The 60948-nt window shown below is 39.5% G+C and overlaps 2 protein-coding genes across 3 annotated transcripts in view; one reads left to right on the top strand and one right to left on the bottom strand.

Moving 5' to 3' along the window:
* The first annotated feature begins 457 nt into the window (after positions 1-457).
* LOC122556198 (low-density lipoprotein receptor class A domain-containing protein 1-like) lies at positions 458-42738 on the top strand. The gene is made up of 6 exons (XM_088000095.1): positions 458-604; positions 19834-19915; positions 28314-28436; positions 37055-37192; positions 38966-39088; positions 42440-42738. Exons 1-6 carry the CDS (start codon positions 569-571, stop codon positions 42577-42579), a joined length of 642 nt encoding a protein of 213 aa, XP_087856221.1. The 5' UTR covers positions 458-568; the 3' UTR covers positions 42580-42738.
* Positions 42739-49716: 6978 nt separating this feature from the next.
* btf3 (basic transcription factor 3) overlaps positions 49717-60948 on the bottom strand; it is a 13038-nt gene continuing 1806 nt past the window's right edge. The window contains exons 1-5 of one of the 2 annotated variants that reach the window (XM_043685498.2): positions 58400-58529; positions 54622-54735; positions 53404-53605; positions 51988-52044; positions 49717-51591 (exon numbers count right to left, since the gene is read on the bottom strand). In XM_043685498.2, coding sequence (XP_043541433.1) covers positions 51545-51591; positions 51988-52044; positions 53404-53605; positions 54622-54735; positions 58400-58417 — 438 coding nt within the window. In that variant the 5' untranslated portion in view covers positions 58418-58529 and the 3' untranslated portion in view covers positions 49717-51544. Of the gene's footprint in view, positions 51592-51987; positions 52045-53403; positions 53606-54621; positions 54736-58399; positions 58530-60948 lie in introns of those variants that run through there. The other variant, XM_043685497.2, reaches the window with a different exon arrangement.

Below are 60948 nucleotides of genomic sequence, written 5' to 3'. Positions count from 1 at the left end.
ATCTGATTTACATGGCTGAGCAAGTTTTTTTTATGATTCATGAATTTCAAGAAATTATACAGTCCTTAAGAGATCGGATTCTGCAATTGCGTCCCTTTTCTCCTGCCGTTACATTTGGAAGCGATTTGCATGATTTGGCTATTATTAACTCAATTTTTCTGGTTTCTCAACATTGCACACAGGATTGGACCAGAATTTACACTCAGATTTCAGCAGTGTATGCAGAGTAAGGATTTGTAACTTTGCTGGTTTAAAATTCTACTAATTTCTCGTGGATTTCAATTTTCTAATTCCAAGCTTCTATTTCAAAAGGCTCAGATTCTTTACAGGCGCCTCGTTCTCGAGTGTTTGCTGTACCTTTCACGACCTTGTACAGGTAAGTAATCTTGCGGAAAAGTTTATGCGTTGCTGGGTGACGAATGAAAGTAGGTTCCTTGGCAAAGACCTGGGTGGAGTATACAAATCGACACAGCTCAACGGCTTTACCTTGGTTCCACGACAAGAACACACTTTTTGCTTTCTTCTTGGTGTTATACTTGTGATAACACACATCATCTGCTGGTGTGCAATGAGTTCAAATAGAATTACTCCGTTGCGATTCAAGGTAACGTGTTTACTTCAAAAGTATTCGTGCTTGCAACTTTAAAAGTTCCGTTTATTAACCATAAGATCAAGTGTTGCTGTTTCTTCACAACTGACGTTATGAACCAACGGGATTATCAACGAAATCCTTTGCATCTCAGTCTGGCAATGCTATTTAACTAGGTTTCATAAGTCAACTTAAGAGTGAATGTTCTTGAAATGTAAGTGGTAAAGGTGTTTTTTTTATCAAAACATTTTTAATGTTCAATTAAAAAGTCGTTTCTATATCATGGATCCACGCTCAATCACAAAAAGAACAACATTGGCAATCATAGGGGATCACAAAGGCGTGTTAAAACCCACATCTTGGAAACAATTGAACTGAAATTAGCAAGATGACACTTCTATGGAAGCTTCAAAATAGTAGCATTGATCAGAATTGTTTTTAGTGCCAATTTGATAATTCTGTCTTTGGTTAATTCTGTTACCCCTCTAACCTGAACCAATAATGCCAGCCTTCCTCCTTTAGTCCTGCTATTTCTGAACACCCTTATCTGGGAATGTTTAGTGACCAGCTCTGCCCTTTCTTAATAAAAGCAGAGAATGCTGGAGAAATTCAACAGCTTTGGCAGTGGGGAGAGAAACAGAGTTAATATTTTTAACTCAATCTAACTTCTTTGGAAGAGATAGCCAATAGTCAATCATATTGTTCTTTGTCTAGAGTCAAGTCTAGACCAAACCATGTAAAGATTGCAGATGACCATCCTTTATAGTGCATTAGTAACCAGATAGGAGCATTTGAACCTATAGAACATAGAACATTACAGCGCAGTACAGGCCCTTCAGTCCTTGATGTTGTGCCAACCTGTGGAACCAATCTGAAGCCCATCTAACCTATACAATTCCATTCTCATCCAAATGTCTATCCAATGAACACTATATTCCCAAACTGTTAGCCCCAGCCTTTCGATTACCATCATGCCACTTTCTCCCTGTTTTTTTCCCCTCTGTTTAATGTTCTCCCCTAGTCCCTTAGATCCCAATTCTTTGTTTTCTCTACAACTATTTAAATTCACTAAATTTTCTGCCTTTTTATTTCCTCCCTATTGTCATAGTGATTGGTCAGTCATCCTGCTTCTTGTCCTCTTCAGAAATGTCTCAGATTTCCTGCAGAAAGTGATTCAATATGACACCAGAAAATATGAAATGTGCTCACTAGAGCTGGATAAAACTGTGTGAACAGCTTTTCTTGGGTTTGTGGTGAGCACTGTTTTTCACTATTCCTTTCTCATTGTCTGTAAAATATGGGCCAAAAATATTCAATGTCAATTGTGCACCATAATCTACCTTTACAAATATTATTGTTAGACTGCATGATGGCTCTGGAGCTGCAGATGGACTCACTTTGGAGCATACGCGATGCTGAGGGGGTCATGGATAGCATTCTTAGTGATTTGGTCACACTGCAGATTAGGATTGCTGAGGGAGAAAGGGAATGGGTGGCCAAAAGGCAGAGAAAGAGCAGGAAGGCAATGCAGGTGTCCCCTGTGGTATACTGTTTTGGACACTGTTGGGGGAGATGGCTCACCAGAGGAAGGCAGCAGTAGCCAGGTTCATGGCACCTTGGCTGGTTCTGCTGTACAGAAGGGCAGGAAAAAGAGTGGAAGGGCTATAGTCATAGGGGATTCAATTACAAGGGGAGTAGATAGGTGGTTTTGTGGTCGAAAACAAGACTCCCGAATGGTATGTTGCCTCCCAAGTGCACGAGTCAGAGATGTCTCGGATTGGCTGCAGAACATTCTCACGGGGTTCAAAGTTAAAAATCACACAACAACATGTTATAGTCCAACAGGTTTATTTGGAAGCAGCACTCCAAAAGTTAGTGCTTCCAAATAAACCTGTTGTACTATAACCTGGTGTTGTGTGATTTTTAACTTTGTACACCCCAGTCCAACACTGGCATCTCCAAATCATTCTCAAAGGCGAGGGTGAACAGCCAGTTGCCGTGGTGTATATTGGCACAAGTGATATAGGTAAAAAAAAGGGATAAGGTTCTACAAGCAGAATTTAGGGAGTTAGGAACCAAGTTAAAAAGTAGGACCTCAGAGGTAGTAATCTCAGGATTGCTACCAATGCCACACATGAGGCAGGTTGGGAATGATAGAATAAGCAGGATGAATGCATGGCTTGAGAGATGATGCAGGAAGGAGGGGGTTCAGATTTTTGCGGCACTGGGACTGCTTCTGGAGGAGGTGGGACCATTACAAATTGGACGGTCTCCACCTGGGCCAGACTGGAACCAATGTCTTTGGGGGCGCTTTTGCTTTCGCTATTGGGGAGGGTTTAAACTAATGTGGCAGGGGATTGGGAACCAAATGAGAAGGTTAGTGGTCAGGAAGGAGGTAGTAACTAAAGCCTGTAGGAACTAGATAAAGAAGTCAGCATGAGTAAGGAGAAGAGGAGGCAGGGTGCAGATGATGAATGCAAAGGGACTAGTGGTCTGAGGTGCAAGAAGTATAGTAGGTTAGGCAGATGAACTTAGGGCTTGGATTAGTACCTGGGAGCATAATGTTATTGCTATTACTGAGACTTGGTTGAGGGAAGGGCATGATTGGCAGCTAAACATCTCAGGATATTGATGCTTCAGGTGGGATAGAGAGGGAGGTAAAAGGGGTGTAGGAGTTGCATAACTGGTCAGAGAGGGTATCACAGCTGTGCTGAAGGAGGGCACTATGGAAGACTTGAGCAGCAAGGCAGAGATCAGAAATAGGAAGGGTGCGATAACAATGTTGGGGCTATGGCATCCCAGCAATGAACATAAGATAGAGGTGCCAATATGTAAACAGAGCATGGAAAGATGTAGGAGCAACAGGGTGGTGGTGATAGGAGATTTTAATTTTCCCAACATTGACTGGGATTCACTCAGTGTTAGAGGTCTAGAAGGAGCACAATTTGTAAGGAGGATCCAGGAGGGTTTTCCAGACCAGTATACAAACAGTCCAACTCGGGAAGGGGCCATACTGGGCCTGTTGTTGGACAATGAGCCCAGCTAGGTGGTCGATGTTTTAGTAGGGGATTACTTTGGGAATAGTGATCACAATTCCATAAGTTTTAGAATACTCATGGACAAAGACAAGAGTGGTCTTAAAGGAAGAGTGCTAAACTGGGGGAAGGCCAACTATACCAAAATTAAGCAGGAGCTGGGAAATGTAGATTGGGAGCAGCTGTTTGAAGGTAAATCCACATTCGATTATGTGAGAGGCTTTTAAAGAGAGGTTGATTTGAGTTCAGGAGAAGTATGTTCCTGTGAAAATGAGGGATTGAAATGGCAAGGTTAGGGAACATAGATGACAGGTGAAATTGTGAGAATAGCTAGGAAGAAAAAGGATGAGTACATAAAGACTAGGCTACTGAAGACCGACAAAGCTTTGGAAGAACATCAGGAATGTAGGACCAATCTGAAATGAGGAATTAAGAGGGCTAAAAGGGATCATGAGATTTTTTTTTAGCAAACAAAATTAAGGAAAATCCCAAAGCCTTTTTCCCATATATAAGGAGCAAGAGGGTAACTAGAGAAAGAGTTGGCACACTCAACGACAAAGGAGGGAAGTTTATGCGTGGAGTCAGAGAAAACGGGTGAGATTCTTAATGTGTATTTTGCATCAGTATTCAGCGAGGAGAGAGACATAACGGATGTTGAGGTTAGGGATAGATCTTTGAGTACTCTCGGTCAAGTCGACCTCAAGGAGGAAGTTTTGGTATTCTAAAAGGCATTAAGGTAGACAAGGTCCAGATGGGATCTACCCCGGGTTACTGAGGGAACCGAGAGAGGAAATAGCAGGGACTTTAACAGATATCTGTGCAGCATCCTTGAATATGGGTGAGATCCTGGAGGACTGGAGAATTACTAATGCTGTCCTCTTGTTTAAGAAGGGTAGCAGGGATAGTCCAGGTAATTATAGATAGTGAGACTGACATCAGTAATAGGGAAGCTGCTGGAGAAGGTACTGAGGGATAGGATCTATTCCCATTCGGAAGAAAATGGGCTTAGCAGTAATGGGCAGCATAGATTTATGCGGGGAAGGTTTTATGTTTTACAAACTTAATAGAATTCTGTGAGGAGATGGCAAAGTTGATTGATGGGGGAAAGGCTGTACATGTCATATACATGGACTTTAGTAAGGCATTTGATAAGGTTCACCATGGTAGGCTGATGGAGAAGGTGAAGTTGCATGGGGTCCAGGGTGTTCTAGCTAGCTGGATAGTGAACTGGCTGGGCAACAGGAGACAGAGAGTAGTAGTCAAGGGAGTTTCTCAAAATGGAGACCTATGACCAGTTGTGTTCCACAGTGATCCGTGCTGGTACCACTATTGTTTGTGATATATGTAGATCATTTGGAGGAACATATCAGTTGCCTGATTAGCAAATTTGCAGATGATGCCACAATTGGTGGAGTGGCAGATAGTGAAGGAGACTGTCAGAAAATACAGCAGAACATAGATAGGTTGGAGAGATGGGCAGAAAAATGGTAGATGGAGTTCAATCCAGGCAAATGCGAGATGATGCATTTTGGAAGATCCAATTCAAGAGCAAACTATACAGTAAATGGAAAGGTCCTGGAGAAAATTGATGTAGAGAGAGATCTGGGCGTTCAGATCCATTGTTCTCTGTAGGTGGCAACACTGATCAGTAAAGTGGTCAAGAAGGCATACAGCATGCTTTCTTTCATTGGACAGGGTACTGAGCACAAGAATTGGCAGATCATGTTACAGTTGTATAGAACTTTGGTTTGGCTGCATTTGGAATACAGTTCTGGTTGCCACATTACCAAAAGGTGTGGATGCTTTGGAATGGGTGCAGAGGAAGTTCACCAGGATGTTGCCTGGTACGGAGGATGCTAGCTATGAAGAGAGGTTGAATAGATTAGGATTATTTTCATTAGAAAGATGGAAGTTGAGGGGGGACCTGATTGAGGTCCCCATGAGTGGTATAATCAGGGTGGACAGCAAGAAGCTTTTTCCCAGACTATGAAACTCAATTATTAGTGATCACAAGTTCAAAGTGAGAGGGGAAAGGTTTAGGGGGTCTTTACGCAGAGGGTGGTGGGGGCCCAGAATGTGTTGCCAGTGGAGGTGGTAGAGGCGGGAACGATAGTATCATTTAAGATGTATCTAGACAGATACATGAATGGGCAGGGAGCAAAGGGATACAGATCCTTAGAAAATAGGCGGCAGGTTTAGATAGAGGATCTGGATTGGCGCAGGCTTGGCGGGCCGAAGGGCCTGTTCCTGTGCTGTAATTTTCTTTGTTTTTTGTTCTATTGACTGTTTTAGAAATGCAAAAACTTGTATTCATTCAATGCATTTTCTAAATTCAAAGTTTCAAAGCAAGCTGTAGACAATGAAATAACTTTGCAATGTCACTGTTGTAAAATAGGTAAACAAGATCCATGAGATAAATTACCAGATCATTTCTTTCTGGTGGTGTTGGTTGAAGGTAAAGTATTGGCCAGGAACTAGGACTATTCCATTCATCAAAACTGCCATGGGCTTTATTTATATCTACCCTGGAAAGCTGTTGGAGTTTTAGTTTTTTTTTGTCTTAAGGCAGGATCACCAACAATGCAAACCATTGAAGTGACAAGATTCTTCAATTCAACAATATAATCAATTCTCAATAAATGTTTCATCTTGGGCAAATACAAGTAAAAGTGCTAGTGTTGATGAATGAAAATCTCAAAATAAATGAATAAAAATGGTATTTCCCTTATTGATTTAAAAGAATGGTTCAGCTTTACTGACAGAAAAACTGTTGGAACTTGCCACTATTAATTCTTTGAAGGTGACTGCAAGTTCAGTGGTCAGTGCATGTGCAGTTGATGAAAATCAGGAATCTGCTGTCAGTGATTCTGTTTTCTACCCTGGGTGCCCTGTTAAAGTGCCCCCAGTCTGCAGTCAAGTAGAAATCACTGAATTGACAAGAACTGGCCTGTCTATGCTAATAGTCCCGCTGTAAAATAGTCCTTGTTGTATCAAGCATAACAGGATTTTTTTAATGCATACTGTTATGAAAATTGTACAACTTTTAAGTTTAATTCATATTTTACATTTTTTTGTGTTAAGAAGGGGTTGGGGACATAGAAACATAATAACAAGGAACAAGAGTAGGGTATTCAGCCCTTCAAGCCTGCTCCACCATTCATTGAGATCATGGCTGATCTGATTTTTAATCTCAGCTGTACATTCTTGCATACCTCTGATAATCTTTAATCTCTTCACTTAACCAAGACTCATTCGATGTGCTTTAAAAATATTTAAAGATCCTGCATCCACTGCCTTTTGAGGAAGGGCATTCCAAAGACTCTCAATTCTCTGAGGGAAAATATTTTGCTTCAGCTGTCTCAAATGGGTGACCCCTTATTTTTAAACTATGATTCCTAGTTCTAGATTCTTCCACAAGAGGAAGCATCCTTTCCATATCGACCCAGTCAAGTCCCCTCAGGATATTATGTTTCAGTTAAGTCACCTCTAACTCTTCTAACTCCAGAGGATACAGGCCTAGCTTGACCAGCCTTTCCTCATAAGGCAATCTATTCATTCCATGTATTAATTTAGTGAACTTTCTTGGAACTGTTTCCAAGGAATTCCTTCTGTAAGTACAGTACTCTAATGAGGTCTCACCAATACACTGTACAGTTGAGGCATAACCTTCCTACTCTTGCATTCAGTTCCCCTTGCAATAAAACCTAACCCAGCTTTCCTGATTATTTGCTGTACTTGCATAATAGCCTGCTGTGAATCTTGCACTAGGACACCCAGACTTCCCTGCATCTCAGAGCTTTGTAACCTCTTGCCATTTAGATCATTGCTTCTTTTTTTCTCTGTCAAAATGGACAATTTCACATTTTCACCATTTCACATTATACACCATTTGCAATACCTTTGCCAACTCACTTAGCCTATCTATATCCTTTTGTTAGCTCCTTATGTGTCCCTCACAACTCACTTTCCTATCTGTGTTATCAGCAAATTTACATTCCTTCAGGCCATTCATCCAACTCATTTATATAAATTGTAAAGAGTCGAGGGCCCAGGACAAAACACCTTGGCACACCACTTGTGACATTCTGCCAACCTGAAAACGACCCAATTATTCCTACTGTCTACTTCCTGTTAGGCAGCTAAACCTCTTTCCTTGCCAATATGTGACCCCCAATACCATGAGCTTTTAATTTCTGCAATACCCATTGATATGCCACCTATTGGTAATCACTGGTTCCCATTTGTCCACAACATAAGTTACTTGTTCAAAGAGTTCAACAAATTAGTTAAACATGATTTCCTTTTGACAAAACCACGTTGGTTCTGCCTGATTATCTTAAAATTGTACAATTGCCCTGATATAATATGTTTAACAATAGCTTCTACAATTTTACCTTTGTCAAATGTTACGCTAACTGGCCTGTAGATATCTACTTTCTGTTTGTTACTTTTTGAATAAGATTGAATAAGAATTCCTTTCTGAACCTAATGAATTTACAAACATAAAAAACCAATGCATCAATTATTTCACTGGTACTTTCACTGTGCCCTTCACCCCAAGGATCACTCTGCTCCTGCTGCTGCTTCAACTTGTCTTAGTTTATTTTTCTACTGTTATTTTTGTGGGTTTGATGTTGGGGAGTCTGGAGACCTGGCTGTTCACATACATTTTTAGTAAAGTTTTTAATGACACAACCCAGGTTTCATTCTAAAGTCTACCATATCCAGTATTAACATCAACTGGAACTATAAATGCTAAATTCACGATTACTCCTGAGCAGCTTGACTGTAAAAATAACAATTTTCATATTTGTAGAATATCAAATTTCTCCATTCTGATTGATGTCATGACTTAACTGAGAGAGGTATTCCAATAATAGTGCCCCACTGTTCAGCCATCCAAAATGTATAAATCCCAATTAGACAACTAAAATGACCAATTTGCCTAATTCACTGCTATTTAAGACAAAAACAATTTACACCATCTTTAATCAGTGGCAGAAAAATAACAATTCATTATAACACAACTTTAGCACAACAACAGAGAAAAGAAAAAAAAAATTCTATTACTATACCCATCATTTATATAAATGATTTGGATGCGAGCATAAGAGGTATAGTTAGTAAGTTTGCAGATGACAGCAAAATTGGAGGTGTAGTTGACAGCGAAGCATGTTACCTCAGACTACAACGGGATCTGGACCAGATGGGCGAATGTGCTGAGAAGTGGCAGATGGAGTTTAATTCAGATAAATTCGAGCTGCTGCATTTTGGGAAAGCAAATCTTAGCAGGACTTATACACTTAATGGTAAGTCCTCTGGAGTGTTGCTGAACAAAGAGACCTTGGAGTGCAGGTTCATAGCTCCTTGAAAGTGGAGTCGCAGGTAGATAGGATAGTGAAGAAGGCGTTTGCGGGTATGTTTTCCTTTATTGGTCAGAATATTGAGTATGGGAATTGGGAGGTCATGTTGCGGCTGTACAGGACATTGGTTAGGCCACTTTTGAAATATTGCTTGCAATTCTGCTCCCTTTTCTATCGGAAAATTGTTGTGAAACTTGAAAGGGTTCAGAAAAGATTTTACAATGATGTTGGCAGGGTTGGAGGATTTGAGCTATAGAGAGAGGTTGAATAGACTGGGGCTGTTTTCCCTGGAGTGTCAGAGTGTGAGGGGTGACCTTCTAGAGGTTTATAAAATCATGAAGGGCATGGATAAGATAAATGGACAGAGTCTCTTCCCTGGTTTGGGGAGTCCAAAACTAGAGGGCATAGATTTGGGATGAGATAGGAAAGATATAAAAGAGACCTAATGGGAATGTTTTCACGCAGCAAGTGGTATGTGTATGTAATGAGGAAGTGGTGGAGGCTAGTACAATTGCAACATTTAAAAGGCATCTGGATTGGTATATGAAGAGGAAGGATTTGGAGGGATAGGGGCCGGGTGCTGGCAGGTGGGACTAGATTGGGTTGGGATATCTGGTCGGCATGGACGGGTTGGACCAAAGGGTCTGTTTCTGTGCTGTATATCTCTATGACTCTATACTGCTTAAACTATAGCCCTTCAAACATCCCAATACACGCAATCAATCATGACTAAGACAGAAAAGAAGCAAATTGTTTGACACAGATACTATGAGAGGAAAAAATATAGACACGATAAACAAAGTTCTGAAGTCAAAGTCTGGATTTTAAGGATTGATTAAATTGTCTCATATAGTTTCTTTAATCTTTAGCAATGGAGACATACTCTGTCTGTCGGGTGATGATTAATGTTCAGTTCAATAGTTGATTGGATGATCCTAAATCTTTTGTATTATAATTCTTACTTTTAAGCTTTCTCTGTTTTTTGATCTATATTCCAATTAGAGAGAGGTATGGGAGAGAAGAGAGATGGATGCTTTCAGTTTGCAGGCTCTCGATGATTCTCTCTGCTGCCCTCACATTTACATCATTTAACGCTCTGCAGCTCACCGATCAGAGGCTTGTCATCAAGTCGAGTTTCCTCTCAAATGACTCTTGGTGCCCATTCAGTCTGGAATCCCTCCCTCACTGCTTCAAAAAGTAATGTTATATTGTACAAGTCAAAACTATACAGCACTTCATTTTCAAGTTGAAAAATTCCCCCACTACTTCAGTTAGAAAGCAGTTCTACACTTATTTCAGTTTATAGAAAAAATGTCTCTTACATAAATATTAACATTTTTTAAAAATTGTTTTAAAATTTGTTTATGTTATTTCATCTTATATTATAATCCTTTAATTCACATTCTGTAAAATTTTAATTCAAAATTTAAAACTCAGTCCATTTTATTTTTTTGCTTTGCTCTTTATGAGAATGTTTGAATGTGATCATGCTTGATGGATATCTGAACATCATCTGAACTTGCTCTACTGTCAAACTTACAGGGAATTCCAAGGGATCTCTAAATCTGTATGAAAAGCTTTCTCTGAGGTCATGATTTGGAGATGCCGGTGTTGGACTGGGGTGTACAAAGTTAAAAATCACACAACACCAGGTTATAGTCCAACAGGTTTAATTGGAAGCACACTAGCTTTCGGAGCGACGCTCCTTCATCAGGTGATTGTGGAGGGCTCGATCATAACACAGAATTTATAGCAAAAATTTACAGTGTGATGTAACTGAAATTATACATTGAAGAATTGATTGTCTGTTAAGCCTTCATCTGTTAGAATACAGTGATAGTTTCACTTCTTTCATGTGTAAATCACAAAACTCTTTTTTTAAAAGTTGCATTCTCGGGTTAGCTGTTCACAATGGTGATAGCTAGACAATATGTTGAAGGTGTTAGCCCCCTGTGTTCTCTGTCTATGACCTGATGTTTAGATTGATTCCAATGTAAAAAGTGAGATAACAGAGTTTTACATAAATGCATGCAGCTTTTGAGCTCAGAGTTCGACATGAATGTATGTGGTTTTTGAGCAAAGTGCAATGTAACTCTGAAAGTACCAAAAAAATTCACCACACACAATATATATGTGTGCATGTGGGTCTTTGTCTGTCTGTGTGTGTGTCTGTCTGGGGTGGGGGTTGTGCGTGTGAGAAAGTGTGTGTGTGTGTGTAGTGAGTGCAGAGTGTCTTAGGTCTGTGAGGGGGTGCATGTGTGGGAATCTGTGTGTCTATAAGGGTGTGTGTGGGTGTCTGTGTGCGCGTCTGTGTGTATCTGTGTCCGTGTGTATGTGAGAGTGTGTGTGTGTGTGCAGGAGACACACACTCTCACATACACACGGGCACAGATACACACAGACGCGCACACAAACACCCACACACACCCTTATAGACACACAGACTTCCACACATGCACCCCCTCCAGACTTAAGACACTCTGCACTCACTACACACACACACACTTTCTCACACTCACAACCCCCACCCCAGACAGACAGACACACAGACAGACAAAGACCCACATGCACACATATATTTTATGTGGTGAATTTGTACTTGCAGAGTTACATTGCACTTTGCTCAAAAACCACATACATTCATGTAGAACTCTGAGCTCAAAAACTGCATGAATTTATGTAAAACTCTGCTATCTCACTGTTTAGATTGGAATCAATCTAAACATCAGGTCATAGACAGAGAACACAGGGGACTAACACCTTCAACATATTGTCTAGCTATCACCATTGTTAACAGCTAACCTGAGAATGCAACTTTTAAAAAAAAGGGTTTTGTGATTTACACATGAAAGAAGTGAAACTATCACTGTATTCTAGCAGATGAAAGGCTTAACAGACAATCAATTCTTCAATGTATAATTTCAGTTACATCACACTGCAAATTTTTGCTATAAATTCTGTGTTACGATCGAGCCCTCCACAATCACCTGATGAAGGAGCGTCGCTCCGAAAGCTAATATGCTTCCAATTAAACCTGTTGGACTATAACCTGGTGTTGTGTGATTTTTAACTTTCTCTGAGGTGGTTGCAATCACTGCTTCACGGTCCTTGAAATCCTAGCTAATATATCCTGAAGTGCCTACCAGTCAAAAAAGGCTTCTAGGAAACTAGTGGACACCACGTGGTTTCATCCTATGTAACCAGGAGTACAGTACTCCTTTATTGTTGCACTGAAATATCAACACATTTCATGGGCTCCAGTCTCTGAGGTGGGACTTGAAATCTCCTGACTCAGACAAAAGGGATACCTCTGAACAAAGAATGCCCTTTAACTTTCAAAAAGGTTTCAATGATCATTTTAAACGCTCTCTGATTTTTTCAATTCTCCCTTCCATTTTAAGTTTCTTTAACAGGTTTGTTTTCAGCAGAATTAGCTAAGAGTCAATCTATAACTTTGTTGTATTCACCCTCAGCAAACACTCAGACTTGGGCCCAGGTTTTGTGGTTGACAATATCCTTCTTGTGACTAAGTATCTTGGATCAATTTTATTTTAATCAACCTCTTCAGAAATGTTATGACAGATATCTGGGGCAGGTGGGACATGAACCTGGACTTTCTGGCCTGAAGTAGGGATGCTACCATTGCTCCACAAGAACTCCACCGCCTTGGTTTTACTTTTCAGTTTATAAGCACAGCCCATCGGGGCAGTGCACAATAACAAAAGCGAGGGAAAGGTAGGGACAGAGAGACAAAATCAAAATGGAGTTGCTTGGGATCATAATGCACTCCAACCCTCATGGTGCCCATCTCTGAGAAACCAGCTTTTTATTTTAAATATACCCAATCACCCAATATCAAATAACAAACAAGAATTCAGCTTGTTTTTTAACACACCACCGATTTACTAATTTTCTGATTCATTCACCCACTAGAACTGTTAGAAACCAGCTCTATTTTTATTTTGTATCAGCCCACCACAAAATCCCTCTTTGACTAATTAAAGGAGGAATCAGATGCGCACAGGGGCAAAATTATTTGTAACCAGCCTGACCTGAAATATTATTATACACTTCCTGCGTATATTGGGACTTGAAGTTGGACCTTCTAGCTTAAGGGCAAGGAGTCTACCAGCACACTGCAAGAGCACTAGTGTCTTGTGGTTCTTAAATATATGCAGACATGCTCTTACACAGCTGAATGTTTTTTGTTTTTGCCCTTCACCAAATCATCCATGGTATTTTTCATCTCTTAACCACCACCAGTAAATCACTCCTATTCGCCAATGGAGTAATGTGCATGCAAAGTGTGTCAAGGGCAATGTAGACCATCAATCGTGAAGGAGAGATCGGATATCCAGATTGATAAATATGTTTTAATATTTTCTGTAATCAACCAGTTCAGAGGCATTACCACACTCCTCTGGAACAGGTGGGAGTTGAACCAGAGCTCCTGATCCAGTGGTAGGGATACTAGGCCACAATAGCCCTAAAAATGAAGTGAACTCATTGCCAAATGTTAGAATTGAATCTGGGACCTGCAGATATTCAGTCTCAAGCACCATCATGGGTTGATCACTCTCAGCACAAAATAACCATCAGCTGCTCTAAACTGGCAGACATCCAGTTGTCAGAGGCCCAGCATCTTAATCAAGGCAGCCCAGAGGTGCATTTAGTAAATACATTGATATGGCATTTCTTACACCCTCAAGCACCTCTAAAGCATTTTAAATCTAATTAAATACAACTTTTTCCAGCCATTTTGTCCAACGATATATGTTGCAAATATTTGATCCAATTTTTGAAACATGCACGATAACATTTTCACCAGAGATCAACCATTGGAAAATAGCTTATGATTCTAGTGCATCAAGAAATCTTTTCCTCACCCAAAGAGATATTTAACTGCTCCATACACCACTATTTACTAACACAGATAAAATAATTACATGCTGATTTAATTATATAAAAATAAGCTACATCATTTAACTTTGTGCATGTTACTAGACACGTGTCTGGAATAACGTACTACATGTTTAGCTACAATAAAATTTCTTTTCATTTGGTCATGGGATGTGAGTGTCGCTGGCAGGACCAGCATTAAGCCCATCTCTAAATGCCCTCGAGAACATGGTGGTGAGGTATCTTCTTAAATTGCTACATAATATACATACTGTGCTGTTTGGAAGGGAGTTCACGCATTTTGATCCACTAACATTGAAGCAATGTTGACATAGTTCAAAGTCGGGATGATAGTTAACTTAGAGGAGAACTTGAATATACTAGTGTTCCAATGCATCTGATAATCTTGCCCTTCTCGGTGGTCATGATTACAAATTTGGGTGATATTGTCATAGGGACCTGGCTGAATTGTTGCAATGCATCTTGTAAATGGTACATACCATTGTTATTATGTATCAGTGATGAAGAGAGTAGGTTGCCAATCAAATGGGTTTGCTTTTCCTTGGATGATGTTGAGCTTCTTGAGCATTGTTCGAATTGTACCTATCTTGGAAAGTGGAGAATATTCCACCATACTCTTGACATACTGGGGAGGCAGAGGTAGGTTATTCTAAGCTGAAAGTTCTGCCTTTGATCTGGTCTTGTTTCCACAGTATTTACACAGCTAGTTCAGTCTATGGTCAATGATAATCCCCAGGAAGTTGATAGTAGGGGGATTCGGAGATTCCAATATCTTTGACAATCAAGGGAGATATTTAGAATTTTTTTTATTGAAGTTGGTCATTGTCTGGCACTGATATGACATGCATGTTATTTGCCACATATCATCCCAAATCTAGATGTTATCCACATCTTACTGCACGTGGACACAGGCTGCTTTAGTACCTGAAGAGTCCCATGAATGGTGCTGAACATTGTGCAATCACCAATGAAAATCCCCACTTCTGACCTTATGATGAAGGGAAGTTCATTGATAAAGTAGCTGAAGATGGTTGGGCCAATGACTTAACCCTGAGGAAATCCTGTGGTGATGTCCTGGGATTGAAATAATTTACAACCATCTTGTTCTGAGCTGGTATTACTCAAACCACTGGTGAATTTTCCTCCCATTTCCCATTAACTCTAGTTTAGCTACGGTTCCGTGATGCCATACTTGGTCAAATGTTGCCTTGATGTCAAGGTCAGGCACTCTCACCTCACCTCAAAAACTCAGCTCTTTTCTCCATGTTTTGGCCAAAGCGAAAATGAGGTCAGCAGCTGAGTGACATGGGCAGAATTCAACTGAATACCAGTGAGCAGGTTATTAAAGAGCATTGCTACTTAATAGCACTGTCAGTGATCACTTGCATCAATGTACCAATGTTTGAGAGTAGGGTGATGGGGACAGTAATTGGCCTGTCAGATTTGTTCTTTTTATGGGCAATTTTCAAAATTGTTGGTTAAACACCAGTGTTTTAGCTATTCTAGAACAAGTTGGCTTGGAGTGCTGCAAGTTCTGGAGTATAAGTGTTCAGGATTATTGCTGGAATGTTCTAAGGCCACTTAGTCTCTAGCTGGTTCTTGATGTCATTTAGAATGAATTCAGTTGACCAAGACAGACATCTGTGGTCCTGGTGACATCTGCAGGAGGCTAAGATCCAATCGGCACTTCTGGCTGAGGATTGTTGCAAATGCTTCAGCCTTATCTTTTGCATTAATGTTTCTAGGAAATCTCCAATTGTTTCCTGAAGGAATGATGGTATGGGACTTGAACATATAATCAGGATACTGATATAATCATGAGCCAGCAAGAATATGATGTAGGATAAGATACCGTCAGGACTCTTAACTAATATTTACTGGTTACCGTGGAGATTGGGGATGGCTAAGAGTAAACCACATTGCTGTGGGTATGGAGTCACATGTTCCTTCCCTAAAGGTCATAAGAGAACCAGGTGAATTTTTATGACAATGGTTGCATGGTCGCCATAAAGCTAGTATTTTATTCCAGATATTTGTTGAATTCATATTGCAACATTCGCCATGATAGGATATAACCCTTAATGCAGAGCATTAGTCTGGGGTTCTGGATCGCTGATGTAGTGACATTACCATCACACCAGTTTGGGTCACAGACATTGCCTTGATTAGATTACTTTACAGTGTGGAAACAGGCCCTTCAGCCCAACAAGTCCACACCGACCTGCCGAAGCGCAACGCACCCATACATTTACCCCTTACCTAACACTACGGGCAATTTAGCATGGCCAATTCACCTGGCCTGCACATCTTTGGACTGTGGGAGGAAACCGGAGCACCCGGAGGAAACCCACACAGACACGGGGAGAATGTGCAAACTCCACACAGTCAGTTGCCTGAGGCAGGAACTGAACCCGGGTCTCTGGCGCTGTGAGGCAGCAGTGCTAACCACTGTGCCACCGTGCCGCCTATTTGAGGAGCTCCCTTAGTGACATCTTGGGGCTGAGGTGTTTGACCTCCGGTAGTTATATTCATCTAACTTTATTACAGAGTTTTATCCTCAACATAATTTTACTGAAGCTGCTTGCTGCCACTTTTGGTCAAATGCAGCCTTGATTCCAAGGGAAGCTGCTCTCACCTCATCTGTGAAATTCAGCTCATGTCCAATGTAGTATATATAAAAATATCCATATAATATTCTGTTATAATATGTACTACTTTTTAACTGAACATTTCAATATTCATCAAAATATTGTTCCAAAGTAAGTAGGAGTTGGCAGAGGGAGACAATGAATGGAGAATTTTCTGTCAAATGATACTGAATCTGCTGGATTTGAGTCTAATTAAGAAATTGAAGCAATGCACTCAAATGTTGGGGCAGAACTTTGAATTTGCTAACTTGCTGCTAGCAAACCAGGCAGCCCAAATCTCAGCAACCTGTGAAAGCATAACAAATGCCAATTGCTCACTCAGTTAATGTTAATGAGTCTCAATCACCAAATCTGGAAGTTGTTGACCATTTCGTTTTGTCATGGAGGGTGATAGAATAGGACACCACATATTAATGAGGCAATATTCCATGTTAACGGGTCTTCCCACAGCAGTAATCCCCGTTAAAAGGCATCTCACTGCTATCTTGCAAGCATTTTGTCTTAATGCCCAGAACTTAGTTGGAAAATGCAACTAGCTGTTCTTGACATCAAGATAGGCCTTGCTGAACTTCTTACAATTTTACCAGATTCCTCACCATAGTCTACCTTGCTTAGGCTCCTATAATATTCTTGAAGGAAGTATGGACTGCAGATGCTGGAGAGTCAGAGTCGAAAAGTGTGGCGCTGGAAAAGCACAGCAAGTCAGGCAGCATTCGAGGAGCAGGAGAGTTGACATTTTCGGCATAAGTCCTTCAACAAGGACTCAATGTGCATTCCTGATAAAATACTTATGCCCAAAATGTCGACTCTCCTGCTCCTCGAGTGCTGCCTGACCTGCTGTGATTTTCCAGTGAACACTTTTCGATCCTACAATGTTCTGTTCACTGTGTCTCTTAAAAGAATACTGACAGACGACCATGAGACACAGCAGATGCCAATTACTCACTCAGTTAATATAAACGAACGCCAGAGCCCAATTTCAGGCTAGCCTCAGGCCTTGCAGTTGGTGAAAATAGTGCCTATTTCAGACCCAGTAACAAGCCTGAAGCAATTTCAACACCCAAATATTTACAAATACATTTTGTACCAAACTCTCCAGCAGAGGGCAGCAAGTATTGCTTTTTACTTCTAATACTGACTAAAATTATTGAGTTGGATTTTAATGTTCTGTTAATGCTACTGGCAACTGATTAATTATTCCAACAATACAAGCACTAACTGAAATAGCTCCAAGAGGCCGGTATCCTGTCACCGAGTCGCCCTTTATTTGCGCGTGCATTATACGTGACACTGATCCAGCTCCCTCAGAGCCAGCTCTCAGAGGTGAACTGAATCTCTGACACTCCTGTTTACATCTGTCAGCCAGGGCTCCATGAATGGACCAGATTACCAGCCCCAAACAGGGAACTCATATTCTACGAGGTCAACTTGGCTAACTTTGTTACAATTCCTACATTAACAGTAACAAATGGCTCACTTGCTGACATCATTTCATAACCTCTATCACTTCTCGCTGGGGTAGCATGCTGAAAATCGAGCTCCACTATGTCTGGAAACATCATGAAAGTTAAAAATTTCATCAAAGGATGCAAAATTCTCCAATTTAACTGTCTGATTGATTCAAGTTAGCACAAAACATGAACTCTGTTTCTGTACTGAATAAGAATGACTATTCATTACAAATAAGTAAATTCAAACCACAGGTAAAGAACAATGAACTGTTGACACAGTTAAAACTCTAACCCCTTGCAAAACAAAAACATACAGGCAACAAAAGGTAGCATGGCAGTTAAAAAACCTGGAATGCCATTCAATGGCCCCAAGTCCACAGTGTCCACTGAGATGGCCCTTTTGCTTGCCAGAAATTGCTGTTTTTCAGTCTCTCTTCTTTCTGTCTATTTCACCTCTTTGAAGTAGGCATTAACTGCAAAGTCTCCTGGTTAAAGGCCATAGTTTCCAGCGAGTGGTGAGGGAAAATAAACAGGGTTTAGGTATTTTATTGGTGAGAAGGATGCGCCATCTGCTCCTTGCAGCAGTCCAAAGGTGTCTGCAGGTCTGCCATCATGCACATCCAACAAGTTGTGCATGATGGAATCAATCCAATCATTGTTGTGAGGTTGACCCCTGTCACCCACAACTAGCACAGCTCCACAAAACAATCAGCAACCTGTTAGAGGCCAAACCTCACTTTGTACACATTCCATGATACTGAGCCAACTCCAAACAGTCTCCCCCACTGCTTCAATGAAGGAGCAGTATTAACATGACTTACAATGAGTTTCAATAACTGGCTTTATTAAAAGTAAGGAATTCCTTCCATAATCCTTAATGTTGAAAAGTTCTTTCTCCTTTTCAGTTTGCGTAAATAAAAAGATATGGTCATTAAACCTCAATGTCTTCACATTTTTTATCCAACAGTTTAACTGTCAAGAATATGAGAGCCAACAATGTGTTTCATCTTCATTAGTCCTTCTTGAAATCAAGTAGTTGGACCTTTCTCGCCTGACCTCAACTTTGGCTCAAAGGTGCCTCCTTCAGTTATACGACTTCCTGAATAAAGTTCGGTTGTTTACCCTAAAACTTCACAACAAATATGTTTCTTCACACACATGGAGAGCATGGACAGAATTTTCTAATAATCTAATCTGCATCTATGTAATTTTGAGATCAAAGTAATACGAAAGACAGTTGTGAGATCCTATTTGGCAAATATAGAATTTATATTGAAAGGCATTGCAGGTTCAGAGTGATTGGATAGAATATGGTCTCTGACTACTAAATCCTTAAGTGCTTGGGTATAAAATTTAACTCTGCAGTACTGCGGGAGCACTGCGGGGTGCCATCTTTTGGGCGAGACTTTAAATTGATGCCTACTATTTTAAAGAAGAGAAGGTGAGTTATCCCAAGTATTCTAGTCAATATTTATCCTTTGAATAAAATTACAAAATCAGATATCTAGTCATTATCACATTTTTATTTCTGGAAGTTTGCTGTGCACATAAAAGCTACTGTATTTACTATAATACAGTAGTGACATTGCTTCAAAAGGATTTCATCAACTGTATAGTTATTTAAGACATCTGGTAGTCATGAGAAGCGTTGTCGAAGCACAATTCATTTTTTTCATTTATGTACAATAAATTCTGTGAGAGATACTGGTACAAACTTGAGTGCAGAGACATTTTGTCCATAACTGATTTATGCAAATTTACATACAAATATCAAATTATGGAAAGCGTATTCTGCAATCTAAATAATTTTGTGTTTTACTCTTGTAGGATGGAGATATGACTTCAGTCTCATCTGATGTATATTCTCAGTTTGGATCACAAATGTCTTTGGAGAATGTTAAATATGGAGGTAGGTCATCATTTATTTTAATGAGTTTCAAATAAGGATTATCCAATTAATTGTATTTTAATATAAAATGTGTTATACATTTTTATAATGTGTGAATCTGAAAATGCACACACTGAACAATCACAAGTGCGTTAAGAATTATGCTAATAAATAATTTAGGATTGTTAGTTGAGTTTGCAACATGGCTCACTTATGCTTGCTAGTAGCTACATATATTCATAATCAGGGTCATTTTCAATAGAAGAAAAAAGAACATGCATCTTTTTCAACTAAACAAATGTTTGGGGGACAACCATTCTTTGTATTTCCCATAACAATGTCTCAACCAATCTGAGTCAATGTGCTGTTCTTAAAACAAAACTTTGGGAGAATAATAGTTCCTTAGTGCATTCTCCATGGCAATGCCTTAACCAATCAGTAAAAGGGAATCATAGTCAATCATGACCTCCACCAACATAAGATACCTGAAAAACAAGAGATCATGATGGAAGTTTTACCCTAACAGCTCTGGGATTTAAGTTAATATTGATTGGGAAGGGGAAATCTGAGATTGTTTTCCTGGAATCCTGAGACCAATTGTAACTTCCTTGAGGCAAATGCAAACACAAAGCAAATTAAAGCTTCCTAAAACTCATTCCAGCATGCTTGCCCTAGTTACTGCATCAATTTGATATTTATAATTTCTGGTGTTAGACTGATATTTGTGGCTTTGCTGACTGCGGCAGCTGGTTCAATACCAAGTAGAGGTGAGTTACAAACATTTTTATGCAGTAAACTCCTGTACATTGGGAAATACATTCAAATTGCTTGAAATCACTTTGACATTAGATCTACAGTGAGTCTAAAAGAGGGATCCTGGACAGTCTCAATTTCATTTTCAATGCCAAATATATGAAAGCAGTCTCATTTACAAGCACCATCAATTCTTACAAACTGCAAACTGTATTGATGGAAGAATCATGTGAGTAAGTTTCACCTAAGTATAACAGCTAAGGACATTTTATCAAACTTATTTGATGGATTTAATTTTCCATGATTAATGCAGTATATGTGCCAAGTTTCATCATAAGTAATGTCCCTAAAATGGTGGTAGCACATCACACATTCATTTCTCACATTTAGTCTAGCAATGTAGCAAAAAAAAGCAATAAAGCCTGATTCCCCCCCAGAGTCTCAACTCACTTTTGAATCTGTCAAAATGAGAGCCACCAGCACAATATTCCTGAGTTTTCAGGAATATAGTTTAAAGTAAGGTATTTCTCAACCTGAAAATGTCTACAGATGGGAATTTCTTTTTCCATTCTGCTTCCGAACACCTTTACTTACATCTGCTAGACTGTGACCCAACATTGTCTACGTGCATTCAATATCAAACAAGTGCAGGTATGGCATTCTCTGTGGATGTCCAGGCATTAATGACATCAGTGAATATGGGAATGTATAGGAAAATGGCATTGCGTTAGATGGTAAGCCATTATCTGGAATAGCAAAGCAGGCTCAATGGATTGAATGGCCTACTCCTGCTTCTGTGTTTCTATATCCTATTATGCCATTGTAGGAGGACAGAAGCCTGTGCACAGTGGTGTGAAGCAGCGGGTAGCCCACTGGATATTATAACCATGCTCCACACACCATGGCCCCTTCCCACCTCCATTGTGGAATATACAACCAACAAGACTGAGGAGTTTTCTGACTTGTTATGCATGTTACCAATAAGGCATTAAGCCAACACTGAGACTTACTGCAGGAAGACTTTCAGCTGCCCACAAGTGGCTGTGAAGGTGTCCATCAGCTTCAACATTTATGCCATCATATGTCTTTAATTCATACAGCTCTTTTTGTAATACCTCACAGCACTTAACAACCAATGGATATTTTTGAAGTGTAGGAACTGATATAATGTAGGGAACATGGGCATTCATATGCACACAATAAATGCTCACAAGCAACAATGATAAGTGACCAGAGAAACTTTGTTTTTGTGATGTTGATCAAAGGATACATATCAGGCAGGACACCAGGGATAACATCTTTGCTCTTCTTTGAAATAGTGCCAATGGATCTTTACATTCAGCCTAGAAAGCAGATAGGGCTATTATTTAACACATCACCCAAAAGGCAGGACCCTCACTTGCACAGCACTCCCTCGGTACTGCAATGGAACACAGGATGGCTAACAGCCCCAGATATTATGGAACCATCTCCAATGAGTTGGTTTTCACATGTCTGAGGTTGCCTGCTGCCAGGCAATTTCATAAATCAACAATTTTCGTAAATGTCCGCCTCCCTGCTCACAGGCTGCTAGTAACTCTGAACCTCCAATCATCCCCACCTTCAGGGTGAACCCCAATTCCCATTGTACAATGTCTCTTAGAAAATTATTTCCCAAGAGTTGGTCACTATGTCTGAGTATTAGACTTATTTCTGAATTCAAGCCCTGAAGTAGGATATGAATCCAGAGCCTTGTGACCAGAAACAAGAGTGCTGTCAAATGAATCACAACAGATTATTTGGGACAGCTATGGAAATTCTGTTCAGTCAATCAGACTAAAAGTGGAAATGCATTCATTTGTTCACTGGCACACTCTCTGGGAAGTTAGGGAATGCATACCTTGCGACATCATGGTAATGTCAATGAAATGACGTCATGCATGTTTAGAAAGTTTTAATGGCTTTCCCAAGGAGCACGGTGTAGTCAATGGCAATCAGCTTGTTTCATAGATTCCAGAAAACCTCTGTTCAATTATTTTAACAGGAAAGGCTTTCACTACCTCAGTGTGACGAACTTACAGAGGATCCTCTGATTCAATGCTCAAAAGTTTGGAAATTGACACAATCCCTTCATAGGGAAAAAGAGGAGTCCTGTATGACCTACTCAGAGAAGGAAGTCACAGAAGGGATAACACCTGGGTGACAGATATCCACAAATAACATGTAAGGATGGCCTGAGTGGTGGCAGAGGACACTAAAACAAGGCATCAAGAGTATTTTTGGCGTTTGGACAATTCAGAAAGAGTACTGTACTGTTCTCCAAGTCATATTCCATCATGGTGGCTCAGTAGTTAGCACTGCTGCCTCACAGTGCAAGGGACCTGGGTTCGATTCCAGCCTACCACAATCCAAAGATCTGCAGGCCAGGTGAATTGGCCATGCTAGATTGCCCATGGTGTTAGGTACATTAGTCAGGGATAAGTATAGGATCAGGGAATGAGTCTAGGTGGATTGCTGTTCAGAGGGTCGGTGTTGATTGTTGGGCCAAAGTGCCTGTTTCCATACTGTATGGTATCTAATCTAATATCACAAATATTTAAAGCATGCTACACCCTTCACAGTTCTACCATTCAATAAGTCATTAGTGTAGTCATTGAATTACTAATCCAGAATCCTGTATTAATGTTCAAAGAACAAGTTTTAAGTCCCATGATAGCAAATGTGAAATTTGAATTCAGAGAAAATCTGGAGTTAAGAGCTAGTCTAATGGTGACTGTTGTAAAAATCCATCTGGTTCACAATTTCCTTTAGGCAAGGAAATCTACCATCCTTCCCTGGTCCACATGTGACTCCAGACCCAGGGCAATATGATTGACTCTTATTGTCCTCTACACAATTACGGTTGGACAATAAATGTTGGCCTTGCCAGTAACACCCCCGTTCCATTAAGAATTTTAAAAAATACTTTAATATTACTGGTGAGAAGACCATGGCTCTGCTAGCTCAGGACAACACGAAGCAGAACATCATGACAGCTTGAACTCAGAAATCTCCTCAGAGACTCCTACAAAGAGTAGCACCTAATATTTAATCACTTGCTCAAGTTCAGAGCTCCTCACTTACACATATATCGGTTTATCCTGGCAATTGCAATGCCTTATGTAATCTTTTCCAGTCCATTGGTAAGATAGAAAATATGTCCCAGAAATAATGACACAGCACTATACCATCAGGAGGGAATGGCCCTGGGGATCCTCAACATTGATTTTGGACTTCAGTATGTCTTAGACAAATTCAGAGCAGCAGCCTTGAGTCTGCATTGCTATTCAACAAGATAATGGCTGTGTTACTTACTCTATATTCCCACCTAAGCACAATAACCTTGCACCCCTTATCAATAATCCAACTACTTTTCCCTTTAAAAAGGCTCTGCGTCCACTAACATTTGTATCTGAGATGAGGAAGTTTTTAGGGGATATATCTGCTGAACTCACAAAGATGAATGGAGAGTTGAGAGAGAAAGAATAGAAGCAAATAAACAACAAGTTCTGTCTTATTAAACCAATAAGAAAGATTGCTGGTTTACAGGATGATCTGGATAAAACAAATCAGGCTCATCAGGGGCAGCCACAGAAACGTCAGCTTGACCTCAAAGCAATACTGGAGAAAATGGCACACATGCAAAAACAGATGGGAACGCTCAGCACATGCATCCAGGACCTGCAAATCACTTGTGAGACAGCCATGTCAGAAAGAAATGCTTGGAATTGTGTTATAGTAAAAGAATCCAAGCAGGGCATAGTGGAAATCAAACAGCCACTGAAGCAGCAAGTGGAAAGGTCAAAGCTTCAAAGAAAACAAAAAAGGGAAAAGGATATAAAGTTGTTAGTGCAGGTTATTAAGGAGAAAATATACTGGACCAACAGGAGGCTAAAACTTTGATAGAATAAGAAGATTCAGAGTGCCAAATCAGAAGTTTCAAAATACACCAGATGATGCTAAGGAACAAAACTTGGCCATAGTGCATCAGGCTAACTAAATTCTGGAATAGCAATTGCAGTACATGAAATAAAAACTTCATAACACAAACATGAACAACAGACCGATGACTGTAGCAATCAGTCAGTGACACTTTCAGACAAAATCAGAATCATGAGGTCCCAATGCATCAACAAATTAACTATGTTATAGAGGTTCAGCTCAATTGCTATAAATAGTTATGATTTAGAGATGCCGGTGTTGGACTGGGTGTACAAAGTTAAAAATCACACAACACCAGGTTATAGTCCAACAGGTTTAATTGGAAGCACACTAGCTTTCGGAGCGACGCTCCTTCATCAGGTGATTGTGACAATCACCTGATGAAGGAGCGTCGCTCCAAAAGCTAGTGTGCTTCCAATTAAACCTGTTGGACTATAACCTGGTGTTGTGTGATTTTTAACTTTATAAATAGTTAAGCTTTCTTTTGGGAAGAAGATGGAGGTTGAATGTGTACCTTGCCTTTTTAGGATGTTCATGCTTAAGGACTCCATGTGTGGTGTATACCAATGTTGTCAATCAATTAGATGTGGAAGTGCAAGCAGAACATTCCACAGAAATCAGATGCACTCTCTGCTACATAACTTGCACTTTACTGTGTTAAATAAACTAAGCCACTGAGTTAATCAATCATAGAATCATAGAGATGTACAGCATGGAAACAGACCCTTCGGTCCAAACCGTCCATGCCGACCAGATATCCTGACCCAATCTCATCCCACCTGCCAGCACCCGGTTCATATCCCTCCAAACCCTTCCTATTCATATACCCATCAAAATTCCTCTTAAATGTTGCAATTGTACCACCTCCACCACATCCTCTGGCAGCTCATTCCATACACGTACCACCCTCTGTGTGAAAAAGTTGCCCCTTAGGTCTCTTTTATATCTTTCCCCTCTCACCCTAAACCTATGCTCTCTAGTTCTGGACTCCCCGACCCCAGAGAAAAGAATTTGCCTATTTATTCTATCCATGCCCCTCATAATTTTGTAAACCTCTATAAGGTCACCCCTCAGTCTCCGCGCTTCAGGGAAAACAGCTCCAGCCTGTTCAGCCTCTCCCTGTAACACAGATCCTCCAACCCTGGCAACATCCTTGTAAATCTTTTCTGAACGATTTCAAGTTTCATAACATCTTTCCGATAGGAAGAAGACCAGAACTGCACACAATATTCCAACAGTGGCCTAACCAATGTCCTATACAGCCGCAACATGACCTCCCAACTCCTGTACTCAATACTCTGACCAATAAAGGAAAGCATTCCAAACGCCTTCTTCACTATCCTATCTACCTGCGACTCCACTTTCAAGGAGCTATGAACCTGCACTCCAAGGTCACTTTGTTCAGCAACACACCCTAGGACCTTACCATTAAGTGTATAAGTCATGCTAAGATTTGCTTTCCCAAAATGCAGCACCTCGCATTTATCTGAATTAAACTCCATCTGCCACCTCTCAGCCCATTGGCCCATCTGGTCCAGATCTTGTTGTAATCTGAGGTAACCCTCTTCGCTTTCCACTACACCTCCAATTTTGGTGTCATCTGCAAACTTATTCACTGTACCTCTTATGCTCGCATCCAAATCATTTATGTAAGTGACAAAAAGTAGAGGGCCCAGCACCGATCCTTGTGGCACTCCACCGGTCACAGGCCTCCAGTCTGAAAAACAACCCTCCACCACCACCCTCTGTCATGCAATTGTTTATTAATTAAATGACAGACCCAAACAATCTCCAAGCTGTGCTCCAGAACTAGAACCATCTCAAACAAAATGTTATCAGCTTCAACATTGGAATCTACCTAACATTGTGGAAAATTGCTGAGGTCTATCATGTTCCCAACAAGCAGGACAAATTCAATTCGGCTAATTACTGCCTTATCAGTTTGCTGTCAATCATCAGTAAGATGATAGAAAGTTTTGTTTGGGGCATTGTCTCACAATGGACAAAAAGGCCTGGGTTCAAGTCCCATTACCTCCAGAGGTAGATATTAACATCCAGGAATATGTTGATTAGGAAAATATGTAGAAGGTTTTGTTGTCAGTGCTGTCATGCAGGACTTACTCACCAAACACCATCTTTCAGATATGATGTTAAACTAAAACTACACCTTGTGGGTAAATGTAAACAATATTGTGAGAATGCTTTGAAAAGGCAGGGGGGTTATCCCTGATCAACACCCTATAGCTTGCATCATCACAATAACAGACCATCGTGACTTTGCTGTTTGTGAGAACAGGATGTGCGCAAATTGAGTGTCACATCTCCTACATTAAAAAACTGGTTAAATTTCAAAACTAACATATTTGCTGTAAAGTTCCTTGGGACTAGTGGCTATAACTGGCACTATATAAATGCAAATATTTTTTCAACAATACTCAGGCTATGTTCCACCAGAACCACTCAGGTCCTGACCACATTGCATTCTTGGTCAAAATATGGACAAAAGAGTTGAATTTCAAAGGTGAAATGAGACAGACTGCCCTTGATCTCAAAGTAACATTTGCCTGTTGTGGCAGTGACAGTATAAAATGGTTCCTGGGATTTGGACGCTAGGAATGACCTCCTCTGTACTTCAAACCAGATTGGCAGGCTGAGGAAGAAGGAGAGGCCGAGCCTGAAATTATTGGGACATTAATGATGGAGCACAATGCAACGTCACAGTCAGCTTGAGTGTGAGATATGTGAAACTGAGTTATTTGATAAACTTTCTAAGATATGAAACCTGTCTTGTGCCGTTATGCCTCAAATGTTCACCATCCTCCAAATCCCACATTTTACCCCCTCCACCTACACAGACATCTAGGACCATCAGAAAAAATCTCATACAACAAACATTTCCCTTTTTGGAGAGACTGGAACTATGGCACACAACTTTAAAATAATGAGTTTCCATTTAAGACAAATAGTTTTTTGTCTCTTAGTGGTATGTGGTATTCTCTCCCTCAGAGAGCTGTAGAGTAAGGGTCATTAAATATTTTTGAGGTCGAGTTTGACAAATTCTTAATTGACAAGGGATTTAAAGAGTACAAGGAGTAGAGAGAAAAGGATACTCGAGGCTACAATCAAATCATCCAAGATTTTTCAAATGGTAGATCAAACACAAGCGGTTGAATGGCCTCCTGCTCCTATTTTGAATAGTTGTGTATATATATTTATATTATCAGTAGTTTCATTTTGCATTGTATGAAGCATAATTTATTCAATGGAAAAGTAGCCTTCTACAAAAAATCATGGATGGCAGTGAGGATTATGACACAGAAAAGGATGGCAGAGGACCGGTATCTAATATCACCAATCCTCCAGCAAAACCTACTACTATCAGGAAAAAACGTTGAAGAGAATTTGAGTGTAATACTGAAGTATTTGAGTGAAATGTTAAAATTAATTTCAGTTCTTTTTGACTTATTTTAAAAAGAGATCCAAATGGTGCGAATTCCTCTTTCTATGTTAATTCAATTTAAATTAGTGGAAATGCTTTGCTCTTCTAACATTTTAATGCACCAATTATAGAGTGATTGTTAGCTAACATAAATTTTTTTTGCAATTACTTTGAAATGGTGTGGGGTGATGTTGACCCCTACATATTTACGATGTACAAATTCCAGCATTTGAAAGCTGACCTATCTTATAACCCTTTCTTCTTAAGACTCCAGGAACCATTTTCCCAGGAGATGCCTCTTAATCACATGTGTAATCTTGCTCATTCTTGGGGCAATGGCAGCTGCTTTAGCCTGTGTGATTATATTTGGAATACCACCCAACCAGCTAAGTATGTAACCGTAATATAAATGTGTTCAGCTTGTTTAAAGTAAATATTGTTACATTAAGAATGATCACCTGGTAGTAATTACAACAGAGAAGTTTCAGATGATATTAATCATGGGAGTGAAACTTGAGCGTTTTATTCCCCTCCTCCACAGAGATTAGATACAGCTTTGAAAGCAATTTCTTTCCTGTCCTATACGTTATGTACTTTGCAGTTTCATGCTACTCTATCAATGTATCCAACACTAGAAAATCCCAATGGTGCCAAAATTTAAGTATGAAAATGTTAACATAATTAAAATTGATGGTGACGCTATAACAAGTTTGTCAAGAAACAGCCTGAAGATCAATGTTGTGAATTTATTTGCCTTCCCAGCATTTATTGTACATAATTATTGGAAATGTCATTCTGCCTCCTCCAATGATTCAGCTGGTTAAGCCATTCATACCTGAGCCAAATAAACCAGGAAACTTCTGAGCTCAGTATCTAGCCTGTGGGGAGGCACTGGACTTAGCTGGGGTGACAGTAATGGGCTATAATGTGTCACATATGACAATGTTTTGCACATGTTCTTCCACTTAAGAGGCAGACTTTTACTGATCAATTGTGTCCATTATTCTCATGAGTATGAACATCTGAAAGTATTTTATTATTGTGTCTTGCAGCTTCAGTGCATTGTGATGACTGGATTTGATAAATTACTTCTCTGCATGCTTGTTATAAAATTTGTGCTACTTATTGCCATTTGTATAAGTCATAATGAATTATAATTTTCATGAGAACCTAGCTTGCTGTTGCATTATGCTTTGCAAATCAAACTTTCATTGCTTATTTCACATAATAAACAAAAACGAAAGGCTTGTGATATTAAATGTAGTTTAGTTCAAAAAGTAAACTACTATTGTGCATTAACTAATTCAATGACCTTCCTTTGTAGGGATGGGGTGTTGGTGTTAGCTAAGCAGATCGCTCTTAATCAAATTGATTTAACAACGAAAGAATTAGCAGGAATAGGTTGTTTGGCTCTCAGGCTTGCTCTATTATGTCTTATATTCAACCTCAATTCTACTTTCCTGCCTGCTTCCCATATCCCTGAGAGTTCCCATTTTTGAATATATTCAATAATATAGTGTCCATGTTCGTCCTCATCTTGGTCCTAAATTATTGGCCCTCTGTCTTGAGGCTGTGTCAAATTCTTCAACTATGAGAAACAAGCTCTCAAGCAAAACATGTGGTAGGAACTTCGGAAATGAGTCCTTCTTGTATACTAAACTGTAATCAGCATGCTTGATTGACACCCCATTGACATCCATTTTTGTTATCACTCTTGCTAATTCCTTTACTGTCACCAGGTTAGAATTCTGTAACTCTGTCTTAACAACCCTGTGGATGCACCTACTCAACATAGATTGCAGCTGTTCAAGAAAATGGCTCTTAAGAACAGTTAGTGAAACCTTCATGCTGTGAATGAATCGAAAAAAATGACTAAACTAGTGAGTTTTGCAATATTCCTGAGTGTTGTTGAAGATTTACAATACATGAAGCATGTGAATAGAAGCTGAAATTATTCCCAATAGAAAGTTGGATAGTCAGTACTTAACCTGAACTATACTGCCATTTTTTGCATTATAGCTATAGTGTGAGATATATATATATTAGGGGTGGCACGGTGATTCAGTGGTTAGCACTGCTACCTCACAGTGCCAGGGATCCAGGTTCAATGCCAACCTTGGGTGACTGTGTGGAGTTTGTACATTCTCCATGTGTCTGTGTGGGTTTCCTCTGGGTGATCTGGTGCAAAGATGTGCAGGTTAAGTGGATTGGCCATGCTAAATTGCCCATAGTGTCCAGGAATGTGTAAGTTAGGTGGATTAGCAATGGGAAATGTGGGGTTACAGGGATAGTGTAGGGTAAGTATAGGGTAGGAGAATGAGTCTGGGTGGGCTCCACTTTGGAGGGTCAGTGTGGACTTGTTGGGCTGAAGGGCCTGTTTCCATACTGTAGGGATTCTATTCTAATAAACACTAGTATTACCTGTGCATTGATTTAACCCTCATCTCCTTATACCTGAATTCCCAGGCTTTAGGTAAGTGCCATGTGTCAGTAAACCATCATCTTGATTTTCTTATTTGATGTATATGATAGTCTTCAGAATGAAGACTTGACTAGAACTTCTATGTGGAGTATTTCAATGTTGGTGGGCGGGGGGGGGGGGGGGGGGGGGGGGGGGGGTGGGCGGGCGCAGCTACTGCAGTGTTAAATCAACCTGTTCAGCTGCAATGTGACACAAATTTCATCACCATCAATTCCCGAGTTGATATTTGAACTTGGAGTTTGTGACACAGCATAGGGATGTTGATTCCTTCTAGTTTTCTTCGTACTTTGGTTTGAATGCTTTTAGGGATTGTGGTGAGTTTCCATGAGAATGATATTGCTTTATCAAATAAATCTTGAACTCTGCATTCAATATTCCACACTCGTTAAATAAAAAGTGTAAAAATTCATTCAATAAATGTAAGCCTTTTAAATTACTTGTATATACTCTCAGTCATAAATCATATTATCTCAAGGCAAGGATTGCACAAAAAGAAAAATTTTGATAAAGATTAAAAGCAAAGGAACAAGTCAATTTTTACTCTTATAAAATTGTCCCTTTCAATTAAAATTTAGTCCTGTCTCACTTGGAGGTGCAACGTTATCTACAAAGTTAGAGGAACAAGATTCTGGCAATAAAGGACATAAATAAAGAAGGAAATAGAGATTTACATTTTTTTTACAATGTAAGGATGTTCCTAAATTACATTGCAGCCAATGAAGCACTTTTGAACCACTGTCAATGTTGTAGTCTGGAAATTGCAGGAAAATGTAGTTGCAATGAATGGGTGTTATTTGAATTCCCCATAACCCTCCATTGCTCAAACACACAGGTATGTAGCTGGTGCAAAAAGGGTATGTATGGTAACACACAGATGAACATCAATCTGTGGACAGAAACTTCTCATGTGATGAAGGATTTTTGAAGAGTTAAATTGAGGTGCTCTGAATTTGTCCCTAGAAGCAAGTAGTTTATAAGGTGGCCTGTAGTTGTGTGTGCATAACCCAAACTAAAGCTGGGTATTGTATCTTTTCCTGTCACAAGTAAAGTTGGCAGGCAGAAATTCGTAGGATGGAATCCTTTGATGGTCTGAGTAACATGGGTTACTTTGAGATGTGTGGCAGAATTGGATGAGAAGTCCGCCAAGGCCCATCTTGACATCAAGATCATCTTGCTCTATCTTTAATGCTTTACGTAGAGTTATACAGCAGAGAAATATACCCTTTTTCCTACCATTTCTATGTTGGCCAACAAACACCAAACTACACTAATCCCATTTACCCGCACTTGGTCCATAGCCTACTATGCCCTGACATTTTAAGTGCTCAACCAGATGCTTCTTAAACATTGTAAGAGTACCTACTTCCACCAACCTTTCAGGCAGCACATTCCATATTTCTACCACCCTCTGGGTGAAATTTCTCTTCTCAGATTTTCTCGTGACCACTGACTACTTACTTTAAACATGTGCCCTCTGGTCTTAGATACATCTGCTGTGGAGAAAAGAGTCCCATGACCTATTCTGTCCATGCCTCTCATAATTTTGTATATCTCAATCAGAACCCTCTCAGCCTACTCTGCTCCAAGGAAAACAAACCCAGCCCATCCAGTTTCTCTTCTTAACAGACTTTTTATCCCAGGCAACGTTTTATCCTGGTGAATCTCCTCTATACCCTCTCCAGTGCAGTCACATCCTTCTGATAGTGTGGCATCTGGAATATTCCATTTTTGCCCTAACCAATGTTTTATAAAGTTATAGGGTCATAGAGTTATACAGCATGGAAACATACCCTTTGATCCAACTCATCTGCACCAGCCAGACATCCCAATCTGACTTGGTCCCATTTGCCAGCATTTAGCCCATATCCTTCTAAACCTATCCTATTCATATACCATGAAGATGCTTTTTAAATGGAATTCTACCTGCTGCCACCATTTCCACTGGCAGCTTGTTCCATGCACGTACCACCCTTTGCAGTAATGCACTAGCAGACTCCTGAAGAACTGAACTGGATCATCAGCAGCTGGTGAGGCAAGCAACAAGAGGAAAAAAGAATTTATTAGAGCATATTCCCCAACCACTTGTCACAGATGCTATCTATCCATGACAATATTGATTAGAATGATCCCCACACAGTCCTTTTGGAGATAAAGTCACATTGAGGATACCCTCCACCATGTCATGTGGCACTGCCATTGTGCTAAACGGAATAAATTTTGAACAATTCAGCAAATTAAAACAGCAAATCTTTGAGGCGCTGCGGGCCAGTGGCACCGCACACTATTGCATTCAACTGCAATCTGTAACCTCACGGCCAGGTATACGCCCCACACTACCATTACCATCAAGCTGGGGGATCAATCCTGGTTTAATGAAAAGTATATAAGGGCATGTGAGGAGCAGCACTGGTAGACCAGAAAATGAGGTCTCAGTCCTGTATTCTAGCTTCATCAAGTTATTTGCCTGTAACAGCAAAAGCAGTACCCGAAACATAGAGCCAAGCAAACCCCTACTCAACAGATTGGATTCAAACTCTAGTCCTGCCACATCCAGCCATGAATGGTGCAGGGCAACTAAACCATTGATAAATATCCCAATCCTCAATTATGGGGAGGCCTTGCAAATGAACAAGACTTCCTTGCTGCCACATTCTATGTCCCAGTTAATGAAGACAAGCATCCCATATAGCTTCTTCACTGCCCCGTCTACCTGTGCTGACACCTTCAGGGATCTTTTGACTTGTACACCAACATCGCTTTGTCTCTCACTACTCCCTAGGGTCCTACAAAACATTCCATATAACCTTCCCTTATTAAGCATCACAAAATGCATCACTTTTCAGGATTATCTTCCATCTGCCATTTCTCTGCCCAGTTTAGTGGGTGATCAATATCAGATGGTAGACTGAGATTATCCTCTTCAATCTCAACAACACTACCAATTTTCATGTCAGCTACAAAATTATTAATTATACATTCGGCTTCTACATTCACAAACAATTCATTAATGTACATAACAAATAGTAACTGTCTCACTACCAATCCCTGAAGTACACTGCTGGTCACAGGCTGCTAATCACAAAAATAACCCTCCAGCATCACCCTTTCCCTCCCATTTGCAAGCTAATTTTGGATCCAGTTTGCCAACTTGCTTTGGATCCCATGGCCTCTTACCTGTTAGACCAGACTTTCATGTCAAACCTTGTATATGCCTTACTGAAGTCCATGTAAACTGCATCAGCTACATTACCCTCATCAAAATGTTTAGTCAACTTTCAAAAAACCCAATTAAATTAGCCAGACAGAATTTCCCTCGAATAAGTCAGTACTGACTATGCCTGATCAATCCCTGCTTTGCCAAGTATTGATTAATCCAGTCCTTTGGAATTTTTTCCTGTAATTTCCCTACCATTGACATCAGCTTAACTGGTCTATAGGAACCAGGCCTATCCCTGTTGCCCTTCTTGAACAAAGGAACCTCACTGGAGGATAGCTAATCATGTTGTATTTGATTTGTGGTTTTGCAAGAGGCGGGTGTGGATTACAGAAAAGCATAGCTGCGAGTTATATAATGTAGGAGGGGGTATACAGGAATACCTTGGCTTCAAAGTGGAAGGATATTAAAATAACCGTGTATGGTCACATCAATTGCCAGGGACTGGAGGGGAAAGGCAGGATGGTCTAGACTCATTTGATGGGATGGGTGGGGACTTTGGGAAATGTGAAAACTGTAAAGTTTATGAGATGAACTACTGGGAAGGGGATATGGATATCAAGGGGCTCATAGACCCGTTATTGATAAGACTTAAATCCACTGGCAGAAGAGCACTTACTGTCATCTTCCATCGTGATGCAAGTCAAAAGCATGCAAAGGGGGAGAAAATTACTCTGACCACACTCAGTGTGGGTAGGGTAAGGGAATTGTGAAGGAGGGGACTTCAGTTAACTCTAATGATAGGGCTGTTAGAGGGAGAGAACTTTGGTCACAGGTCCATTCAATGTATAGGCATACAGACCGCCCACTTCCTGGCCATCCAACAACATTGACCTCTCTTTATGCTGTACCTCCCTTTGACATTTATATTTTGCACATGGAGAGAGTCAAACGCTAGAGGTGATGAAACAGAGGAGGCAAAGTTGTCACCATCACCCAGGTGTACATTGCTCCCCTTGCTTTCAAATGTGCAATAGGCTCTCTGTCGAGACATCCATCGATTTAGCCTCATCAGCATTTGTGGCCCTCCTTAATTGTCCTTGAAACCGAGTGGCCAGTTATTTCAGAGGGCGGTTGAGAGTCAATCACATTGCTATAGTTTAGGATCACATGTAGGTAGTCAGGGTAAGGATGTCAGATTTCTATCCTTCAAGGGCACTGGTAAATGAGACAGATTTTTACATCCATCAATAACAGTTGTTACAGGTCACAGTCACCATGACCGATATTTTCTTTATCAGTAATTCCAGATTTACAAATTGAATTTCCATCAGCAACCTCAATGTGATTTGAACCTGGATTATTGGTCCAGTGGCATTACCACTGTGTCAACAACTGCCAAAATTCAAGAAGTTATCCTATCTGCAGGTTAAGCTGGGTAAATAAAAGGGAATCTGCAGTTGTAATATATTTGATTTCCCAAGGAAAGTCAATAAGGTCACATAAGAGTACACAGTAAGAGCCCACATCATTGGAGGTAATATATAAGGATGGAAAGAGGATTGGCTAAGTATTAGAAAACAAAGTTTGGATAAAGGAGGCATTTTCAGGCCAGAAACCTGTAACTAATCGAGTGTCACAGATCAGTGCTGGGGCCATCATTATTTACAACAGATACTAATGACTTAGATGATAGAAGTGATAGTACTCTTGCCTGATTTGCAGATTGCAAAAAAATACATGTGAAGTCAAATAGTGAGGGTGACATAAGGAATCTACAGAGGGATATGGACAAGTTCAGTAAATGGACAAAAGCTTTGCAGATAGAATATGATCTAGGAAAACGTGAGATTACACTCTTGGCAGGAAAGACAGAGGAGCTAAACATGATTTAAATAGAAAAAGACTGCAGAAAGCTACTGAACAGAGAGATTTGAAGGTCATTGTACATGAATCACTTGAAGTTAGTATACTAAGTCCAGCAGGTAATGGGAAAAGCAATTGGAATTTTGATCTTTATTTCAAGAGAATGGAGTATAAAAGTATTTGTAAAACAATAGAAGGCATAAGTCATTCCATAGTTAGAATACTAAGAACAGTTTTGATCTTCTTAACTAGTTGAGAGATTGAGTAGGTTGGTTCTGTACTTCTTAAACTTTAGAAGAATGAGAGGCGACCTTACTGAAGCATAGAAGATTCATGGGGGCTTGACAGTGTAGAGGCAGAGCAGTTGTTTCCCCTTATGGGGGAGTCTAGGACCAGAGGACATACCCTCAGAGAAAGCCATCACCCATTTAAGACTGAGATGAGGAGGATTTTTTAATCTCTGAGAGTAATGTATTTTAGGATTAGGGTTATTTTTATCTTCCAGTGAAATTCTTTACGATAGAAGGCTGGGTGCTAAGTATATTCAAGGATAGCCGGATTTCCAATCAGTAAGGGAATGAAGGGTTATGGAAATAAAACAGGAAAGTGCATTTGAGGATTATCAAATATGCCATGATCTCATTAAATGGTGGAGTGAACTTGATGGACCAAATGACCACTTCTGCTCTTACCTCTTGTGATCTACATATTATCCTATGAGAAAAGGCTGAACAGATTGAGCTTGTGTCCATTGGAGTTTAGATGAATGTGAGGTGATCTTATTGAAACATGTAAGATCCTGAGAATGATTGACTGTGCAGTAGTGGACACAGACAAGGTGTCTCCCATTTCAAAGGGAGATGAGGATTCTATTTTCTCTCTCTTGGAGGATCTTGAGCGCAGAATGTGATGTAGACAGCATCACTGAATATTTTTAAGGCACGTAGATAAATTCTTGACTGCTGAAGGAATCAGGATTACTGAAGGTCACTGAGAATGTGGAGTTGTTCATGCCATAGTCAGATCAGTCATGATTTCACTGAATGTCTCGAGAAGCCAAATGGCCTACTCCTGCTCCTGGTTTTCAAAAAAAAAAGCTGGTTTCAGTTGGGAGCAGGTGAAGGATTAAATTCTAACCACCAAGATGCATGCAGTCTCCTTAATGATTGCTAGGAGTCATTTGAAGTTATTGTTGAATAATTCTTTGATCAGCCATTCCCAGAGCACACACCTACACGTTTACCAAGATTGCATCTTGAGCTCAAAACGGGTGAATCAGCATTGCGGCTTAAAACCCTGTCCAGACTACTTCAGCCTGTTTGGCAACTAGAGTATCCGAAGAAAACTGATCCCTTTATGGTGTTAAGTTAGCAACAGAATCAGAACATGAGTTATTCAATACCATAGGACTTAAATTTAAAAAACTGCTTCAGCAGGTGGTGTAAGTATTCCTATTGACAATATTAATCAAGATACATTTTTATTCTTCCCATTTGTTTTCTTTAGCAACTCGATTGTGTAAAACCACCTCAAACACAACTGGCTTTCTGTGCGATGACCACAAAACCTGCATCATGTCCACACAGATGTGCAATGGCAAAGTAGACTGCAGCAATGGAGAGGATGAATCAAACTTGTACTGTGGTATATATTCCACACTTTTTTTTTTACATTGGAACAAGCACTTGGTACCTCTGGAGAGTTTATCTCAAATGCTTACTCATTCCCAATTTTGTACTAGCTTATTTTGAGAAGCCGATATATGTACAGTATTGGTATGGAGGAAGATATAATTACATAATTTACTTCCATTATGCTTAAGCTTGAATAGCAATGTTTGGTTTATCATTTACTGAGTTCTTGTTTCCTTTCTGTTGCTGCCTGCATCTGTAAATTAACAACCTTAATGGTCAACATACCATCTGATTATTTACACTATTAATGCTTCTGGGGAAATGAACAGTAACATTCTTCAATACAATGGCATATTAGAGTTCTCTAGATTTCTGCTTCTTCACTGTGAGCTTGCATATCTGATTTCCCTTCTCCCTGTGCATCTGATCTTCTATTGTCATTTGTGTGTGAACTTCTGTCTCTTTCTTTGTACCTGCAATGTCACTGCTTTACTTTATATTTCAATGTTCATCAGTTTTACATGTCTGATATTCCTATACACTTTCTTCCTATTTCTGTTTGAAATTTTCAGTCCACTTGAGTTGGTTTGAATTCATTTCAGCTTCCATGTTCGTCTGAACTCTTTCATGGCCTCAACTTTCATTCCTATGTCAGATGCACAGAGGCAGATAATTCCCGGCTCCATGAAACTGACAAGGATGCAGGGGGGACTGGAAGTTAAGACTGATGACCCAGAAAGAGCAGAGGAGACTGCTAGTTTCCAATTCACACTGGGAAGAAAGCCCACCCTGGGGTTTCAGTCTAGAAACAAAAGAATCAAATATAAATTATTCTTCCAGTTCTCACCTTACCACCACACACTCCATGCTCCATCAAAGCCAAATCTGTGCCACTACTGCCCTCTACCTATCCCCTACTGCATGTGATAACCCCTGTGCATTCAATCCCCCTATTCATCCTCAATGGTCCGTTATGCCCTCTATACCACACTGTTTCCTGCTACACATCCACATGGTTCATTGTAACCAATTTAGTGCCAACATGCCAACCCACAGTTCCACTCTTTACTCCTTCATCTCCTATGCCAACTCACTTAGTATCTATTCGTAGCCATCCACACAAGATTTTAAAAAAGTTAAATTACTTTCAAGTTCTATGTTTTTATTTGGAGAAAACTTTCCTCATTCATAAAAACACATTTTGAAGCTCTGATGCATTTTCATAGAGCTGTATAAATTTGACACTTTGACAGCTTTATAAAACCAGGGGTTTGTGCAACTTTTAGACAGTTCTCTCTATTGTTAACAAACCCAGAAGATACCTGACCACCTTCTCGACGGTACAGGAGTGCCACTACCTCCACAGGGGTACCTTACCTCTCCAAAGCCTATACCTTGGCTTTCCAAATAAATGCACAAAACACATCTGATGTGCACACTCCAGTTTCTGTGCAGCAGGGATGCCAAAATCAAACTGTATGGAGACAGCAGCTGATTTAAATGGCCAATTGGCACCATCTCAAAAAGTGTTGTTCCCACATCCTAAGAACATATAATTCAGAAATATTATTTGGGATCGAGTTTTGTGGGAACTCCAGAGAAACATTTTGTTTTATTATTTCTGCTAATCTTCTGCTGACAGTATACCAGCAGATCTGGAAAAACTGCATGGCAATTCTACCCCATTGCCTGCAATTTTATGAAAGATATATAAAGGTAGCATTGATGATTACTTTTTGATCACTTTTTGATCGTTACCAATCCCTCTATCTCTTTTGATCAGGAGACCTACCTAATAGCCTCCCTAGATATTTAGTTTTTATGTGTGACAACCAAAAATCCTGGACCTATATGGACAAAATGTGTGATGGAAGAAATCATTGCGGAGACTGTTCAGATGAATCAGGTAATCAAATACTTTTAATGTTCATGCACAATATAATTTTACTACAATTTACGTGGGACCTGGATGTGGGACTAATCCATGTTGGTAATCCATGTAATGGTAACAAGACTCTCTGAATTGATTTATTTTACCATCCTATACTTCCATAAATCTTTCTAGGAGGTATTTCTCTGCCTGGTATCTTAACAAATGAGTACCAACTTAACAGATCTCTCAACTAGCTCTTCCAGAAAGTCAGCTTATTAGTCCGTTCCCTTTCAAAAATGAATTTGAGCACGGATGGAGCTCAATAAGATTTGTAAGGAAATTCGTGTTGAAGCCCGCTCACATACGTCAAATAGACTATTGCTGAAAATAACCAAATTACAGAATTGTTACAGTGCAGGAGGCCATTCAGTCTACTGTTTCTGTACTCGCTCGTCAAATGAGCATTTCATTTAGTGCCATTCTCATGTAACCCTGCACATTGTACTTTTCAAATACCCATCTAATTCCCTTAATACCTCAGTCAAACCTTCCCCCACCACACTCTCATGCAGTGCATTTCAAATCCTAACCACTTATGTGTAAATGATATTCCTCGTGTCACTTTTATTTATTAGTTACTTTAAATCTGAACTCTCTCATTCCTGATCCTTTCATAAGTGTAATCAGTTTCCTCCTATTTACCCGATCTATAAGACCATAAAGTCTGCTTAGGATTTTGAACACCTATGTCTTTTCAACCTCCCTTCTCCGAAGAAAACAACTCCAACTTCTCTAGCGTATCTTCATTTCTGAAATTTATCATCCCTGGAACCATTCGCCTAAATGCCTTCTGTATGCTCTTCAACGACTTCATCTCCTTCCTGAAGTACAATATACAATGCTTTAGCCGAGGTCAAACAAGTGTCTTATATGCCAACATTCAAAGGGAACAATAATTTTATATTATGTGGCAAATGGATTGGATTCTGATTGGGCTAACTATGATCTGATCCATTCTCTATGGAAACACCTTGACCAAAATTTGTGTTTGAATTCATAAAAGCCAAGTTGACTCCAATTGATCACCACATTCCATTAGGCAGTGTGTCAAGGAACAGCATCCCACAAGCTGATGAATCAATCTAAAAGCACATGGAACTGTACAAATTCCAGTGCACATACTGACAACTGAAGGTGGACTTGTGGTCGATAGCAATAGAACCCCTTAACGTTTCTCGCAAATACCACATCCAGAATGAGAGTTTGTTTGCTCCATTTCAAGGGTGAATTTGAGCACAGGATGGATCTTATTAGAGTAAGAAAATTCTTATATACAGTTGCAGATTTAAATATAGCAAATATTTCATTTTGACAGCAGACATCAAAGCTATGTCATGACATAATGACTACCTCGATCAGATCATTGCCTATTACCTATCAAACTCAGGAAAGGGCCTAAATCTGCCACTTTCAGTCTGCTTCTGATTGTCCTGGATGGATAACAAGTCTCAAAAGTTAGAGCCACAGATAAAACTAGATGTTTCATGCTGCTACTAAGTAGTAGCAACATGAATGGTGGTCGCCAATGACAGAATGCTGCTTTCTTGCTGAAAAGACATTCTGCCTAATACACGGATGAGAATCTGTTACATGAATGTTAGTGCCAGTGTGATACCAGGTATTTAGGCTGTGTTGCAGTGCTTGGTGGATCACATTGAACTGCACATCCATTAGGCAGCTTGTAATAGGCAGAATACTGACCATAGTCAAGAGTGTGGTGCTGGAAAAGCACAGCAGGTCAGGCAGCATCTGAGAAGCAGCCCGACCTGCTGTGCTTTTCCAACAACTCACTCTCGACTCTAAGCTCCAGCATCTGCAGTTCTCACTTTCGCCTAGGATACTGACCATCCTCAACCAGATTTTAAAACTCAGAATAGTAATCAACATCAGATATTATTTTACGATTGGTCAGCACCTCAATCCCAAATGTAGCAAGAGTTACACTACCAACCAATTCAAAATTATCAGAGACAAGAGTGGGATGCTGGAAAAGCAGGTCAAGTAGTATCCGAGGACCAGGAGAATCGGCAGCTTCTGAGAAGAATCCTACCTTGGATGTTGCCTGATCTGCTGTGCCTTTCCAGTACCACACTTTCGACTCTGATCTCCCCCATCTGCAATCCTCACTTTCTCCTAATTCGAAATTATCAGTCAGGCTTTCAATATAGCTCACTATGCTTGCTAGAAACTATAAATATTTATGTGCATGGCACCTAAGAGAAAGATATTAGTCCAAGTATTGCACATCTTCAATTAAACAAAATCTTAGAGACGCTGTTACTTGGACACAAGTGGCTAGAAAATTAGAAGCTTTTAAGTATGTGTCACAGCATTCCCAGTAGATTTCTGCAATATTAACAAGTCAGCCAGTTGGATCTCATAGGAGTTCCCAGATTGGGGCTGTTAATGTGGTCCAATCAGGGAACCCTGGCTGACAGATAAGGCAAGAGTGAGATACTGCCACTGCTGACTCTGTATGAGGCAGTACTAAAGTCAAGGACTGTTCATGTGTAAATAAAGAGGGCCTTGGTGACAGGATACCAGTCTCTGCAAATTTATTAACCAACCCTGAAAACCACCAAACACTCCTATAATCTCAGTAAGCATCACTAGAAATCATTATACAATTAGCTTAAAAATAATAGATAATTCAATTAAATAGCACTTGTGGGAGGGGAATCATCTTGCTGAATTGTGTTCAACTGCACATGTTGATGATGTGGCCTGAAACACTGAAAGATAAAACAGCATTAAACTTTAAAGTTTTCATGAAACAATATATGACATAGGCCAGATATCTGCACACATCTTGGGAACACCATTCTAGTGGCTCAACAGCACCCATAGCACTGAAAGACCAGGCACTACAGAGATGCATTTCAGGCCCAAAGTCTGCTCAGTAAATAATTGTAAAAGGTTAGAAGCAGGAGCTGCAAAGCTTGAGTCAATAAAAGCAAATTAACCTAGGCAGCAAGAACTTCCATGCCAGGGATAATAGTACTCAAGCCAGGAGCCCACCAGGACAAAAAGATAAAAGCAAAATTCCATGCCTGCTGGAATTCTGAAATTAAATAGAAAATGCTGGAGAAACTCAGCAGGTCTGGTGTCTGTGGAATGAGAATGTTTTGAAATGTTAACTGTTTCTATCTCCACAGATGCTGCCAGATCTGCAGGGTTTGTGCAAAAATTTCTGTTTTATTACAGCTTTTTCTTTTGACTAACTATGGGGAAGGCAACAAATATTAATGAATATCACAGAACAATGGATTTAAATATTCTGTAATTTGAACATTTAAAAAGTCAACTTGTTAACTTGTTTTGAAGAATTGCTGTGCCCTGCCTGTACTGGATGGAAATGTGTTACTGTCTTCTTCAATGACTGTGACTGCATACCGAAGAGTCGCTGCAGAGACAACTTTCAGGACTGCACTGATATGAGCGATGAAAAGAACTGTACAAAGTGACATCTGAATGAATTTCTATCCTTAACCTTGGAATTTTCTGCTACAACTATTTCTACAATTTTTTTAAAAAAAACTTTAAAAGGGTAAAATGCACACATCTTATTATGTTAGGTTCGATGCTATATTAACTGTATTGTAAAAATAATACGATTTCTAACACTAATTACTAGTACAGCCCTATGCAGCAAATTGTTTTATTTAACTGCTGACCAATTTTGTTCATACCCAGATTAAAATTTTACATTTTGTAGTTGTTGCACCATATTCCAATAAGGACTTTGAAAGAAGCCATGACAGAATGGAATAGAACATTAAGATAATCAAAGTAGATGAACATGGGAGACTTGAGAATGAGATCACTTTATTTTTCTGAATTCCAGACTATCTATTCAAAGGCGCATCATAGCACAACCCTTTGCAGGAATTAATCTTGTGAACCATCATTGTACTGCTTTCAATGCATGTATACTCTTCCTTAGAGGAGACTAAAACTGCACATTACTCCAGATGTAGTCTAAGCAAAGTCCTATACAAATGTAGCAAGACTTTGCTACTCTTATGATGTAATTTTGCAAAAAAAAAATCAATTGCCTTTCTTCTTGCTTCTGAGGTCACCCAAATCTCCCTGAAATCAACATTTAAAAGTTCCTCATTTGAAAATATCCCTTTCTTCCTCTTGCTGATTAAATGACAAGAAACTGGCTGCTTAGTGACATTGTGCTTGGTCTAAAACTTTTCAGACCCTGTCAAATTAATGCACTGAATCCTCTTCTCATCAACCTGTCTCAAATTTCACATGTAAATAAAGATTTTGGGGAAAAAAAAACACCCTGTTTGTTACTTTTTTTTGGATCAAGCTGGAAGTCTGCCCTGTGGCTAATTCAAAACAGTTGCAGTTTGAAATTTATTATTTATATTTTCAATATCATGAGATAGCAGTTTTCCTGGTTTAGTTAACTACTCAGCAGCAGTTGGCCAGCTAGGAGTCAAGTCTGGCACTAGGAGGACAAAGGCACGGACACAGTATTAGCTACACATTATCCACATATTCCTTCAAATTTTCCGGATTAGACTGCTTCATCATTGCTTGGTTAAAATCCTCAATATCCTAAAAGCATTACAGGAGCAACTTCAAGTCAACTGCATCAGTCAAAAGGGCTACATTTACAAGAGGAATGCAAACATTAGAATTATGAGCATAAGTAGGCGATTCCGCCCTTCATCTGCTCCTCACAGATAATCTGTTTGCGTTCCAAATTCCTCTTTCCCACCTACCCCTGATAATCCTTGATTTATTTGATGTGCAAGAATATATCTAGCCCGCCTTTTAAATTTTCAATGATGCGCCTCCTGAGGCAAAGTTCCAAAGTCATACAAGTCTGAGAAAAAGTTTCCTCTCATGACTGACCTAAAATACCTAATTTTAAAACTGTGCTCTCTTGTTCTAAACTCACCCAGAAGAGTAAACATCTTTTCCAGATCCATATTGTCAAGATTATCAATCAAGTCAATTCTAGTGAAAACAAGCCCAGTCTATTCAATCTTTCTTTTTAAGATAACCCACTTATTACAGATTTCAATCACATAAAGCTTGTCTGAGCTGTTGCCAATGTATTTAAATCCTTCTCTAAATAAGATGGCCAAACGTGCACTCCGTCTTTGTGATATGGTCTCACAAATGCCCAGTATAACTGAAGCATAGCATTCTTACATTCAAGTTCAATTTCTCTCAGAATAAAGGATAGCATTCCATTAGGTTTCTTAATCACTTACTATACCAACTGACTTTTGTGACTCATTTAGAAGACTAAATCCCTCTGCACCTCAGAATTGCAGTTCTTGACTGTTTAAATAATGCTGCTTTTTAAATTCCTCCTACCAAAATATTTGCTGCTTTCTCGCCTGAAGGACTCTTTCCAGAGTGTAAAAAACTTTTTTGGAAAATTAACAGCATTGATCTATTAACTCACTAGCCACCTATTTTAAGTCCCGGAGGATGGATTTTATCAGGACCAAGATTTATCAGTCCATGGGGTTATTGATAGGATTATCAGTCCTATTCTAAAAGATGATCTTATAGCAAAGCATTTCTAAAATACATAACATGATCAAGCAGAGTTAGCATGGCTTCGTGAAGGGAAACTCATCCCTATCAAATTTACCAGAATTCTCAGAACAGGAAACAAGCAGGATAGATAAAAGGGAAGCAGTGGATGCAATATATTTGGATTTTCAAATGATGTCTGATAATGCACCATGCATTAGATGACTCAAGATAAAAGCCCACAATGTTGGACGCATTTTTAGCTTGGATAGAGGACTGCCTAAGCACATAAGGACCAAAAGCAGAAATATGCAATTCAGCCCTTGCAGCCTGTTACACCATTTCATACAATCATTGCTGATCTCATTAGAGCCTCAACTCCACTTTTTTGATTAGGTTAGATTCCCTACAGTATGGAAAGAGGCCCTTCAGCCCAACAAGTCCATACCAACCCTCCAAAGAGTAACCCACCCAGACCCATTCCCCTATCCTATATTTACCCCTGACTAATGCACCTAACACTATGGGCAATTTAGCATAGCCAATTCACGTGACATGCACATCTTTGACTGTGGGAGGAAACCCATGCAGACATGAGGAGAATGTACAAACAGCCATCTGAGGCAGGAATCAAACCAGAGGCCCTGGTGCTGTCAGGCAACAGTGGCACTGAGCCACCATGCTTGTCCAGTCTCCATAACTGAAATTGGAATAGCGTAGGATAGTCTTCAGATTGTTGTGCTGACCTGTGGAACCATCGATGGCTGAAGGACCTGTACTGTGCTGTAATGTTCTATGTTAGAATCCTCGAACCCAGTATTAATTACAAATGACTATCTCCTCTGCAATTTTACAATGTCCCAGCATTTCCAGAAATTCACCAAAGATCCTCTGACAGCATCAAGACTCACAATCACTTCCATCTAGAAGTACAAGGACAGTAGATAGATGGTAAACCACTACTTTTAAGTTCCCCGCCAAACCATTCACCATCCTTAGAAATATATTGCTGTTCCTTCGCTGTTGCAATGCCAATATTCTGGAATTCCCTTCCCAATGGCATTGTAGGTCAACCCACAGCAGGTGGACAGGATCATTTCAAGAAGGCAGCGCTTTTGTTTAACATAACTGTGGGACTAGTTTCTTACTCTCCAAATGAATTTGAACATTTGGCAAGCTATGATCATTCTCCCCTAGAGGATCCTTTAGCATGAGATCATTAATTACGCCTTACCAAATCCAGGATAGCCCACTCCGATTGTTTCTTGGAGCAATACGTTGGAGAATCAATCTCTAGTACACCCAATGAACTCTCCCTAGGGGATACTACCCTTGCCAATTTTATTAATCTAATCACTGCATATTAAAATCACTTGTAATTATTGCTGTATACTGTGTCCCATTCCAGATCTACTGGATGTGTCCTTTAGCTTATTCCCACCAGGATCTCCTTTCCCTTGCTACTTCTACCCAGATTTATTCCAAGTTATTATTTCCCGAGCTGATGCATCATTACACATAGCACTGATCTCATCCTTTATTAGCAAAGCTACACTAAGTTCATTTCCTTCATGCCCGTCCTTCCAAAACACTAAGGACACTTGAATATTCAATTCCCAAACATGGACTCTGACGACATGTCAGTAACTGCCTCCAAATCATACTTGCTTTGTATTTGCACTGTTAACTTATTAATTTTTTTCCAGCATTTATTGCGCCGAGGGCAATTAAGAATCAACCACAGCACTAGATGTCTGGGGTTACATATAGGCCAGACCCAGTAATGACGGTAGTTTCCATCCTTAAAAGGACATTGCCATTGATTATAAACTGAACTGGCCTAGGTAATCTCCCAAGTTGATAGTGCAGTATCCAAGTATGGGTATTAATAAACTTCACTTTTGTCAGCAATGGTCATTCTCTGTACTTGTGTGTGGCATGCATGTTCATCTCTAACTAATACATTGATACTGTATTTGATTAGGATTAGATGGGGAATACAACCTCTGCCAGTGATGCCTATATCCCAAATAGTATTAAATTTTACAGAGGGCTCTTTTAGTGCAGTGGTATTGTACCTACCTCTGTACTAAGAGGCCTTTGTTCAAGTCCCATCTTTTCCAGATATATCATTACTGAACAGATTGCTTAGAAAATATCTGAACTTTAACTCAATTACACAGACTGACCAGTGACCCCATGAGGCAAAAGTGAGGACTGCAGATGCTGGAAACCAGAGTTTAGATCAGAGTGGTGCTGGAAAAGCACAGCAGGGTCAGGCAGATTCCAAGGTGCAGGAAAATCGAAGTTCCGGACAAACGCCCTTCATCAGGAATAGAGGCAGGAAGCCTCAGGAAAAGATAAATGTGCAGGGGTGGGGTTGGGGAGCAGGTAGCAAAGAATACAATAGGTGAATGGGAGTGGGGATGGAGGTGATAGGTCAGAGGGGAGGGTGGAGTGGATAGGTGGGAAGTATTACTACCCTGCCATTTTACTAAAATGGTTCTTATCCTAAGTCACAAATGGTATGATGTCAGCAGGTGGTTGGAACCACGTGTGTCTCAAATTCCCATCTACACCATCATAGCCAGAGAAATTAACTCAAAGTCTATTACTCCATCTCCGATGCCATTACCTCTTTGGCAATCAAAGGATCTACCATTGCTTCCCCCCAGCCCCTAAATATATTTCAGTTTTTACTTTTTTCCCCTCGGCACAATGTGTGAAAAGACATCAAATCCCAAGTACAAGCTCTCAATATACAAGTCAACATCACCCCCATATATTTTAACCTCTCCACTTAAATTCAGATTCCTTGTATAACCTCCAGTTTTGATATACAGAAATTTCCTCCAAAATAAAGACCAAAATTGTTAACATTATTTCCCTGTGTCATCTTCAGTTACACCAACTTTATGCATCAACTTTAGCCACTCGGGCAGCCATGCGTACACTGCAGATGTCCAAATACTGGCATTCACTCTTTAGACACATGCAAGATATTCTGAAAATAAGCCTGAGAAAAACTCATACTCAACCTGAAGTATTAACCCTACTTCCCTCAACAGATGCTTCAAGTTTGCTCGCTGAGCTGGAAGGTTCATTTTCAGTCGTTTTGTCACCATACTAGGTAACATCTTCAGTGACCCTCTGGACAAAGTACTGCTGGTGTTTCCTGCTTTCTATTTGTCCATTTGGGTTTTCTTGGATTTGTGATGTCATTTCCTGTTCTTTTTCTCAGGGGGTGGTAAATGGGATCCAAGTCAATGTGATTGATGATGAGTTCCAGTTGGAATACCGTGCTTCTAGGAATTCTCATGCATGTCTCCATTTGGCTTGGCCTAGGATGGATGAGTTGTCCCAGTCGAACTAGTGTCCTTCCTTATCTATATGCAAAGATAGTAGTGAGAGGGGGTTACATCTGAAAAATGAACCTTCCTGATCAGCGAACAAACCTACATCCATAACTTCAACTTGAGCTACAAATCTTCTCAAAACTCGCTAAGATGCCTCAAGACCTGAACACTTGTAGCTCCTCCAACAATTATTGCCCATTGCTAATTGCCCTTGAATAGATTGTGGTTGGCACTTGTGTAACAACTGCAGTCCATTGGGAGTAGATATGCTGTTAGGAAAGAGGTTTCAGGGTTTTGACCCAGTGGACGTAGTTCCAAGTCAGGATTGCTGTGACTTGGATGCAATTTGTTGCTCTTCTAAGCAATAAGGAGTTTGAAAAGGTATGATCAAAGAGGACTCAGTGAAATGTGCCACTGCATTTTGTAAATCGTACACACTGCAGTAGGGAAGGAACTGAATCTCAAAAAAACCCTGCAGATCCTGGAAATCTGAACCAAAATTTAAAAAATCCAGCAGCTCTTGCTGTACCTGTAAAGAAAAGGTTAACATTGAATACTGATGAAGTCACTGAATTCAATGCTAATGATATTTTTCTCTCTCTACAGATGCTGCCAGACCTTGAGTTTCTCTAGCAATGTCTTTGTTTTGCACTTAATCACATTCTTGACGGCGGCAGCAAATTACTCATACAAAGCCTGACCTGCTCTTGCAGCCAGTATCCTTACGGTTCAGCAATGGTAATTCCAATCAATGTCAAGGTAGTTACGAATCTAATTTGTCAGAGACAATCATCATTTGGCAACTCTGTGGTGCAACTATTACTTACCACTTAAAGACTATTGCAGTGCCTGAGAAAATGAACACAATACTATTAACAGTGAACCGCCCTGTTTGACCTTGCGATGGAGAAACATCATTGTTCATAGAATCACAAGAACCCCTACACGTCAAGTAGAAGCTATTCAGCACATTGACCATCTCCCCCAGAGCCATCCTATCCTGGTAACCTCTGATTTACCATAGCTGATCCACCTAGCCTGCACATCTTCGACTGTGGGAGGAAACCCATGCAAGCTCCAGTTACCCAAGGTTGAAATTGAAAACCAGGTCCTTGGTGATATTAGGTGGCAGTGCTGAGCAACTGTGCTGCCCAAGCTGCTAAAGATAGTTGTGCCTGTGGCACTACCACTGTGGCAGTGGTAGTATTCCTTTCTCTGAGTCAGGAGGCCTGAGTTCAAAGTCTCAGTTGCTCTGAACAGGTTGATTAATTAATATCTAACCTGAGGAGCTCGACTCTTGTGTATAGTCCCTACCTCTGAGCCATGAAGCTTACATAGCACCTACTCCAGGTAAGTCTGGTCATCCTACACATTTAAATAATTTAAATTATTTATCAGTCAAGTTCAAACCTCTTTTCTGGTGTATCGGGGGCAGATCATTCAAGCGTTGAGTTAACTGGCCAGACATGTGCAGATCATAAAACCGCAAGTATGCCACCTGCAATTTCATCTAAATCTGTCAGAGATCAGGTACATAAGTGCAAACAAGAGCCTTCAAAATGCACCTCAAATGATAATTTGCACAAACCTATTTGGAATTTCATCCTGAGAATGAAAATCATTTAGACACATGCTTCACTCAGCATGCAATATCACTGAACATTGAGTGACTACCAAAGTACAGGAAACAAATTTGAGACATTATACAAGTCTTTATGAAACCTGGACAATATTAAGTGAGTTTTGGACAATTTAATACCTTCATGCATCATATTAACTGAAATTTTAAAAAGTAGAGTAAATGCTGAGAATACAGAATTTTTTTTATAGTTTTACTATAAAAACTATCACATTCATAGCTCTCATTCACCCGTTCAACAATTACATTTTTTGGGATGCAAACAGATGTCCAATGTTTTTTATTGCTGTGAACTTGTACCATATTTACTCTGTTAAGAGAAATAGCTGTTGTCATAGAATAAAAAATATTAAGTTTACATTCCACAAACTAAATGCCAAGTTACACAAAAAATGGTGTTACCATCAAGTAAACACTAGATTCTCATGTGCTTTGAAAAAATGTGAACATTATACATGGAAAGCTAACAGATGGATATTCTAAAGCATGAAAGGGCAACAATTATACATACAAGTTGGCAGCTTCTAGTAAGCCCTTATTATCAAGTTGTAAACATTAACAATACTAGCTATTGGAATTTTTGAAACTCATTTATGAACAATTCCTTTTGTCACAAATGGACATTTAATTTCAAATATCATATTTGAATGCCAATTTGCCATAAAGCCATTTTCACTTAACCATTCTATTTTGTTACTGGAACAATTTCTATTACTAAGGGAATATACTCAACTTGTTTTCTAATATGTTTCTTGGCAGCAGTTTGTGCTTGAAGCACAGTAACTCTGGCTGATTGGCAACAATAACGACACAGGCTTTCTATTACAACTTAACCAATATTCTTTTCAACGCCTGAATATGGTGAAAGCACTTATCTGGTTTGCAATTATCGTCCCAAAAAGATTGAAAAATTGTGGTGAAAAGATGGAATGCTCTACTTCACCCATTTTACTCTTTCCCGAAAAAGGTCTTCTACTCAAAACCTCAGGTACACTTTCATAAATTTGAACTTCAACCTCATTGATTGACGATTAATACTTGGAAATTGAGTTGGGATTTGAGGACAGAAAATAAAATGAGCGCAAAAGATTCAAAAGCATTATAATTCATGCAATGCTGAAGAAAAAAAGATGACTGAATTTTACAGTGCATTCTTTCATTTGTTCTTATAACCCATTGAGCCATCCTTCAGTCTCTGACAGCAATTTTAACATGCATGCATAAAGACTGTTCCCGTATCAAATTCGGAGATGAGCTGTATTCAAAACATGAAAATAGTTTAACCTTTAAACCTTCATGAGTTTACCATATCTAATTTTCAAAGCACAACAAACAAATCACTTGTTTCCACTTGTGAAATTGTGGTAATTTTGGGTCATCAATCTAGTACAGCTCACTTTCCAGTGATTTTTAATACTTGATTCACACAAATCTGGAAACAGGAATGCTAGTATAAAGTCAGTTGGCTTCCCAAACTGGCATCACACATTTCAAACAAGTGACTAATCATTAGTCATCCACATTTCTGTAGTCAGCTTAGAAATGTGAACCAGATCAAAAATTAAATATTTAAATTCCCCTAAGTTTTTCTAGCTTTGTCTTACCCAAACATCGCTACAATCCATAATTAAATACACCAAAAGAGACACTTCTCTCCTTTACTTCCAATCCACAGTGCTAGATTCAGTTTGACTCATTTAGTTTTAACCAAGCTGCAAAGTTAGTAAACATTCCATTCATACGACTCAGTATTAGAAGAGCTGCCATGGTTTAAAAAACAGAATAAGTCTGCCACCAAATGATTGCAAAACCATGAAATACCACAATAAAATAAAATGCAAGATTACAAAAGAAAAAGTACTAATACAAAGGGCAACTCCCCAAAGCCAGTTCAAGTTTGCATCATCTTCAGATGTCAACTTCTGTTCAACTTGCTTCGTTCTTTGAAGCTTCATCAAAATTTTCAACTAGATCTAGAAGAAATAAGAATCAGAAGTTTAAAAAAAAAACTTAGTACTATATACAGAACTTCTAAAATCTATCGTCTACGTAGACTTTTCACTGAATCATCCTTAAGCATTAATGCTACTAAAACAGTAACCAATGGATATGCATTAGTCTTCCGATTTGTAAAGCCTAAAGGTTATACATGGACTGTGAAATGTCGTTTTTAGCACTTCTTCAGTTTATATTTTGTCATTTTAATTCTATTACTTAAGACAATCAAAATTAAGCAGCACGTAATGAGTAAAAAACTTCATTACAGGCAAATATACTTCGGATTTTTTCCCAACATTGATGACCACATTTGAGTTAATGGTTCTTGACACAGCTCTTAGTTTTATTCATTGGCATCAATTTGAAATTACCTGGAACTTCATCATCATCCTCTTCACCAGAAGCAAGTGGTGCTTTGCTGTCCACAGCTGCAAACAAAATATATTTTTTTCAGTGAAAAGCCATCAGTTTAATCACAATTCAGTTAATTCTCATTTGGTAAGTGATCCACTAAATTTCAACTTCGATTTGCTGCATAGTCGGTTTTGATGAGATACTTCTATTCTCATGCAACCTCGCGTTTTAAGAAAATCGCACAATAACCGTGCTATTTAAACCAATGGGGCCAGAATCACATCTTACCTAATTCAGACAGGAAAGTTCACATTCTACAAATAACCGTCTAAATTCTAAACTGCCTAAATCGCGTTAAAACTAATTTGCATTGAAGAAATACACATTATTGCAGAACCAATTGTACGAAGGGGCAAGACAATACATATAAAAAGCAGACCATTGCTCATGACAGCTATTTGAATAATTTATTTAATCATTTGACAGATTTATCTACTGACCCACTGTGCTGTTTCCTCGTCATCCTGCTAGATTCCACCCTCCCAGCACATACACAAGCAAACCTGGTATAGATAGTCATACCACATGGAAACAAACCCTTTGGCCTAACTCTGCCATGCCAAATAGGTTTCCTAAAAAATTGTGAAAGTTGCTACTGAAGCTGCTTCTTTCATCATTTCAAGCAATGGTACCTAAATTGCAAGGTTTCTGTTTAAATGTACTAAAACTCCTTCTGGTTCTTTTGACAAAGATGTTAAAATCTGTGTCTTCCGATCATTTACTGACATCCCTGCCATTGGAACGTTTCTCCTATATTTATTTAACCAAATTTTGTATAAAATTCTGAGCCCTCATAAAACACTCAATTACATTTGGCTCCAAGAAGAATATCACATTCTCACATATTTGGAAGTCTATCACTGGTGGTATTGTAGTTTATTTTCTCAGAACCAATCCAACAGCAAAAGAGACCACAGCAACTTCAGAAACCTTTACAGGAAAGTAAATGCAGCTTTTGCTTGGTAAATCCCACAAAATAGAATAAGTGAATGCTTAGGATGACACATTCTCAGTGCAAAGTCAGAGTTATTTTATGTTCAAACCTCAGCAGATAGATAAGACCTCAGTTCAGAATCTGTGGCAAAAGCATGTACTCCCAACAATGCAGCGTTTGTTTAGTCATCATCTGATAGGTCTGCCTACTTCTGTACTCAAGGTCATTGTGAACTCAAGAGGCAGAAGTACAGAGTCAACTGGGCCATATAACAATAGCACATTTCAAATTTGAAATAAAACTAACAATACAGGGTGTGCGAACGTAAAGTGTTAGAAGAGATAGAGTTAGTGACAACAATGCACCCATGAAATGTTAACAATTTATCAAACTTTATAAATATTCATAAGGTACAGCCATAAGAAATTAAACTACTAACGTTGCTTAGGCAGTGACTCTGCCAGCCGCCTCAAGCTGGTCAAACTATCAGCTCCAAGTTGATTCAGGATACTGGGCAACATCTCAGTCAGCTGCTTAGTCTCTGCATGCCCTGTGATCGTAAATGTATTTGCAGCAAGTGAAGCCTGAACTTTAGGATTATTGAAATGGATAACTGTTCCCTGGTTTGTGAACATGTTCACCTGAAAGAGATTTTAAACATTCTAAATTGCAAGTGCAATAAAAATCAAATACATTCAGTCATGCAAAGCAACAATGGCCAAACTCTTCCCATCATCAGTGAAGTTGCAACTTTTATTGTTGTTTGGATTTTAAAATGCATTGCTAATGTTTTCATAGGATGCAATTTGAAGTTCCCTCCTGGCTTCAGTATGTATCCACCTATCTGGCTTAGAGACAGACATATCTTTGACCTCAAGCTGAACTGAGTGCATCTTCAATGACAGTTTTTTTCCCCCAAATATAACTTTTAACCATTTTCAATTTAAGCTAACCATTCCTCTATACCACTATTTAATACTAATTATCACTCCACCACTACCAGATGCTCCAATCTAGTGAGTCTAAGACGACAGGGGTCCAGGTGGGTGGATGGAAGAGTGACAAATATTCTGAAGGAGGATCACTGGACTCAAAATGTTAACAGTTTTCTCTCCACAGATGCTGCAGACCTGCTGAATTCCTCCAACAATTTCAGTTTTTGAGTTAATTGTATACTCTTTATTAAAGAGAAACAGACAATTCAAACCAATTATTACTTTACATCCTCTAATCCTACATCATTTATGGTTTATTCCTTTCTCCCTCATCTCAAACTCCAGGTAACAAAATTCCACATTCCAATTCCTCAGGTAAACGATTCCTCCTGAAATCGTAACTGTATTGGCTTATGATTAGCTGTAAAATTATTTTCCTATGCTACCCACACAATTTCTCATCTCAGTCCCTCCTTTCCCTCTCCACTGCTAAGTCACTATATGTGCACCAGTATTCATTGCTCATAGCTAGCAAGAGAAGGGACTGAAGAAAAGAGAAGAGAAATCATTAATATCAAAAAAGTACCCACTTGATCTTCAAAACATACAGCATATTTTAAACCATCAGTTCTTGGAAATAGTCAAACTGTAATCGGATTAAGGAACAAAGAAAATTCCAATTAACTGAAGATCGCTTGTTAAAGACGTTTTTTTGCAAATACCTCTTCAATGCCAGAAATGTTATTCACACCAAGCTTTTTTAAAGAAAATTGGAGCTTTTTGTCATCTGCTGTTGCTGTTCTGTGGACAACCTTCTTCTTTCTGCGGGCAGTACCCTGGGAACAAAAACAAAGAAAACCTCATTTGCTCAATTCAACATTTAAATTTGCTAGAGTTATACATTAGCTACTGAAACATTGTACTTAAAGTACTGTTCTATTTTCTGAAAGTGACCTCAAATTCCAAACATGTGATTATATAATATCCAATGGACTAAAGCCTATTTACTGAAACTTAAAAACTGTGCATAACATTTGAAGTGCTGCATTTGCCAGAACACCCACTAATCCAGAAACAGACTTGCATGAAACAGATCTTTAGGCACCTAAGTTTTACATATGCACATTAGCAAGATAAGATTTGGAATGACTAACCACAGCAGTCATTAATACTTTATGATACAAATGGTCAAAGATCAAACCAAGACTTGGAAATGAGTAAAGATTTCTGATGTTTCACTCACTCTAATCAAATTGAAGAAACCATTTGCTCCAAATACACTTGCACAAGTTCACCCCCAACTAAAAACAAACATACAAAATTCTCAAATTGATCAGCGCTCAATTATGCCCAAGCAAAGTTCCTTGCTCAGAGTGAAGGGTGTGTCAATCCAGGTTAGTTTCTAACAGTAGTCCAGTAAACCTTTTCAGGATAAACAAGAGTAAAGTCTCACCTGGCTTTGGCTAAAGCTGTTTGTATTAGGCACGATATTTCACATCTTACCAACACATTTTGCTTTCCCAACAATGAACCATCAGGATTTAACATAATCAACAGTCTGCCAACTATCACAACAAATTGCAAAAACAAAATTGCACAGGAGGAACTGTTTTCATTCAACATATTTGCTTTCTGCGCACATTTTTGATAGCCAAACAATTTGTACATGAAGGATTTGGTGGAAACTTCAATGTAGAGTCAGAGATGTACAGCACAGGAACAGACTCTTTGGTCCAACTCGTCCATGCCGACCAGATATCCCAACCTAATCTAGTCCCATTTGCCAGCACTTGACCCATATCCTTCTAAACTCTTCGTATTCATATACCCATCCAGATGCCTTTTAAAATGTTGCAATTGTACCAGCCTCCACCACTTCTGGCAAATCATTCCATACAAGCACCACCTTCTGCATGAAAACGTTGCCCCTTAGGTCTCTTTTATATCTTTCCCTCACCCTAAACCTATGCCATCTAGTTCTGAACTCCCCCACCCCAGGGAAAAGACTTTGTCTATTTATTCTATCCATGCCCCTCATGATTCTATAACCCTCTAAAGGTCACCCCTCAGCCTCAGACCCTCCAGGAAGAACAGCACCAGCCTATTCAGCCTTTCCCTATAGCTCAAATCCTCCAATCCTAGCAACATCCTTGTAAATCTTTTCTGAACCCTTTCAAGTTTCATAACGTCCTACCAATAGGAAGACAACCAGAATTGCAAGCAATATCCCAAAAATGGCCTAACTAATGTCCTGTACAGCCTCAACATTCCTATACTCAATACTCTGACCAATAAAGGAAAGCATACCATACGCCTTCTTCACTGTCCTATCTACCTACAACTCTATTTTCAAGCAGCTATGAACCTGCACTCCAAGGTCTCTTTGGTCAGCCACACTCCCTAGAACCTTACCATTAAGTGTATATGGCCTGCTAGGATTTGCTTTTCCAAAATGCAGCACCTCTCATTTTTCTAAATTAAACTCCATTTGCCACTCTTCAGCCCACTGGCTCATCTGATCAAGATCACGTTGTAATCCAAGGTAACCTTTTTCGCCGTCCACTACACCTCCAATTTTGGTGTCCAATGGAAACTAACTATACCTCCTATGTTCACATCCAAATCATTTATATAATGACAAATAGTGGACCCAGCACAGGTCCTCGTGACATACAAGTGGTCAAATGGTCACAGGTCTCAAGTCTGAAAAACAACCCTCCACTACCACCATCCTCTGTATTCTACCTTGAGTCAGTCCTGTGTCCAAATGGTTAGTTCTCCCTGTATTCCATGAAAACTAACCTTGCTAACCCGTCTCCCATCTGGAACTTTGTCCAACACCTTACTGAAATCCAAACAAATCACGTCCACCACTCTGCCCTCAATCCTCTTTGTTACTTCCTCAAAAAACTCAAATCGAATTTGTGAGACACGATTTACCATGCACAACGTCACATTGACCACCCCTATCAGTCCTTGCCTTTCCAAATACATGCATATCCTGTCCCTCAGGAGTTCCTCCAACAACTTGCCCACCACCAACATCAGGCTCACCGGTCTATAGTCCCCTGGCTTGTCCTTACCACCTTTCTTAAATAGTGGTACCACGTTAGCCAACTTCCAGTCTTCCGGCACCTCACCTGTGACTATCAATGATACAAATATCTCAACAAGAAGCCCAGCAATCACTTCACTAGCTTCCCACAGAGCTCTAGGGATCAGTTGCAGGGTATCCTGTAATAGTTACATCAAGGTCTGGTAATACATTGTATATAAAAATGTACAAAACCATCCACAGACAAAGCAACATGCAATCTGAAACCATCCATTAAAACTCAACCAACATATTGGCCACCAGTGGCTAACTAGAAATTTAGATACTGCAACCCATTGGAGTAAATAAAGTCTGATAATAAAAATTGCTAAGCAAACAATATTAATGCATAAATTTCCATGCTGCATGGTTATGTATTTTAAAACTTTTCAGATGTTTGGATAGAGTTAAGGAACATTTTACTTCCTAGATACAATATCTTATATAATCAAAAGTACATATACACACGAAGTACACCAACTTGTATTGTGACAGGCATTTTCTACTAATGGATGCTGCTATTCGATATTACCATACGTGTAATATCTTTCAGACATCTATAAGACATTTCGGAACAATAATTATGCACAAGTTCACAAGCTATTGACTTTAGACCAAAGATGTTAATATATTTAATTTTCACAATGAACTGAAGATTCAATGTTAATAATGTAAGAAGCGGAACGATCCAATCCTCAAACTTCTGAAGATTGAACAGAAAACTTATCTTTAATCTAGGGCACCATAACTGCCAAATATCTCAAAACTGAAAGATACTGGTTCAAAAAGATGTAAGTGCCCAAATTAGTCATTGGTAGTATTAAATAAAAAATATTCAATCTTTATGCAACTCATTGCTATTCTGAAGAATGTTCAAGTTGTGAAACATAACACCTTAAACTCTCATTATACAAAAAAGGTGTACAAATAAGAATTTTAAGACCTTAACATCAAAACTGAAGATATATTTGGCACGATGAGCAGTCAGGCCAAATTGTATAATGGCATAATAAACCACACATAGCAATCAACGGTTCTTCTGGTCTGGTTCTGTTAAATTAAAATGACATACAAGATGAAGAAAATGATTTCAAATGCAAGCTATTGGGAGGCAAAAATCTTATTCATTGTAAAGTGATTTTGGTGACAATAATTTAGAAAAGTATTGTGTTATATTCTCTACCTTCCTTTGGTTTTCTGCTGTCATTGTTCTGAAGATAGATTAGTTTCTCAGTAAGACTCAAACAAAGCAGTGACAACAATGCAAAGCAGCATATTACAATTTATTAGACTATATTAGGGTACCAGGACATTACAATTTTTTAAAGTTACGACATGTAAGATTAAGATTCTGACTAAAATGCACCATAGATGAAGTCATAACAAAGCAGTGGATGTTGGTTTACCTTTTTATAAACTAGCATGGTACATACCAATACCACACAGATACATCTTCGAATTGAAGGGATCAATGGAGTAGTGGTAATGTCACTGGACTAGGAATCCTGAGACTCAGGACAACGCTATGGGGGTGTAGGTTCAAATCCCACCATGGCAGCTAGTGGAAGTGAAAGCCAGTATCAGTAAAGCTGACCATAAAGGCACAGTCAATTGTTGTTTTAAAAAAAAAATCGAGTTTACAGCGACCCCAGATTCAGAATAATGTGACTGACACTTAGCTTTCCACTCAATGGAGAAACAAGCCATTCAATTCAAAGGGCAATAAATGCTGGGCCTCACCACAAAAGAATTTAAAAAGTGAAACTTTAGAATAGACTGTACATAAATTGACTAATCAAAAAATGCAAGCCGTTTCCAAATGGTATACGTTTTATAGGCTATTTCAAGCAACCACTACTTCCCTAAATAAGCATTTGTTCAGATCTCATCACAAGTTACCTATACCTAAGTGAACTGTGGCTACCTAAATATATCCATTGTACTACTGCATTGTTTACAAAGCTTCTTGCCTCCTTAGAAGAGAATACAAACCAACCTTTTCTGGAGGTTAACAGCATGCAAGTTCTATTAATGGATGTTGACAGTCCTGCTATATAAATTTGGTTAGAGACAAACAAAAATTGCAGACGCTGGAATCCAAGGTAAACAGGTAGGAGGCTGGAAGAACACAGCAAGCCAGACAGCATCAGGTGGTGAAGTCAACATTTCAGGTGTAACCCTTCTTCAGGACTAGGGGTGGGAGTTAAGGGGAGCTACAGATAAACAGGAGTGGTGGAGTTGGGGTAGTGAAGTAGGGATAAGTGAAAACAGAGTACAACCTGGTTGGTCAGTGGGAGGAATGAATGCAGTAGGTGACTGGGAAGAGTGGAAGTGAGGGGGGAGGGATTGGGAAGCAAGTTAGAGGAAGAGAAAGTTATTTGAAATTGGAGAACACAAATTCAGCAAATTAATCTCTCCTCTTCAAACCAAACCTGCTCACTTACTTTTATTTGTTCACAGATGTGGGTGTCGCTGGCTGTACCAGGATTTATTGCCCATTCCTAAAAGCCATTGAGGCAGGACTGGCAATCAACCTTCTTGAGCTGTTGCAGGGATGAGAGAGGTGGGTACACCCACAATACTATCAGGAAGGAGCTTCAGCAATATACAGTAGCCATAGTCATACAGTTGTAAAGCACAGAACCAGATCCTTCCAATCAACTCATCCATGCCGACCAGTTATCCTAAATTAATCCAGTCCTGTTTGCCAGTAGTTGGTCCATATCCCTCAAATCCCTTCCTATTCATAGAGTGCCTTTTAAATGTTATTGTACCAAACTCCAGCACTTCCTCTAGCATCTCATTCCATACACGCACCACCCTCTGCATTAAAAGGTTGCCCATTAAGTCACTTTTATATCTTTCTTCTTTCACCTTAAGCCTATGCATTCTAGTTCTGGACTCCTCTACCCTGGAAAATAGACTGACTAGTCAACCTATCCATGCCACTCATGCTTTTGTAAACCTCTAAGATCACTCAGCGTCCAATGCTCCAGGAAAAATAGCCCCAGCTTATTCAGCCTCTCCCAATAGCTTAAACCCTCTAACCTTGGCAACATCCTTGTAGATCTTTCCTGAACCGTTTCAAGTTTATCATCATCTTTTCTACAGCACAGAGACCAGAACAGAACACAGCATTCCCCAATATTCCATCATCTATGTGCTCCCAGTCCAACAATAGCCTTGGGATTTCTAGAAAATACTCAAATTTTCCAATCTTAGCTGTACCTGCAACTTTTATCTAACAACAACTGCTGGCCCTGCAATCAGCTGTCAAAGCTGTAAGCTCTGCCTCTATCTTTGTTTAGTATATTCCTTAAAATCTTTGATTTCTCAGGATTGTCCTACTTAATTCTGATTGTTGCTGTTTTATTATCTGATTATACTCCTGTAAATTGCCTTTGAATACACGGTGTTAAAGGCACTACATAAATGCAAGCAGGCCATTCATCCTATTAGGCCTGCTTATTCAATACTGTCATGGCCAATATGCACCCCCTTTTGCCCTTTTCCCTACACTAACTCAACATCCCTGTTAAGTCACTGTTATTTAGAAATGTGTCAATCTTTACCCTGTCCAATTCTTCTTTGAATGCTATGACTGACTTTGCCTCCATAACTCTCACAGATATTGCACTTCAAATTCTACATAAATGCCAAATAAAACATTGGCAAAAAAAAAAGCCATAACAGCCTGAGACAATCAACTTAAATCTATGTCCTTTAGTTCACAACCGCTCCACTGAAGACAGTCTCCAACTATTTGTTCAAAATCATGGTTTTGTACAGACTCTCCAACCCTATTATCAACTTTCTCTCCTCAAAAGAACCAAATTCTCCCATCCAGCAATATAACCAATGGTCACTCCATTCCCTGAGCATTCATGTAAATGTTCTGCGCCATTTTTAGATTTCAATTTTGTTGAAGTGTGGTGTCCAGATTGGACAATACTCG

Source organism: Chiloscyllium plagiosum, unplaced genomic scaffold, assembly GCF_037043375.1.
Source record: "Chiloscyllium plagiosum isolate Xiang-an unplaced genomic scaffold, Cpla_swu_hap1 HiC_scaffold_2, whole genome shotgun sequence".
NCBI classification, from domain to species: Eukaryota; Metazoa; Chordata; class Chondrichthyes; order Orectolobiformes; family Hemiscylliidae; genus Chiloscyllium; species Chiloscyllium plagiosum.
This window is presented reverse-complemented; position numbering and strand designations above follow the sequence as displayed.

What these genes read in the sequence shown, in the direction of transcription:
- LOC122556198 (XM_088000095.1), top strand. Translation starts at nt 569, where the DNA reads ATGAGTTCAAATAGAATTACTCCGTTGCGATTCAAG. An exon ending in TGAATCAAACTTGTACTGTG is followed by an intron (nt 37,193 to 38,965) that starts GTATATATTCCA and finishes TCTTTTGATCAG; the next exon opens with GAGACCTACCTAATAGCCTC. An exon ending in AGACTGTTCAGATGAATCAG is followed by an intron (nt 39,089 to 42,439) that starts GTAATCAAATAC and finishes CTTGTTTTGAAG; the next exon opens with AATTGCTGTGCCCTGCCTGT.